General features: G+C 49.0%; 1 protein-coding gene across 1 annotated transcript; it reads left to right on the top strand.

The window, feature by feature from the left end:
• Positions 1-29,003: 29,003 nt before the first annotated feature.
• Positions 29,004-59,209, top strand: PXDC1 (PX domain containing 1). Its single transcript, XM_021936946.2, has 5 exons — positions 29,004-29,960; positions 42,947-43,038; positions 43,876-43,993; positions 54,111-54,222; positions 58,083-59,209. Exons 1-5 carry the CDS (start codon positions 29,705-29,707, stop codon positions 58,198-58,200), a joined length of 696 nt encoding a protein of 231 aa, XP_021792638.2. The 5' UTR covers positions 29,004-29,704; the 3' UTR covers positions 58,201-59,209.
• The last annotated feature ends 12,179 nt before the right edge of the window (positions 59,210-71,388 follow it).

Raw genomic sequence — 71,388 nt, 5'->3', positions numbered from 1 at the left:
AAAGATGCATTAGGAAACAGAATGCCACTTGTGCAGACTCTGGCTGTGGCACCGGGAACTGAGGACAGCAATGCACCATGGGAGTGGTATGCAAACCTGCTCCCAGGAAGCCTGAGGGTGAACTCCTGGGCAGCCTACAGGGGTCAGGAATCCCCGCTCCGTCTCTCCAACCCAAAATCTGCACCCCACTCCCGAAAAACTACCATGCACGGGTGCAAAGGAAACACATGGTTTGCCTTGTGATCACGGCAGCCCCCTTTGTTGCCCCAGCTCCTCCCACACTGGCAGACAGTCCGACCTCTCAGGCCTTCTTCAGCCCAGACACACCTTTGGGCCCTGAAATCAGATGACTAAGCCTCTGACTAAGCTTGCTCAACCATCAGGTGCCATCCACAGATTCGACTTGTGTTTATTTTGGGGAGTCAGCTTCGTTCTTTCACAGATTTTGGGTGCAGATTTTGGGGTCAATGTTCACAGTGTGAATATTTAAAATTTCTGGCCACAGCATCATAATTAGTCCAAAGCGAGGGCTCAGATGTTCATATCTTGGGAGACTTATCTGGCCTATTATTCCCCAAGTCTGGGGAAGGGGTGGCTTGGAGACTTTGGACAGGAAGTTAGGGTCTGTCCTCTGAGATTGTTTGGCATGGGAGACCTCATCAGAACAAAAAGAGAGGCGATCCTACATTGTATTGTCCAGGGAGGGATGGCAGGCATGCCCTGGGCAGCTCCGGGCAAACCAGATATGTGGTCACTCAACCACACCCTGCCACCACGCCACATCGCCATGTCCTTTGGCAGAATGTTGAGATTCGTCGTGCCTTGTTTGGTCGAGACAAAGTGCACTCGGCATCCACGCAAGCTTCACAGCACATACATTTCTCTAACAGGCCACCAGAGCCTTATTTTATCACGTCCGTTGTGCCATACAGAAATTACTCCATTTTTCTTCTACATCCTCCTTCTATATAGTTTTGTTTATACAAAACTAATGGTAGTGCCAGGCCATTGTCCTTTGGAGGGATGAGGAAACTCTTCTCACACACAGCTCAGAAAATGAGGTACACAGCAAAGACCCACGTTGGAGGCCTCTCGGTATACATTTGTGCTGACGCAGGCTGCACTTAGGAGCCATTTAGATATGTAAAAATGCTCTTTTCTAGTGTTTACAAGATACCATGAAGCAGATTGCCTCATGTGGTGAAAAGGGCAGAGTAAATGTCCCCAAATGAACGGTTTTTAAATAATTGTGTAGGGAGATTTGCTGTAGGGAGATTGAACAGCCCAGCTCTTGGGACAAGCTGGAGATAGGAACCGTTTGCAGGCAGGCGAATGTTTACTAGGTTTAAAGGGCAGGAGGTGCAGCTAAACAGCTAGAGAAACACTTGTGTGATGTGCCACTGTAGAAATGCTTCCCTAAAGGAATGATATCTGGGATCACTGATTAAACTGGGAAATTAAAAAGTAAGTTTCATCCATTTATTTGCTCTATGGCCTTGATGACAATGCCTCACTTTCCTCACCTGTAGAGTTTGAGTAATAGTAGTAGACCCACCCCTGAGGGATACAATCAGATCATGCACACAGGACGGTCTTGGCATGGTGCAGGGCACAGGGCACATTGGAAGGGCTTGGTAAATACCAGCTGTTAATAGTGTACCATTTAATGACTTCCTCATGATCAGTCCCTCCAAATGTGTGAGAGTGACACCTGCTTCATCCCTTCCCTGGAGGTGCTGTCTGTTGTCGATCACTGAGCCCCTGCGTGTCCAGGAGTTTGGAGAATCCACAGAAATCCTATCCAAGGGGCCTCTTCATTGCTGTGGCTCCGGTTGTGCTGCTCTGGGGCCTGAGGCCTCTCGTAAGTCACAGACCTGCATCCAGCTCCCTGTGTCGGCCTTCGCCCCAGTGTCCCCAGAGACCTCAACATCTGCATATGCCACACTGGCATCATCATTTTTTCTCCCCAGTCTCTGCTCACCCCTGTGGTCTCTGTCAGAGAACGGCACCCTGGCTTCCCACCATCCTGGCAGGAAAACTGCATATAAATTGCTTCTACTCACTCTCCTTTTCTCTCTCCCTTGCTTTTCTCTCACCAGCAGGTCTCCGGGTTGCCAGGGGTTCCACTTCCTCCCACCTGCCTCTTTCAGACTCCCCGCCCAGAGCCCTTTAACACTGACTGCCAGTGCAGGTGCTGGTGTAAGAAGCTGGGACTCTGCACATCCTGTGGTCCATGGCTCCTGCAGCGTGGGGCTGATGCCACCTTCATAGGACTTCCACCCAAGCTTGCAGCCTTGAGACGCTGCCTCCTTCCCCGGCCTGCTCCCCACTCTCTCACAGGTAGGTCTCCCCAAGATTAATTCCTTGATAAAGCTCTTGCTTGTGAATATATGTCTCAGCGTCTACTTCTGGTGCACCCGACCTCAGGCACCTCATGCTCCGAGCAGACAAGTCTACACACCATCAGGTCAGGGCACTCTGTTCTGTCTCCACTCCATGAGATCCGCCCCTCTGAAATGTTCTTTCTTGCTTTTCTTGCTGCTGGGCCCACCGATACTCAAGGCCCCTTCCAATGGTGCACCGAAGGAACCCTTTCCCGGTTGGCTCACCCTCCCTCTGGCTTCAGCTGAGTGCAACTGGGCTGTGTGCTGTCCACGACCTGAGGCCCTGGGCGTAGGGTCCGCACCCAGCGCTGGCCCTGCCGTGTCTGGTAGGGAAGGCACGTGTATCCCTCCACCCTACCTGTGTACAAAGGTAACAGCATGCTCAATTTACTTTGCATCTTCTCTTTGTCAAACTCCTGGATCATTCCAGTTGCTCAGCAAACCTCTTTTTTCAGCCCTGGTAAGAGTCAGGGCTGAAATTTCCCATGTCCCACCCAGTAAGGCTGTGGAGACAGTGAAAACATTGTGGTGCATTCACGCCGGTTGATACTGGCCACGCGGCCCCTCCCCAGCCCCCCTAGATCTCTCCATGAGCCCACATTTAAAGGGTGACCTTGTCACAGCAGAGAGCTTGGGTACCTGCCCCAGCGTCTCAGCAAATGGCCAGTCCAATCCTTCTGTGCATGTGCCTGGCATGTTGTTAAATATTTTGTGGTATAAGTTCTATTTGTGTTGATAGTTTCAGGTAAGAACAAACAGAAGCAGACAGCACCATTACCGTGGAGATCCCCAGGGCCAGCGCACAGCGACCTGTGCTTCTTGGCCCTTTCCTGGTCAAATCAGCCCTGGTACCCTGGCAGATGAGATTCAGATGCTCAGCACCCCCACAGCAACAGTGAGGCAGCTCTGGCAACAAGCAAAAATGGTGGGTGGCAGCCTCCTGGGCACGGGAGCGTGCCGGGTCCGTGACAGTAGGGAAAGAAAGCTTTCTACCTAACGCCTCCTCTCCTCCAGGACAGTCCAAACAAGTGTGGTCTGGACCCAGAGCATTGGAAGGAGTCTGCCACCAGCCAAAGGGCAGGCTGTTGCCCCTGCTGAGCAGCCCTGGAGAGGCTGGCACATCACATGCAGCATTTTTCCAGGTCATGCCAAAGTTGAGATCTTTTTCCAAGCAGGGCACAAAGGATTCCTACTTAGTGCTTTAAGAAGGAAATCATCGCTGTTTACCTTCAAATGCAGACACCCTGAGTAATTTCAGCCTGGTTTGGACATGCAGGATTTGAAGCAGAGCACAGCAAAGCAGTTTATAGAATTAATCAGGATATGAATGAGTGCAATTTGTTAGATACCGCAATATTGCCTTTCATGCTAATTTTTAAATGGCAGAGGCCATCAGGGGCTGGTGGGGACCAGTGTTCAGTGTCCTGTTGCTAGGAAGAGAGGGATAACGTCATAGTCTGCAGTCCTGGGCATTTTGGGGCCTTATATTGATTGTGCAAATCTCAGCAGGTTTGGCAGGACAGGACTGCTGGTGTCCCCAGCTGTGGAAAGTTTAAGAAATCAAGTAGGCTGGGCGCAGGGGTTCACACCTGTAATCTCAGCACTTTGGAAAGCTGAGGCGGGTGGATCACCTGAGGTCAGGAGTTCGAGACCAGCCTGAACAATATGGTGAAAACCCGTATCTACTAAAAATACAAAAATTAGCCAGGCATGGTGGTGCACACCTGTAATCCCAGTTACTTGGGAGGCTGAGGCAGGAGAATCGCTCAAACCCAGGAGGTGGAGGATGCAGTGAGCCAAGATTGTGCCACTGCACTCCAGCCTGGGCAACAAGAGCGAAACTCCGTCAAAAAAATAAATAAAAATAAATAAATACGTAATCTTTGGCTGAATAAAGAATAAAACTCTATACACACACCCACTGTCACATACACACATACAACACACACACACCCTTTATAAGGGGCACATGCTCTGAAATTGTGTAAAAATAGTATGAACGAATTGATGTGACTGTGGCTTCAAAGGTAGATGAGTTCAGTTATGAGTTGGAATTTTCTTCCTGTCGGCTGAAGTGGGTTCACTTGAACAGATACCGCATTTGCAGTCAAGAAAGACCTACATTTCCGGCTGGGCGCGGTGGCTCAAGCCTGTAATCCCAGCACTTTGGGAGGCCGAGACGGGCGGATCACGAGGTCAGGAGATCGAGACCATCCTGGCTAACACGGTGAAACCCCGTCTCTACTCAAAAGAATACAAAAAACTAGCCGGGCGAGGTGGCGGGCACCTATATAGTCCCAGCTACTTGGGAGGCTGAGGCAGGAGAATGGCATGAACCCGGGAGGCGGAGCTTGCAGTGAGCCCAGATCGTGCCACTGCACTTCAGCCTGGGCGACAGAGCGAGACTCCGTCTCAAAAAAAAAAAAAAAAAAAAAAAAAAGAAAGACCTACATTTCCATCACAGGTAGGCAGCCTTGGGTGAGATGAACAAACGCTTGGCACATGCCGAGTCTATCAGCATTTAGTCATACATGTAGTTACACAGCCTTGCTGATTTCATCTCAGTTTGTTTTCCTGGAAAGGACCTTGAGCTGCTGCATGAAAATTACATGTTAGTGGTGGGAAAAAGAAAACAACACAAAAGTGGCTTTTCTTGAGTAGCTGTCAGCAGTGGGAGGGGTGCGGTGGAGTTGGAAACCATTTCTCCTGTGGCTGGCAATTGCCACTTATAGATCTATTTATTTGGAGGGAAAAGAGCTGACACAAAAGGCTCTCTCTGAAATTCTGTGCGTAGAACAAAGCGGCACACGGCGAGATGTAGAATTCCATTAGAGGACGGCCCTGGCACTCGCTGTCCTTCACAACGACCACCCCGTAGGCCCATGAATAGAAGCGCCAGCCACCCACAGCCTCGGTGCCCGGCAGCGTGTCTCCAGGAAGGAAAGGCCCGGGCACAATGCATTTCTCTCAGGTTTGGCTCAGCTTCCCCGGGGTTTGCACCGCCACAGGGAAACCTATCTCCTCCAGGGACCCACAGTTGCAGAGGCCACTCCATGCTGTCGCCCCTTCCTGTCCCTCTGAAACATTTCTTCCTCCCACTCATTTCTCCTAGATGATATTTTAACTAGTATTTTCTTGACATTTTAAATAAACAATTAAATACAATCTTGAGTTTCAAGTTCTCTTGAGCAAAAATATTCAGTGCCTCAAACTCAGCAGAGGCAAAAAAACAAACTCACCGACGTCTCCCACATCCCCTCCTGCACTCCCTACTTGGGTCAGAGGTGTCCGCAGAGTGGCGAGTCAATCTCACAGCCCCTGCCTGTGGGCTTCTCCCCCATCCATTCCATTTCCAGCCCTGTCCTTGATTCCATCAGATCCACCACTGGGGTGGGTGTCTTCTTCCTGATTCCTGAATACCATCCATTTCTTTAATATTTATACCTAACCACCTAACCACCTAACCACCACACCAACATACCCTAACCACACATGCCAACCACAAACTCACACAATGCATGGCTCGACACACTGTATGCCAACAATACGTACCCAACACACAAAACGTGTGCCTAGCCACAGCCAACCACACACAACCACCTGGCCAAGTCGGCAATCCTGGCTTGCCACACATAACACCCGGCCACAACCACACGCCACGCGATCACGCTGAACACGTACTGATGCCTTGCCTGAGCCGATCCGACGCATGACGCGTGAACGCGGTTCCAGCGCGATCTGACATATATCGTACGCCTGACCGCGTGGCGGTCGACCTTGCCTGTTACGTATCGATACTGGACCGCAAATAAGACCTGTTACTGATGACCGCCTTCGTGCCGTCGATGCCGCTAATGCCTGACCTGAATGACCATGCCCATGAGCTTGCTTGCCGCGATCGATGCCTTTATGACCGCCTGACCGCCGATGATGCCGCATATTGCAGTATCGGTACCGAATGACTTGCGTTCACCGATGCTGATGTGCGTGACGCGGTGTGGGTATGATGGGATCGACGCGGCGTGCGGTGTGAGCCGTGACGGTGGGCGTCGATGCCGCGATGAGCGCCATACCGCGTGTGCGCCCTGACGGTAACTGATGCCGCGCACCGCGCGCCAGACCGGACGCGTCGCCGCGCCGAGACGCGTGACGCTGGTCAGATCCGGCCATATGACGTGCGCTCTGATGCGCGCGCAGGCGCGCGCATCGATCCGGCGCCGTGGGCGCGGTGATGCGTCGACAGATGGTTACAGGTCAGCGCGCCTGACGCCTGACGCATTCGCACAGCCGCGGGATCGAATACGCGTCACGTAACCTGGGCCAACCTGCCCGTAAACAAACCGCATACCACAACCGCCTGGCTTGCCTGAACCGCACGCCAACATACCTGTGCCTTGTACCGCCACGCATTGCCAACGTATGCCACGTATGCGGCGTACGTCAGTAATGCGGCAAGCCTCGCCCGCACGTAATCTTGCACTGGCATGCATGCCGGTGCCGCCTCACGCACCAACCGGGACCACAATCACGCATAAAGGCTGCATGCCAACCACAGTTCACCCAACACCTGATGCAACATGCCAGAACGCATAACCGTTTCCCCAGTATGCCTGAGACGTAATGCGGTCGAACAAACTGACACGTATCCCAACACGCATGGCACATGCAATTCAACCTGGTCACAAGTACGTCAATGCCGCAGACCAGTCGACCCACCTGGCTTAATACACTGGCTTACCGCACGACATGTCTAGGACACATACAACAATACACCCAACATATTCAACACATGCATACACACGAAACCGCCGGTATTGCTTATGATCGTTCAGATAACGCAAAGCCATCCCGGCCTGGTCTGAAGCCTGCCACAGCCAGCCCTCCGAGAGATGACACGTTGGGGACTATTTGAATAGGCTATCCGCTGCCGGTCAAAGAAACCGGTTTCAGTTAACGGAATATTTTTATTGAGGTGGGTGTTTATCTGGTGTTCACCAGCAGGCAACAACAAAGAACATATGCACGCATACCTGAAACATACGCATATCTGCAATACGCCTGCACATATCGCGCACACATATGCATATACACATATACACACATACATACAAACACACACACACATGCAGATATACATGCATGCACATATACACACACGCACACACACATACACATATGCACACACATATGAAGTATAATACATCTGTGTAGGGAGAGAAGGGGAAATTGTTCCAAGGTGGGCTCTCTGCCCTTGTGACTTTGGAGCGGAGGAAGGGGTGAGGTTCCCATAGGATCTAGACACTGATGCAGAGACTACTAGCTCATAGTCGCCATCTTGGTTACAACCCATCACAGCAGCTGTAATCCCTGATTTATCTATCTGTGACTGAATGAAGAGTCTTCCAGGGCAGGGGTCACGTCTTCATCTGCGTGTACTGGCTGGTTAGCGCAGGGTGTGAGCTGGGCTTGAAACCCCTATAATCTATACGGAACCAGGATCTGACAGTTCTCCTGTACTGGGGAATGGAATGGGGAGTGATGTGGGGTTGTGGTCCTTAGTAATTTGGGTGTGAGCCTCCATAAACTTGCATTTGCAAATAGCTCCTAAAAGTAACTTGCGGTAAGCTTCCAAAACCCTTCAGGCAGAATGCTTTTTGGGCATGGGGGTGCTCCTTAAGCCAATCCACAGCAATGTGGACTTCTTGGAGACACTGAAGCAGGGGCAGGCCTAGGGGAGTTGGCTGGAATCTTGTGATGGAATTTACAGTCTTAGAAAGGCCTGATTGTCCCTAAAATATCTTCCCCTACTAAACCTGTCATCACATCTGCAATCCTCCCTCTGGTTGTGCCTGTGGTTCTCAGCCCTAGCTGCACCTTAGAGGCACCTGCAAAGCTCAAGCCGGACACTCGAAGCTTCCACCAAAGATTCGAGTTCCATGGTCTGGGGTAGGACCTGGGCATCAGTTCTTTAAAAGCTCTCCAGATGATTCCAAGGGGTGGTCAGGACTGAGACCCCCTCACTGACACGCCAGGAGCCACAGAGCAGCGGGTCCTCTTCTTTATGTTTCTCCACTTGCATTCATGAGATTGTTTCAAGAGAGTTCCTATTACTGAGCTGCCAACGGTACCTGCTTCCATTTTCATTTTAAAATAATAAATGTATGCAATAATTATTTCAAGATTGTCCCCTTAGAGCTTGCTGCCTCTAAGTACTCACGAGTGAGGCCATGTGGCCCTCGGCAGAGGAAGGCTCAGATTTTGCCACTCAGTTTGCTGAGTACAGACAGGGGGAGTACTTCTGACAGTCACAGAATTTTATATTCTTTTTGTCTTTTTTTTAAGACCCAGGGTCTTGTCTGGTCTTGAACTCCTGGCCTCAAGTGATCATCCTCCAGACATTATTCTTAGTCTTAGTTTTATATGGATTAATTCATACCCAAAATGGATATTGGCTAAATAAATAACGCACTTGAAATGCTGACATTTATGAAGAAAATAATGATTATGTTATTTTCCGATTATATTAAGTATTCCTTAAATATTTTACCAATTGCATTCATTGAATTGAAACTCTTAAAGGACAGTCTCTGGTGTCTCAAAATCTTGTCTAAAAGAGAAAATACAGTGATTCTTTTATCCAGTTGCTTTTCTGTTTATTAAAAATAAAACTCGACAAAAGAGGCATCTCCCCTCTTACCACTTTCAGACAAAATATGAACATTTTAGAGAACCGAGTTCATGATCTATTCTTGATGCCCTAAGGATGATTCACTTCAAGCTGCATTTTACCATTTGTTGTTTGCTCATCAAACACAGTACAACAGGTCATTTTAAGAATGGTTTGTCAATGAATTGTGCTTTCTCATGTGAAAGTGGGGCACGGTGGCTCAGGCCTGTAATCCCAGCACTTTGGGAGGCTAAGGTGGAAACATCTCTTGAGCCTAGGAGTTGGAGGCCAGCCTGGGCAACATAGTTAGACAACAAAAATTTAAAAACAAAAATCAGCCATATGTGGTTGTAGCTACTGAAGAGGCTGAGGCAGGAGGATCCCGTGAGCCCAGGAGTTTGAGACTGCAGTGAGCTATGCTCGCAGCACTACACTCCAGCCTGGGTGACAGAGCCAGACCCTGTCTCTAAAAAACAAAAAAAGAAAAAAACCAAAAGAGGTCAGGCACGGTGGCTCACACCTGTAATCCCAGCACTTTGGGAGGCTGAGGCGGGTGGATCACCTGAGGTTAGGAGTTCAAGACCAGCCTGGCCAACATGGTGAAACCCCGTCTCTGCTAAAAATACAAAATTAGCCGGGCGTGGTGGCACACGCCTGTAATCCCAGCTACTCCGGAGGCTGAGGCAGGAGAATTTCTTGAACCCAGGTGGCAGAGGTTGCAGTGAGCTGAGATCATGCCACTGCACTCCAGCCTGGTCGACTGAGTGAGACTCTGTCTCACAAAAGAAAGAAAGAAAAAATAATGTGAAATTTGTCAGAATCAAGATGGAGTCACTTGTGTCAAACCCTGACAAAATGGAGCTGGGTAAAACCATGAAGGAAGGGTTTTCATACACAATTGTCTGGTAACGAAAATTATCACAAAAATCTCTGCCCAAACCAGGCCACTGCAACCTTATACAAAAAATAATTCTGCAAGGAAATCTGCTCAGCAACTGCCTTGGACTGATACCACCCTTGTTATTGATCCATGTAGTCAAGGATAATTGTTTCAACACACCTTGTATAATCCTCTTCATTTTACCTTTAAAAACACTTGTCTTCCCGTCCCTCCCTGAATATGCCCATCGCTTATCATGGCACACATATTCAGCACTGTGATGCCCGTTCCTAAATACATTCATTGTCTTCGGAGAATCCTCCTCTGTTTGTTATTCAGACTCACACTCATGTAAAAGTTCAAGTAGGTTAAATAGCACAAACCACCCATTAAATGAGAAAAGTGAGAATGCATCAAACAAATTACAATCATCATTAATATTACATTCGAAACACTTTGTAAGACATCCTTTAATACACTGATCTAAAATAAGCTACTAACATTAAGATGAGGTGTGCTCAATGGCATGTAAAAATAATGCTTTTTTATTTTGAAGGAGACTTTTCATATTATACATTGCGTGAAAGAGGTTCATAGACCGAACACTTATGGGAAACAGCCTCTTTCCTTTAACTCGATTATTGGAATCACACAGTAACTTGTTAAACAGAGACTTTGGGTTTCCACCCAAACCCACAAAACAGAGTATCCAAGAGAAATGCCAGGCCCCTCTATTTTTGTTTGTTTGTTTGTTTATTGTTTTTTTTGAGACAGAGTCTCGCTTCTTCACCTAGGCTGGAGTGTAATGGCTTGATCTCGGCTCACTGCAACCTCCACCTCCCAGGTTCAAGCAATTCTCCTGCCCCAGCCTCCCCAGTAGCTGGGATTGCAGGCATGTGCCGCCATGCCCAGCTAATTTTTGTATTTTTAGTAGAGATGGGGTTTCGCCCTGTTGGCTAGGCTGGTCTTGAACTCCTGACCTCAAGTAATCCACCTGCCTTGGCCTCCCAAATTGCTGGGATTACAAGCATGAGCCACTGCGCCTGGCCAGGCCCCTCTATTTTTAATAAGCACCCCAGACGATTCTGATGATGAACCTGGTGTGGGAAACACCCATCTTGTTAGAAAGCAGGTTCCAGGGGCAGAAAGAAGCCAGAATAGCATGTTTGCTGGCAGGGGAAGGAACTGACTAGGTAGAAGGAGGCCAGATCTGAATGTAGTCCTGCCATGGAAGATCCTAGAAAGCTGGGGTAAAGGCAGGAAGAACCAAAAGGGATGAATGGAGGATCAGGCGAGGCTTAAAGATGCAATGCAGTAGACCCAATTACTTCTCTCAGATGTGTCTCATATTACGTAACCTTGGAAAGTTACTGACCTCAGTTTCCTTGTCTGTATAATGGGGATTAAAAAAAAAAAATCAATGTCCTCAGAGTGCTGTAAGGATTAAATAAAATCATCTAGGCAAAGCATTTAAACCCAAAGCAGCTAAACATAAACCGAGAACCCAAAGAGAGGCTGAGAATGGTTCTGAAGAGTGATTTTGGCTGTCTTTGACCTGTCTTAGTGAAATTATTGTATTTTGTGAAACTACCTACCTGTATGTTTTCCTGCTTTTTTAGGGAAGGACAATTCTTTATAAATCCCACCAGTCCGGGATCCCATGTCATTTCACTCGGCTGGTCCTTCAATCATTAAACACTCTCTCCAAGCCTGGAAATTATTATTTTTTTTTTTGAGGTGGTCAAGTTGGAGCATTTAGTGAATAAGGCTAGACAATGCTGTGTTTTTAACATAGTTTCTGCAGGATTTTCTGTGTGAAGATGATGTTCTAGAGAAAGGGAGTTTTATGTGGCCAACCTCTATTAAGTGAGCAAAGAAGCGAGGTTGGGGGTTGGGAGCTGCACATGCTGAGATCTTTGATTTAATTCTCACTGAAAGCAATCTTTTATTTAACATCTTTCCACGATGAAAATGTAATTGTTAGCTAGGCTTACAAATTGGAGGTACAATTCTAAAGACCATAGAATAACTCACTGGAAGCATACAAGCTGGTAATGAGATTAGAGGCTCAACTCTCAGACATCACAGGGAATAAAATACATATTCAAATGCCCTCCTGTATCTTTCAGGAAGCCAGGGATGGACTCCCAGTGCAAATAAATGTTATGCAAATACAGTGTGCATCTATTAGAGAAGTGATGAAAAACAGAAAGAAAGTAATCTTGAGACCTCCCTTTTCCTTAAAGAAAAGATGTGGCTGTTTCCGAATTGCTCCCCTCCAAGGACACGTCTGCTCCCTTCTCCGCCTGGCTGGCTTTGCAGAGGTTGAAGGGGAAGACCTGGGAAGACACATGCCAATGAACCCCGCCTGGCTGCTGGGCAACCAGGGTGCTCAAGATGCAAACTGAGCTGCAGCAATAAAGTCAAAAGGAGGAAAAAGAATGAAATGGTGGTTTTCATTTTTATCCCTTGTGGTTAGGCATGGTTCCTCTCAATCTATTGTTAGACTTGATTGTGTTTGCGTATCTCTACTTGCCTTTCAGACACAATGCTCTTCACTGCTTAAAATGATTCGCATATTCCAGCAGCAATTCCTACAGCAGAAGTATGCCGCATGGTGATGATTATTTGTATCAGAAGAATTTGATCGGGAGTTTGGGACATTCCTGTTCATAAAGTTACATATCCGTGGGTTCTGTCCTTGATGATTTTTTCTCTCTAGTCTATAGTCTGACTAAAATCTAGCACGAGAAATGTGTAAGTGAATTTTAGAAGAAGAACATGAGTCATCTGCTATGATAAATCCAATGTGCCATTTAAAATTTACTAAGAAGGTCTAAAACCAGTGCCTTTCAAATCGTGAACTCACCTGGGTTTGCTGGTGCAAGTTTGTATTTCCAGTTACTCAGGAGGCTGAGGAGGGAGGATTGTTTGAGGCCACAGTGCAGTATCAACGTGTCTGGAAATAGCCATTGTACTCCAGTCTGGGCAACACAGGGAGATCTCATCTCTACGAAGTGTTTTTTAATATTATGAACTCAATCCGTAAGTGAGCTCATTACCATGAAGCAAGTTTCCTCTTAAATGGGTGAGGCTGGGTGCAGTAGCTCACGGTTGTAATCCCAGCACTTTGGGAGGCCAAGGCGGACGGATCACTGGAGGTCGGGAGTTTGAGACCAGCCTGGCCAACATGGTGAAATCCCGTCTCTACTAAAAATACAAAAAGTAGCCAGGCATGGTGGCGCCTGCCTGTAATCCCAGCTCCTTTGGATGCTAAGGCATGAGAATTGCTTGAACCTGGAAGGTGGAGGTTGCAGTGAACTGAGATGGTGCCATAGCACTCCAGCCTGAGCAATAGAGCAAGACTGTCTCAAAAAAAAAAAAAAAAAAGGGTGAGAAAATGGGGAAAATAACAAATGGTCTGATGTCTGGGTGTGACCCCAAACCTTATTCTCCAGGTAGCATTCTCTAGAAGGGATAGAAACCATGGGTACACACTGAGTGTTAGGAGACACTATGCAGAGCTCATATTGATCCAGGCAGGGATGTAGCGGTGGTTGCTTACAATATGCTATTAGGTTGGTGCAAAAGTAATTGTGGTTTTTGCTACTAAAATAATGGCAAAAACAACAATTTCTTTTGCACCAACCTATACAAATTTCTTCTACTTTGAAAACAAAACTGTGGCGGAATTAAAAATTGGTGTGTGAACTTATCAGCGATGACGAGATGATCGGTTTCTAGAATATCATCTTTCCTTTCCCGCAGTCCCCAAGAGCCTGATGATTCATGATCTCTTAGGCTAACAAATCTAAATTTCAAAAAGATAATAGAAACCCTGACCACTTAGTTACTTCCCAAGGCACAGAGTACTTATTTATCTTTTTTTTTTTAAATAGATGGAATCTCCCTCTGTTGCCCAACCTGGAGTGCAGTGGTGCGATCTCGGCTCACTGCAACCTCCACCTCCCAGGTTCAAGCAATTCTCCTGCCTCAGCCTCCCAAATAACTGGGATTACAGGTGCCTGTCACCACGCTCCACTAATTTTTGTATTTTTAGTAGAGACCGGGTTTAACCATGTTGGCCAGGCTGGTCTGGAGCTCCTGACCTCAGGCGATCCACCCACCTTGGCTTCCCAAAGTGCTGGGATTATAGGCGTGAGCCACAGCGCCTGGCCTTTGTTTATCTTTATGTAAGAAACAGTCAGAGTACAGAAGTATTCTCTGCTCATATTGATGCTGTTCTTACTCTGTTTGCTACCTGGTAATAAAAATATGTTGAAGGAATGAGTGGTGAACGGATGGAAAAATGTGGATAAAGAGGAACGTTTGCAGGGAGATAATATATTTTTGTTTACAGTTACAGAATATGTTTTTATTACGGTTGGATCAATATATTTAAAAAAATTAAAAAATACATGTAAAAAAACTGCTTAATTGGGTAAATAGTCATAGGTTTTGCATCTGGATTTATAATTAGCAAACCGGAAAAAAAAGACAACTTCCGGATCACCAATAAAATTACCGATGTATTTAGAAGTTTCATTTCCTTAGGAAGTGTGCTTATTCATAACATGTTTTCATAGAAACTTTTTTTTTTTTTCTGAGACAGAGTCTCGCTCTGTTGCCCAGGCTGGAGTGCAGTGGTGCGATCTTGGCTCACTGCAACCTCTGCCTCCCTGGTTCAAGCAATTGTCCTGCCTCAGCCTCCTGAGTAGCTAGGATTACAGGCGTGCACCACCACGTCTGGCTAACTTTTGTATTTTAGTGGGGTGGGTGGGGGGTGTCTCACCATGTTAGCTAGGCTGGTCTCGAGCTCCTGACCTCATGATCCACCCACCTCATTCTCCCAAAGTGCTGGGATTACAGGCATGAGCCACCGCAGCCAAGCAGAAACTTTTTTAAAGTGTTGTTTTCCTGCCATTTTGTGGTTCCACTGAACGGCTGGGAGAATACCCACCAAGTACTGGTTAAGAAGAGAGAATACCAAAGTCCCCCACACCTTTGCTTCCCTCCTTCCCACGCTCCCCAACTAAGAGAACTGTGTGTTCGTCCTTCCTCAGACAGAAGAGTTCCTGGAAATGCCTTTTGTTTGAAAACACTGACTGTGCCTCACAGCTCAGAGCTGAGAACAGTGGACAAGTCTGGCTATTAAGGAATAAACCTTGTGAAGCAGGCGGCGGTGGAAGACACGGTCCGCTTCTTGTACGGTGGAGAGTCTGATTTGGGATAATTTGGGATATGGGCAAATATGTTCACCCACCTTCCTAAAATGCGTTTAACTTGATATTTATATGAAACAGTTATTAAACATTTGAGAATGGTCTGAATAATGTGTGCCGGCCTGTCTGTTTTCCTGTTAGTCTCTGGTTTGAAGGAGGGGTATTCCCAGATTCGGTGTCATTTTCCCCTGGGCAGTCATCCTTCCTCATTTCTTACACCTCATGCAGGAAAATGAACCACCACAGCCACAGGCAGGTGAAATCCATCGGCTATGCCCAGTTTCTCCCCAATATCCTTAGCTATTAATGTCATTCGTTTTTTGGAAGCCACTTCAAAGCCTTTTTGGAATAAAATAGTTATTATACATCATTCAGCAGTATGCGTGCAGTTGCATTCTGGGAGGAATTACATTTCTTCTAATGTTGGACTCAACATCACTGGAATTAATTCTTTAGAAAACACTCTTTTCAATTCCATTTTCTCTCACTTTGAAAAATACAGACGCCGGGCGCGGTGGCTCAAGCCCGTAATCCTAGCACTTTGGGAGGCCGAGACGGGCGGATCACGAGGTCAGGAGATCGAGACCATCCTGGCGAACACGGTGAAACCCCGTCTCTACTAAAAAATACAAAAAACTAGCCGGGCGATGTGGCGGGCGCCTGTAGTCCCAGCTACTCGGGAGGCTGAGGCAGGAGAATGGCGTGAACCCGGGAGGCGGTGCTTGCAGTGAGCCAAGATCGCGCCACTGCACTCCAGCCTGGGCGAAAGGAGGAGACCCCGGCTAAAAAAAAAAAAAAAAAAAAAAAAAGAAAAATACAGACTATGTGTCAAACCTGTTTCCCTGAAAGGGGCCAAAAGTAGCAAAATTAATCACCAAGAGCTGTCTTCACTGAATACAAAGTTACATAAAGGCCTTTGAAGACCAGACAGTACTTAAACTCCATGCGGGCGGGCGTGGTTATGGATGTGAACTCTGTGGAGAGCATGTGAGCGCTGGCTCCAAGCCCAAAGCATGCCCACACAGCCGCCTGGGTAGACGAGCTATCTGAGGGATTGTCTTTAAGCAAAACCATCTGTCGCTGTGGTCCGAAGGGCGTGGCATGGGCTCTGCCACAGCAGTGACTTTGGGGTTGAGCCTGTCTCTGAAATGCAGCGCACTGGCAAACTGAGAGAACAGTCTTACTTACTGTCAGACTGGGATTTGCTGACGCTGAACTTGGAGTGGAGTTTTAGAAGGAGTATAATCAGCATCAAAAGAGATGCCAGTCTGCTGAACTTTAAAATAGGTTATTAACAAAAAGCAAAATCTGCAGAGTAGTCTGCAATTGCATAGCTTCTAAAGTATAGCTGTGGTTTAGCCCAAAGTTGGTCATCAGAACTAGCACTGGTTTCTAGAATATACACAGGAGGACGGGGGTAGGAGGAGCAACAAAGATCTTCAAGCATAAACTTACACACACACACACACACACACACACACACACACACACTCCTTGCTCAGAGGTCTATATAAACATTATAAGTAACTTTAATTATTTTAAAAATAAGAAAGAGCAAACGTTCCAGTTATTCTTAGTTCTTCATCAATCATTGACCCAAATTGGATGTTTTCGGAAAGCAGTTTATATCTCCTTATAAATGTATTTACTTATTTGTTGAATCTTGGCCTTGTGACTTCTGTTCTGGGCAAACTGAGGTCAGGTCGTTTTGAGGGTTTGAGTTAGAGAACCCCTGGGAAAGGAACTTCAATTATTCTTCTGTCTGGATGAGTGTCAGAACAATTCATCATAACAACGGGTACGAATGCACGTAATTCTGTAAAAGTCCCTCCTTGAACCAAGACATTGGCATCTGTTCCATTGCCTTGAGCTTTTTTCTGGTTTCAGTTCACCAAACCCTTTTTGCTTGGGCAGAATTTAAGCCCCGTGGCTGAGGTATATACAGTCACAAGACAATGAGTAGCAGCAATTCGATAATTAGCTGAAATACTTGGGAGGTGCAGACAACTAAGGTAAGTAATTTGGGCTGCACTTGGAAGCAAATATTCTGGCCAACTAGAGAGAAGGAGAGAAGGGTAAAATAGAGGCTTTCATTGAAATGCCCTTACCTGCACTAAGCAAACCTGGGTGAAAATATAAATACACACAAAAGCCAAAAGGGAATCAGGACGTGATTATTTGTTTTAGAAAGGAGGGTGACGTGGGACTCTAATGTTCTTTTGGCTTGTAGTAAGATATCTTCAAACATCATCTCGATGTAAATTTTCCCCCACTTCCTTAGCCTAACCTTCAAGAAGAATTAAAATTGTGTCAGTGATACAAAGAGAGATAAGCCAGGGTTTCCCATTCCCCAATAATGCTCTTGAGATTCTAACAGAAAGGCCACCAGAGGGAGGAAACAAGAAGTTTGCCCTGGAAAGAGAGGAAATGAAGAGCCTGAAGTCCCCGGGAGGGTGTGGAAGGGAACATGGTGGCAGGGGTGGCCTTGGACATGGGTGGGGAGGGACTTGGGAATGGAGAAGGCCGACTGGCAGCCAGCATACAGCAACCACCACCTCATGGAAGCCAAACCATGTCTGTGGATCGTGTATTGCAGGCAGTGAGAAGCTGCTTGTCCTGTCCTTGTTGGACCAGGACCTCCAAGAGCACCCAGCTGCCCACTGACTATAGATGGTATGCCCATCTCTGCTGAAACACCTGGATGAGCCGCCTCACAATGGCTTCAAGTTACTTGCCTCGAATGGCTCAAACCATACAATTCCCTCCAAAACAGCATTGGTCCTTGTTATTCAGAAATGCTGTTGGGGACAAATCCAAGCCCCTTTATGTGGGTGAGGCTAAGTGGTGAAGTATATCACCTGCTACAAATTCATGTCCATTCAAATAAATGTATAGAAATTTAATCAAACCATATCTTTCCAGGAGCCTGTCTGCTCCATCAGGTAAGGGACAATGGAATTCAGCCTTAGTTTTCTGAACCAAGAGCTCTTGCTCACCTAGTCCTGAGTGGCTCAATATGTGATCAGATTGAGGCTGCAAAAACTGAACAAGATGCTGGACACACAGATATGAGTGGATACCAAATGAGGTAGACATCAACCCAAAACTCCCTTCACAACTCCTTGAATGATACTGAAGGACCTCAATCCCTTTTTCACTCACTCCATAGAATAAAATCACAACTGGGTACCAGTCTAGAAAGTCTCTGTGTTATGTGACACTACTCATGCAAATACAGTCAGGACAACATCCCTGCCCTGCAGGGCATTAATGATTTTACAACCAACATTCACTATAGTTAAAAGATCACTTAAGTCCTTTTCAGCTTGAATGTTAAGTGATTCTACTAAAGTTTAGTTGAATATCTATCTTGGGGCATTTGGGTGTCAAATGCAATATTGTGGACTTACTTTGCTGAGCGGCTGTTGCGTGTTTTGGTGAGGGGCGTACAACAAGCCAGGGCATCTCAGGAATAAGGAGGCTTTAGAAACAGTTGCTGCCACACTCATCATCACCCTGTGGATACTTCCATGAGGTTATATTACAAGTTCACGGCTCTATGAACTTGTATTACATAAAAGACACAGTGTTGATTAATTTTGGTTCTTTTTCTTGACCTTTGACTCAGTGAATAATAACTAGTTTGGGGCTAATTTTAATGTGCTTGATAAAAAAAAATCATAGCCACTAATGCTTAAATAGTATCTGAGCCTTAATATCATTGTGAGAATGTCAGTAGAAATAAATGGTTTCTCGGCTGGGTGCGGTGGCCCACGCCTGAAATCCCAGCACTTTGAGAGGCCGAGACGGGCGGATCACGAGGTCAGGAGATGGAGACCATCCTGGCTAACACAGTGAAACCCCATCTCTACTAAAAATACAAAAAATTAGCCAGGCGTGGTGGCGGGGACCTGTAGTCCCAGCTACTCGGGAGGCTGAGGCAGGAGACCGGCGTGAACCCAGGAGGCGGAGCTTGCAGTGAGCCAAGATTGCACCACTGCACTCCAGCCTGGGTGACAGAGCGAGACTCTGTTTCAAAAAATAAATAAATAAATAAATAAATAAATAAAATAAAACAAAGAAATAAATGGTTTCTCAAGGCAGACAACAGGTTCTTGAAACAATGTTTAGATTATCTGCTTATTAAAAGGAGTAGAAATATAAATATTATTCTCCTTCTCCAACTTTTTCTCGGGAAATTTTTCAAATATTCAGAAAAGTTGACAGAATAGTATAATAAAGTCCTAAATCCTTTTTCTTAGATACAATAATTATTCATGTTTTGCTATATATGCTTCCTAGATTTACCTACTTATTTACTTATTTATTGCGAAGCCAGTTGAAAGACAGTTTTTAACATCACAACACTTCATGACTGAGAACTTCAGCATACAAAGCCTAAAAACAAGAACATTTCCATTACAAAATACCATTATTGCACTTAAGAAAATAAACAAAACTTCTGAAATATCATTTGTATCCTGTTTATATTTAAGTTTTCCCAGTGGTCTAAGAATTATTCTCTCCGCTTATTATATAGCTTCATTTTTATGTGCTAGGAGTGACTTCACTGACACTTTGCTTCACTCTGTTGTCAGAAAGCAGGACTTGAGAGGTTATTCTAATACTGAAAGTATCGTGCTGATAAATGCACTTCTAAAATCAGTTACTTGGAGGCATTTTAATTTGAGAACAAAGTTTACCTGGCAGGATCACTAGAAATCCATGTTGGTGAACTGTCTATATGTATAGGCATATAGCCGACAATTAGCAAATGTTACCTGAAAGTTTTCCCAGCCCAGATCACGGTGGAGCAACTTTACGGCTGATGATGTTGGAGTCTTCATGTTCTGCTGTTCATGCATTGGAACAGCTCCCAGTCTACCGGAAATTTCAGTTGCAGATTCTCCTCATCCCATCACCAAATAGACATAAGATGTTCCTCAGATGTTGTGAGGATTATCAGACTCAGACAAGAATTTTTACTTGAAAGGATGTCCATCCTACAATCCGAGTGCTCAGTTGCTACTTTTAAAAGCACCTGGAGGCCAGATGCGGTGGCTCACACCTGTAATCCCAGCACTTTGGGAGGCTGAGGCGGGCAGATCACCTGAGGCCAGGAGTTTGAGACCAGCCTGAACAATACAAAAATTAGCTGGGCATGGTGGTGGGCACCTATAGTCCCAGCTACTTGGGAGACTGAGACAGGAGAATTCCTTGAACTCGGGAGGCGGAGGTTGCAGTGAGCCGAGATCACACCACTGCACTCCAGCCTGGGCAACAGAGCCAGACTCCGTTTCAAAAAAAGAAAAAAAAAAAACACCACGTGGATACGCCCTCAACCAACAAGATACCTGCACTTCCCCTGGCCAGAGAACACGAACTTCACCATTTGCTGCTCTCAGGACACAGCAGTCTACAGAACAGAAGCAGGCCCTCCTCTCACAGGATTTACATGCTAGTGAGGAGGCAGGTCGTAGTACACGTATCACGGCACGCACTCTGAAGAAACACAAAACGCATGTTACATGCTAGTGAGGAGACAGGTCACAGTACACGTATCACGGCGCGCACTCTGAAGAAACACAAAACGCATGGAGAAAGAGATGATGGGCAGGGGTGGGAGTGAGCTCTTTCAGGTGGGTGGCCAAGAAGCGCCTCTCTGAGAAGGTGGTGGATTCCAGCAGAGATCAGGGAGGGAGTCATTTGGGAGGAGGCAGGGCAAAGTTTTAGGCTGGCTCTGTCACCCATGCTGGAGTGCAGTGGCATGATCTTGGCTCACTGCAACCTCTGCCCCCTCCAGGTTCAAGAGATTTTCCTGTCTCAGCCTCCTGAGTAGCTGGGACTATAGGTGCCTGCCACCATACCCAGCTACTGCTTGTATTTTTAGTAGAGACAGGGTTTCACCATATTGGTCAGGCTGGTCTTGAACTCCTGACCTTAGGACCCACCTGGCATATCTAGGAGGAGTGGACTAGAGAATGTAGGGGTGTGAGGGATGAGACGGAAGACTGGGGGGACAGCGTGAGGCGGAGGCCATGTAGAAGCCTTGCAGGTCAAGTGAAGTTTGTGGAGTTTAACTCTCAGTCAGGAAGCGTTGGAGGGAAGCCATTCGCCACCCACATTTAGTAACAACGCACTTCAATGTCGTGCTTATCCGTGGACCAATTTTCCTCAGCTCCTTTTTGTCTTCCACATTTTCCCAGGCTTTAAATTCTAATTCATGCATTTTTTATTGTATATATATTTTGGCAAGTCATCTTAAATATTTTGTGGAATTAAATAAGACACATCTGTATCTACATATTAATAGCTATGTCTCTATCCATGTGGTAAAAATTTTAAAGTTATATTACTTGTTGGGGGTTTATATTACTGGTGAATATAAAGACTGATGTCTGCTCAAAACATGTCAGAACAAAGTTCAGGCACAGAAATTTTATTTCTATTCAGAATATAAGATGATGCTGAATCAAAGTGTAATAATGATCTCTTATTTAATCTAACCATACAAAGGAATCCCATGTTTGTCGTAACGTAAGAGATAGCTCCAGTATAAAAATTATGGGCAAGCATTATGTCACTATGTCTCAAGTCAATGTTGATCTCAAAATATTTCAGATTTGAACTCCAAACTTTCCTTATTTTTCCTACATAGTTTCCACAAACAAGCTCACTAACTCTGCCCATGATAGCCTACAGAAAGTAGGCTGAGTGAATGTCTCAATGTGCTAACAAATGTAAAAAAAAATGTTTAACTTCAGCTCCTAAAATAATGTTAAATCACTTTATGTATTTATGCATTCATACCATTAGGGAAAATACAGTGGGTTGTGGAGGAGGTACAAACGCTGTGACTGTCCATAGGCTGTTTGCTGAACAACCTCACAGCTTATATGTTTATTTTAAGAATGTTTACTGGAATGCCAGTATGTGAAACGCACACAACTCCAGTGACCCGCCCTCCACCCCCCAATCCATAGGATTATTTGGTGCTGTGACTAACGCTGATCAGCTTGGGTTTTCACATTGATTCTTAGGAGTCTGGGTGTTCAAAAATGGCAACTTAAATTTAGCAAATAGCTCAGTGGCAGCTTAGGCCTTGAGTCACAAATTCCATCCTTAGAAAGCCGGCAGCATGAAACCTAATTCACATTGGCAAGAATTTGCAGAAATGAGATAGTGAAGAATGAGGCTGGGATTGCTTTGGAGTAGCTAGGTTGAGAAGGAATACACAGATAAAAACATTCATAGAGAATTCACATTGCTGACAGTCTCGGTGGTCATCTGCAGTCCCCCTTTCTTTGTAGTTGAGGAAACAGAGACAGAGTGAGTACAAGTGATGGGCCGTGGCCACACAGATAGTTCACCTGCAGTGACAAAAGAGAAGTGACCATGGAGATAATTCAGAGAAGAATTTGCTTAGATAAATTTCCAAATTACTGCACTAGTGCTTGTTCATTGCATTGAATTTGGAAAACACAAAAAGTGCACAAAGAAAAAGAAAAGTCAGTAATCCCATTCTTGAGAGAAAATCACCATGAACGTTTTAGTTTGCTCCCTTTTAAGATGGTTTTGGCCTAGGATATGAGCCTCCGGTAAAATCTGGATTTGATGATGGGTTGTGAAATTTTCCCCAATGTCCCATTACTGTCCCTTCACAAGATCAAGGGACAGCATTGTTCCCGTGGGAAGACCAGTATTGGCTCTCATCTTTCACTCAGTTATCCATTTGATAAGTATTTAGTGAGCATTTATCATGTGTCAGGCACTGTGCTAGGCACTGGGAATACAAACAGGAATGAGACAGTTCTCTAGTCCCTACCCTTGTGGAGATTACACCCCAGCCAGGAAAACATAACAAACACTCATTATAATTATGAACCAATGCAGGGCACCAGGAGACGGTATAATAGTATCTCCTGACACATCCCAGACCAAGCGAGGCCTGAGCTAGGATCAGCCTTGCTGCTCAGAGTGGCCGGCGGACGGTCATGAGCTCTGACAGCCCTTCAGAAATGCAGAATCTCAGGCCCTACCCAGGCCTCCTGAATCATAATTTACTTTGTAACAAGTTCCCAGGAAATTCACAGGCACTGGAGGGTTTGAAAAGCACCGGTCTAAAGGAAGAATGGGAATGAGCAGTCCAGGGCAGGAGTGGCAGGCATTCCCCACTAAGGGCCTGTGAGCAGGTCTCCAGGGAAGGCACAGGACCGCTGGAAACCGTGAACACCAGTGTGCTGGAACCCGGGCCAGACCAGTGAGTGGATGTGCAGGGGCCTGGCCAAGCAGGGCCTTGGTGTGGGACTAGCCCTCCACCCGGGGCCTCTCCAGACCCTCTTGGAGCCTTGTTTCTTGAATCTGCTAAGAAACAAAGATCTCCTCCCTGTCCCCTTGGGCTATTGTGGGGATCAAATCAGTGACTGTATCTGAAAACATTCAGAACTCTGAGGTCCCATCCCTTTTGTTTTGAAGAGAAACAGAGAAGAGCTGCAGGGTTTTTTTTTTTTTTTTTTTTTTTTTTTGGTTTTTTTTTGAGACTTGAGTCTTGCTCTGTCGCCAGACTGGAGTGCAGTGGTGCGACCTCCGCTCACCGCAACCTCTGCCTCCCAGGTTCAAGCGATTCACCTGCCTCAGCCTCTCAAGTAGCTGGGACTACAGGCGTGCATCACCACACCCAGCTAATTTTTGTATTTTTAGTAGAGACGGGGTCTCACCATGTTGGCCAGAATGGTCTTGATCTCTTGACCTCGTGATCTGCCTGCCTCGGCCTCCCAAAGTGCTGGGATTACAGGCTTGAGCCACCGCACCTGGCCAAGAGCTGCAGTTTTGCAGGATGCTCTATGAACTATCTAACCGTGTCCAGAACAACTGGTGAGGCAGAACTCAACATGCAAATCATGGTGCTCCTGTGAACAGCTTGTCAATCACATGAGGCTCCATACTCTTTGCAAGCACAGATAGTGATTAAAAAAAAAAAAAACCCTCTTTAGCTCTCCCTTTAGGGGCCGGGGGAGGTAAAGTAGGTGGGGTGGGAGTGGGGGTTACAAATAGTGGAACCTGTGGGGTTAGGGAGCCCTGGGGCGAGCACCTCCTCTCCCACCCCACGCTCACTGCTCACCTCCTGGCTCTAGAAGTTAATCTTATTTTTCAGACTATAGCAGCACCAAGTTCCCTATTGTGCTGTCAAGATGCCAGATGAGTAGGTCACAGAGGGAGACCTGGAGGGATGCCTCCGGGCTTTTGCATTGTCTTGCTGTTCACTTTGAGGGCCAGGGAGAATACAGCGAACCTAAAAAAAAAAATCTAAATCCAAACAAAACCACCTCCGAAGAAAAATAAACAGGACACCCCAACACCGCCTGGGAAGAAAAGGCCTTGGGTTTCATGAAGTCTTTTGTTCTCATTATTTACTCTTATTAATCAGATTGAAGTATCTGGTTTCCAAAGCTCTTACCTACAACAGGGCTCCTTCTTGGCTACACCTTTGTAATTCTAAACCAGGCTTGGAAGATGGGCAGGTGACCCAGAGAGCTCCTCTTTGTTCTCCATTTGCACATTCTATTTTGTAGCCTCCTGCAATGAACTAGCGGATCAGCTGGATTTACAACCCGAAACCACTCGTCTCCTCTGTATCTGTTACCGACATTTATATAACACAAGTCCTCAAAGGTGTTTACTGCACACTTTCTGCCATGTACCATTTTATTTGTCCTCACAACAGTCGTGGGCTTTTTAATTTTTGTTTTATATTCCCATTTCATAGAAAGGCAAATGGAGGCAAAGAAATGTCAAGTGAGCAGTTTGAGACTATACGATTGGAGTTAATCAGTGGCTGGGCAGGACCAATAGTTAGAAATAGTCAGAAGTTCTAACACTCACTTCAGAGCTTCTTTCATCATCATCATTATTAGAAAATTATCTTTTGGCCGGGCGCGGTGGCTCACGCCTGTAATCCCAGCACTTTGGGAGGCCGAGACGGGCGGATCACGAGGTCAGGAGATCAAGACCATCCTGGCTAACACGGTGAAACCCCGTCTCTACTAAAAAATACAAAAAACTAGCCGGGTGAGGTGGCGGCGCCTGTAGTCTCAGCTACTCTGGAGGCTAAGGCAGGAGAATGGCGTAAAACCCGGGAGGCGGAGGTTGCAGTGAGCTGACATCCGGCCATTGCACTCTAGCCTGGGTGACAGAGCGAGATTCCGTCTCAAAAAAAAAAAAAAAAAAAAAAAGAAAATTACTTTTGTCTATTTAATATCTTTAATAATTATATCATTTCTAAAGCTTTCCACAAAGGGCCATTGCAGTTCTTCAATTTATTGCAAACATATCTTTAAAAAAATGTCAGTCCTAATATTGAAGCTGTAATACAAATTTTAAAATTATTGTCATTATACCGTAAACTACAATGAAGAACATCTTATGTATTTATGTATTTATGTATTTATTTATTTATTTTTTGAGACAGGGTCTCACTCTGCCACCCAGGCTGGAGTGCAGTGGTACAACCTTGGCTCATTGCAACCTCTCACTCCTGGGTTCAAGCGAGTCTTGTGCCCGAGCCTCCTGAGTAGCTGGGATTACAGGCACCCTCCACCACACTCAGCTCATTGTTTTGTATTTTCAGTAGAAACAGGGTTTCACCATGTTGGCCAGGCTGGTCTCAAACTCCTGACCTCAGGTGATTCTCCCTCCTTGGCCTACCAAAGTGTTGGGATTATAGGCGTGAGCCACCGCGCCAAGCCAGAACATCTTATTTAAACAAAAAGGGATTAATATTTCACCAGGCAATAAATGTAGCAGTTTCTTTTCTCTCCATATCTACAACCAATGGTGTTATTTTACAGGCTAATTCTAAAGAGAAGCAATTTTTAAAAAATGATAAAAGCCACGTTTTGCTCAGAACTACTACTGTTCACATACCATATAAGTTGTTTTACAGCAAATACCCATTTGCCAGGCTCCAGATGGCAAAATGCTAAGTTGTGAGTTCAGTATCGTCCAGCTAGTTGTTCGTCTGAGATTCGGCAGCACGTACCGTTGAGAGAGGACACCGTGTTGCCGCCACTTCTCACAGCTGAGTCTACTATGGTAGACCATCCATGTCCTTAAAATGCAAGTCTTAGCAAAAAGCCTCCCACAAATCCACTGGATGTCACAAAGTTCTGTTTGATAAATTCAGTTGCTTCTTCAATTGTATTGTTGATTTCAGGTGCTGCTTTACTTGCTCATTTCTTAGTCTGTCTTTTTTTTTTTTTTTTTTTTTTGAGATGGAGTCTTGCTTTGTCACTAGGCTGGAGTGCAGTGGCGCGATCTGGGCTCATAGCAACTTCTGCCTCCCGGGTTCAAGTGACTCTCCTGCCTCAGCCTCCCAAGTAGCTGGGATTACAGGTGCCCACCACCATGCCCGGCTAATTTTTGTATTTTTAGTAGAGACAGAGTTTCACCATGCTGGCCAGGATGGTCTCGATCTCCTGACCTCATGATCCACACGCCTCAGCCTCCCAAAGTGCTGGGATTACAGGCATGAGCCACCACGCCCAGCCTTTAGTATGTCTTTTTGCTTTGTGTACATCTCTTTCAATTCTCTTCCAGTCAATCTGGAAGTCACCGCAGTTGCTGCAAGCTTCCCAACTTTCGGGAGCAAAAATCCTGCATACCAGCCTGTCACACCACACATTCCGATCTGGGGAGCTACTGAGTATTTTTCTATAACACCATAGGTCTCCAACTGGGCCCAAACACTTGATTCCACCGCTGATGTCTTCTTGCATACTCAGTTAAATCCAACACTTCATAAGAGTCGTCATCACTTTCATATTTTTGGGGGCTGGGGTTAGAGGTCACCATGATACCACAGGTGGCCTCTTTTGGGGTGGTCCCTGCCTGCTCTCCTCTTCCTGGCACTTTCAGAAAATAAGTAATAAAAAAATACTGAGAAGAAAATAATAATCTTATTAAGCAAATGGGCTTGTCACTGGTGGAGGATGTCCAGGTTCTTGGCATCTTGAACAAAGAAGTGGACAAAACGCACAAAGCAAGGAAGGAATGAAGGGATTTATTGAAAATGAAAGTACATTCCACAGCATGGGAGCGGCTGGAACATAGGGGCTCAGAGGCCCCGTTACAGAAGTTTTGGAAGTTTAAATACCCCCTAGATGATTCCATTGGTTACTTCGATTACGCTCTGTAAATGGAGAGGATGAAGTAAAGTTACAAAGTCATTTACAGCATACGCCCTATGGAGTGGATATTTCCTGTTACAGCTGAAGTGTGAATTGGCCTTATATTCCCTGCCTCATGACCCTATTTTCCTACCTCAGGCTCACTGCTCAATCAATGTACACAGAAGCCAATACCATGGTACTGGCTTTTGAGAAAAGAAAGGCTTTATTGCAAGACCAGCCAGCAAGGAGACAGGAGGCAGGTTCAAATCTTCCTCCCTGATTTGGGGTCTGGGACAAGTTTTAAGGAAGCAGAGGGCAAAGGAAAGGACTTAGAAATGTTGGCTTGGCAGGATCTGTTTGAAGGCCTTCATATTTGGCCATTTATGGCAAGGTATGTTGAGTTGGATTTTAGCCCTTATCTTCTGGGCCAAGAGACCCTTCCGTTCTGAGAGTTCAAATGTTCCGGTTCCAGTCATGTTCCAGTCTTCTTCGTTCCAAGGAGAGGAACAGTTGGTTCTGGATGTTTGTTAGAGATCAAACCTTTTTCTAGGGTGCATGCCTGGGCTTTGTGACTTAAGAGTTTTTGGCTCTGTTACACCTGCAAGGTAACTCAACATTTTGTTATAAACAGAGTAAGCCTCGTTTGGGCTGGTCCTGTGGCTGCAACGGCACTTATTCCCACCACCTAGAATCAAGCGCTGCTGACACACTGTTTACTTCCAGTTCCCACAGCCCCTATTCCCCTATACAAAGTTACACAGGAAACATATGCGTTCATTTAATTAACAAATGTATATAAGAACATCATAGACAAAGCAAAAGTCTCTCTTGACACTCTCCATCTTGACCTGTTCACCGTCCCAGACCAGGTGAAGAACTTTGAAGCTATGCTATCTGCAAGTCACCGGCACAGTCGGAATAAAAGCTGGTCGTGGTGGTGAGGGTCATCCGGGTCGGGACTGAGTCGAGGCAGGTGGGACCGAATGGTAGGGACCTGGGTGGACATCTAGGTCGGGACTGAGTCCAGGCAGGTGGGACCGAATGGTAGGGACCTGGGTGGACATCTGGGTCGGGACTGAGTCCAGGCAGGTGGGACCGAATAGTAGGGACCTGGGTGGACATCTGGGTCGGGACTGAGTCCAGGCAGGTCACCTGCCTTGGGCCTCCAACGTTTCTGCACAGGGCTGGGCTTTAAGAGGCTTTCCAGAGCGCTGCCGGGGCGGGGGTGGGGTGAGGTGAGGGGCTCGCCCTGGCTCTCCCACCCCTGCCTACACGCTGTAAGGTCACTTGATTCATTTCTGGAACTAACTTGTAATTCTCAAACAAGTGCTATTAATTCTCTTCCAACAGGAACCGCCTCAGTAACGCGCTGCTGAGTCAGTTTTCAGGGCGGGTGGTTTCCCCAAGTCCACTCCCGAGGCCCCTCAAGCGCACCCACGGCGTCCGGCTTCCCAGGGCGCTCTTTCCCAGGAGACCTTCTCATCCCTGTTTTCTCCCCTCTTCCGACTTCTCCGAGGGCTGCCCCGCGGTCTGTCCGGCCGCGTCCCGGGCCTTGGGGCGGCTGAGGCATGACCGGAATGCGCGGGAGGACGCGGGGCGGGGACGCGAGGGCAAGGACGCGGGGCACGGAGGGGACGCGGGGCACGGAGGGGACCCGGGGAGGGCCGGCCTGGCCTGGGCCCCGACACTCGCAGCCCCGCCTCCGGACCCCCGGTAGTTGCCATCCCCTCGCGGGCCGGGTGGGGCGCGCAGCTCCCAGCCCTGGGAGGTCCCGAGGATCGCGAAACGGAAAGAGAAAAAAGTCTGCGCCGAGCGCCTGGCAGGCAGGGCCCGCCCCGCCTCCCTTCCCGGCTGGTCCAGTCACCGACCTGCGGCTCCGGGGCCGCGAGGGAGGAGGCGCGGGGGGCGCGAGGCGGGGGCGGGCGCTCGGGGCTCGGCCCCGCTCTCGGCTCGGGGGGTTCCCGCGGCCGCAGCAGCGCGGTCTCTGCGGAGGCGGCGGGGGCGCGGCCAGCCAGACCTCTTCCTTTCCAGGGCGGCCCGCGGCGCCTGTTCCGCGGGAGGCGGGCGGGAGGCGGACGCGGCCTGGCCTCGACGTCGACTACCGCGCCGCCCGCGATGGGAAGCGCCTTATAAAGCCGCGCCCGGCCGGCCCGAGCCACTCGCCGCCGCGCCGCCCCGAACGCGGGCCGCACGCAGCCTCCTGGAGTGCCGGGCCGACCCCGGACGACCCCGGCCCCGGACGCACCGCGGACGACTCCTGCCCCGGACGCGCCCCGGACTACCCCGGCCACGGACGTACCCGGGACGACCCCGGCCGGGGCGCGCCTCCTGCGGCCGGGCGGGCGGCGGGGCCGGGGCGCCCTTGGAGGGGGCATGCGTGCGACATGGCCTCGGCGGTGTTTGAGGGCACGTCGCTCGTGAACATGTTCGTGCGTGGCTGCTGGGTGAACGGCATCCGCAGGCTCATCGTCAGCCGGCGCGGCGACGAGGAGGAGTTCTTCGAGATCCGCACGGAGTGGTCGGACCGCAGCGTGCTCTACCTGCATCGCAGCCTCGCGGACCTGGGTCGCCTGTGGCAGCGCCTGCGCGACGCCTTCCCCGAGGACCGGTCGGAGCTGGCGCGGGGGCCGCTGCGGCAAGGTGCGGGGCCGGGGACGCGGGAGGGGCGCGGGGCCGAGGCTACCTTGAAGTGCACGAAGGAGGCGGGGAGAGACTTCAACCGAGATTGCGACTTCTCCCTCCTGCCCACCCTGGACAGGGCACACTTGGACCCCGCGCCCGCAGACGAGGGGTGCCCGGGCGGCGGGGTTAGGGGGACGGGGAGCCGGCCTGCCCGGCCTGGGGGCGCCCCCGGCGGAGGAGCCAAATGGGGCGGGAAAGGGGCCGAGGCCGGCAGGGCGGGCGCCGGACTCTCCCCGAGGACGAGTCACTTCCGAGGAGGGCGGGGGCGCCAGGGGCTGAGCGGCTCCCAGGGTCAGCCCGGCCCTAGCCCCTGCCCGGTACCTCCCGAGGGCCGGCGGGCGGGCGGGCGCACTGGGAAAGCGTCTGGGAGCAGTTAACTGCAGGGTCCTAGCCGGGGGTCGCGTCGGGTCTGGCAGCCGCCCCTGAGTTCTCCCCGCGGAGGGCGCGCCCCTGGTCTTCGAGCGCGAGGTGCCACGCAGCCCTTCCGTCCCTCCTCCGAGGGGCCGCCCCGCCCGCGGCTGCCGCGGACAGCCAGGGCCCCCCCGCACCCCCGCCAGGGCCGGTCCCCATTCGAGTTTGATCAGCTGCGCCGCCTCCTCCCCGGCCTTGTGACCGTCCTGGCTCGCGGGAATTCTTGTTTTCAGAAACCGCGGTGGCTTCCCTTTTCCTAGGGCTCTGCCCGAGCTTTCTTTTGGAGGCCAAGCTGAGGGGGTGGAAGCGGGGAGGACGCAAGAGAGAGGGGCTGGAGTTGAGACGGGAAGAATGCGGGGTGGAGGGAGCAGGCCGGGGAGGGGGGCCGCCTGGGAGGGCCAGGAGAGTAGAAGGGGCGGGAAGACTGGAGGACTTCCGAGCAGCATCCCTGTCCCCCCCGCCGGACACGTGTGACCACCTGTAGCTCCGAGCATGGGGACAGTAGCCCAGCAGCCTTCCTTCAATCCTTCTCTAAGCGGAGACCCCCTGAAAGCCTGGGGCCAAGTTACTGAAGCAGAGGGTGGCCCGTCCGAGTCTGCCCAGCCTGCTGTCTGGCTGCGGTCTTGAGATAACCTCTGCTTTTCCCTGGCGATGGCCCCAACCCCAGTGTGTGAATTACGTGGATAATTAGCTCGGTTCTCATGACACATCCTTTGGAAGGGCTCCCACAGCCAGCCAGTTGGGGCCCTGAGCGAGAAGGCCCGCCCTTCAGGCTTCCCTCTGCTCCCCAGAGCCTCACATTCATAGCTGTTCTCCAGACAGTTGGGTGTTATTTCAAGCATCGAAGCAGTTTTCTTTGGATTTGCTGTTTGTTATGATATTTTAAATTTAACAAATGAATGCCCAAATCAGGAAAGCATCGTGAAGGAACAGCGGTTTATTCAATGACCTTTCCTGGAACGAGGCTTAAACATACTGGAGTCCTTGAGCCTCACTGTGGTCAGGCGTCTGAGCTCCGTGACCCCAGGCAGGCTGGTTGCAGCGGGCTCCCCGTGGGACTCCCCACCTGTAGCTTTCTACCTGTGGTCTCTGACGTTTGTGAGGACTGAAAGGCATGGTAGAGGGTCTAACAAGAGCAGGTTCTCCATAAATGCCAGTTGTCATCCTTACCATGGCATCAGCCGCTTCTGGCAGGGGTTGGGCCAGACGTGGAAAGAGGGTGTGGTTTCGCATCCACGCGGGTGGAAATAGCTCACCTGGAGCAGGAGGGAGGGGCGTGTGAGGAACTCCACTGGCGCCGCACACACCGTGACTCCGCCTCTTTTGCTCTCACCTGAGTTGTGCTGGGTCCCTTATGCGGTCACAAGGTGTGTGGACACGCAACAGTGTGTCCAAAGAGTGAAGAAAGGTTAAAGACGCGAGAGATTGCCGTGGAGAAAAGACTCAGAAGGGATATGATAGCTACCTCCAAGTACCTCAAGGAGAACACAAATCAGAAATAGGGGTCAGAGTGATGGTGGCAGGGCTGGTGGGTGGTGAGTGTGAGGCCCAGCGGCTGGGTGTAAAGGGCATTGTAACAGCACACCATGGAACTGTTGGAGCTGCTGCCTCTGCTGGGGACATCTGGCTCCCCCTGTAGAGGGTGAAGAGGGGAGCCTGGGACCAGAGCCGGGACCGTAAGCCCTGCCTCCATTCTAGTCCTTGGTTTTCTGAGGGACAGTTAGCCGGTCCCTGCCCAGCACACCTAGGTTTTGTTGTGCAGCGCCAGGAAAGTCCTTTCCCTTTCTTTGATCCTTTTAAGTCCAGGGAAATTGTTCACCAAGTAAAATATATCCCAGTAATGTAAGAGCAGATTGCACCTTATTTCCATGCAGATTTATTATTTGCATAAAAAGATTGTCTGGATATACAAACTATCAACACAAAAGGCAGCCAGGTGTGTGTGCTCTGCTGTGCTGCAATGCCAGCTCTTCTCTGCATAATTCCCTATCAGATTCCCCAGTTTACATGTATTGAACTGTTTCTGGGATGAGTTAGATTTGCATTCTCTAGTTCCATTTAAGAGATTTGTGAGGAAGTCTGGATTTCTGAGCTTCTGTTGGCAGTGGGCTGGTGACTCTTGGAAGTGTCTGACTGCACACCCTTGGAGGGTTCAGGAGCCTTGGCCCCGCTTGCAGCTGTGAATCTGCTAGCAATTAAAGGGATGCTGAGCCCTTTTCTTCGTCCCTTGACTATTGCGATGGGGGTGAATGTACTTTTTCTCTCTCTGCACACACACTGTGGAGTGGTGCTTGGAGGCCATCCCTGGGCCTTGTATGTGTCACAGTGCCACATCTGCAGGGATGTGTCAACCCTGCCTGGGGTGGAGGCAAAGTGCTCACTAGCGCACTCTCCTGGCCTTCTGTTTGGGTGAGGTCGGACCAGGCTGACCTCAGGACTTGCCCAGCTTCTGTCCTCTAGCCCCTTTCCTCGCACTCCCGCTCTCCCACCTGACCTTCTTCTCATCTGGATTGGATATGCCCCCTCTCCCTTTCTTGTCCCCCGGCCCTAGGGGAGGGAGCTGGCTGTTTCCTGCGGATATTGTCGCCGGGTTACCAAGGTGTTCCGTTCTTGTGTTTTCCGGTGCGCCCGTCTTTCATTTAAATCCTCTCTGTGCGATACCTAACATGGTTCAGGGTTACCCTTTATTTACATCTCTCACACCTAGGAATGTTTATGCTTTAAAACATAAGCATGTTGAATTTCCTTATTGGCAGTTTGAGGCTCCTGGACTTTTTTGATCATTGTTTCTATAGTTTCAGGCTTTGTGATGTCTGAATCAACCAGGTCGCCACTGCAGCAGCAGATTGTGTTCCTGAGTAGTCAGGTGATCTTTGATGCTTAGTGGCTGTACTATCAACATTTTGGTTTTACATTTATTCCATCAAATATCTGCATAGTGCCTACCACATGTATAGGTGATGGTGGCACAACAGTGAACAAGAGACCGAGAACATCCCTGTCCTCATGATTCTTATATTCTGGTTGGGAGAAATCCAATAGTAAACAAGATAAACAAGTAACAAAATATATTAGAGAGTGATACATGTTCAAAAGAAAAAATAAGTAAGCAAAGAAAGGGGCTCCGACTTGCAGGAGCAGTGGAGGGGTTTTGCATTTAGACAGGGTGATCAAGGACAAGTGACCTTTGAATACAGAACTGAAGGAAAGTGGGGATCAAGCCATTGGGTGCCTGGGGAAGTCGATTCTAGGCAGTGGAAGAGCAGGTGCAAAGGCGCTAAGGCCGGCGTGTGCCTGGTGGGTGTGGGGTGTGAGGAGGTGTAGTGGCTGGTGTGGAGAGTGTTGGTTAGGAAGGGAGAGAGGCAGGTCGTGGTCACATTTGGGCTCTTATTCAGAGAGGGCTCTGAGCAGAGACGTGATTTGGCCTGACTCCAACTGGGGCTGCTGTCCTGAGAAAAAGTGGGGGAGGCGGGGAGGCAGGTGCTGGGGCGTGGTGCAGCAGAACAGGTGGGAAAAGTGAGCAAATGCTGATTTGTATTGAGGGGGAGTCACAGGGGTACTGCAAGGCCAGACGTGGGGTGCAGAGGAGTGTGCGGATGACCCCAGAGTTTTCAGCCTGAGGTGCTGGACTGGCAGGATTGCCATTTGCTGCCATGGGGGAGTCGGCAGGAGGAACTGGCATGGGGGAGGAGGTGGCTCAGGAGGGCAGCTTGGGAGGTGGCATTTTAGCATTTTCTTTTAGTAAGGCCATGATCATGAGCCCACGAGCCCATGGGGTGCTAATGTACCTCCCTGTGCTCACCTTCATCACCAAAGACGTTCATCTTACCTGCATGCTAGGAGACTGTCTTCGTAGACTTGAGATCCGAGTACCAGGGGACTGGCATCTGGGACATTACCAGAAAAGGGCTGGACACAGATGCGACCACCAGACTCCCACAACCTTGACAGCTCTAGGAAGATGCGTGCTTTGATCCCATGGCCTGAACCTGCTCTTGCTGTTCTCAGGTAGACAGTGAGGGGAGAAGCCCTGTGTTACCCTGAAAGATAAGGGAGGATCCCGGGTTACCCGATGGCCAACTGCAAAGCCACAGGGTTTACTTTCTTAGTGACAGTGGCTAAAAAATGATCATGGGCCACACCAGTCCCGGGCAGCAGAGCAGGGTCACAGAGGCACCATCTCTGCCCCACCCAGTGGACCCTTGCAAGTGGGGTGCTGGGTGGGCCTGCACTTTGCCTTCAACCACAGCTCCACCCCATGCAGAATTCACCTGCGCTGTTCTGCCCCACCCAGAGGGGCAGTTTCACTTCTCAGGGGACTTGGATCTTCTTTTCTGACTCACAGACCTATTTTTGACTCTCTTGACCTGACCAAGTCACCCTGCACTGGGGGTGCCCTGCCAGGACTCCCGTGGGGCCACCCACCTTCATGCAGCCTCCTCTTCCTCTTTCTTCCTTCTGCTTTGCTTTTCTTTCCCAAGCCCAAACCCCGCCGCCCCCTCTGCTTCCCCCGTCCTGCTGTACCTGGGATCCTCTTTTCCGTAAATGGCCACTGGGCTGCGTTTGGTTTGCTGCCCCCGACAGATCTCAGACTGAGCCCCTGGGCCCCAGGCGACACCTGAGATCACTTCCCAGCTGGAGACTGGACAGTTCCACAGACAGACCTGCTTCCAGGGCTACTGCCTTTCGCGGTGGCATTTGGCACTGAAAAGCGCAGCTTCCTCACAGAACAGGCCAGGGACTCAGCTCAGGAGCACCTTGATCTGAGCTCCCTGCTTGGTGGCGAGAGGAGCTGAGCGTACACCACGTGTGGTGACATTCTTCTGCAGACAGACACCTTTAGCCGTGCCCCCTCTTGCCCCGTCCCACAGGGAGTGGGGACATGAGACAGACCACGTAGCTCTTTTACCAACTTACACCTGCAAGGGTTTCTTCCCATTTTTAGGAAACTTTGCTGATGTGCAATGTAGACTCAGCAGAAAACACATGGTGGATAGGGGATGCAGGGGGAGGGAAGAGCTTGCAGTTCAGACTTTGACAGGTGGCAGCTCTCAGTCTCATCATAGAAGATCAAGGCCCTGCCAGATTGCTGGATCACCCACCTGAGACACAGCTGGGTCATGGTAGGAGGGGTCAGCCACCTGGGACACTGCTCAATTACAGTGAGAAGGGTGAGGCTTAGGGATCCCCCACCTGGGAACATGGCCAGGCCTTAATAGGAGAGGTCAGGCTCAGGCTGAAAGCACTGGCTTTGGACCCAGACAGGTGGGGTTAGGGGATTGGATGCTGGCTTTGCCACCTGCATGTCACTCCAGGCAAGTGGCTCGGTTCCTCAAGCCTGGGGTGCACTGTTGATGCTACAGCAGTAATAATATCTGCACGCAGGGTGGTTGTGAGTACCGAAAGCAGTAGTATCCGTAGAGTACCAAGCCGGACACATACGGGCTGCCGGCTTTGGGACCCTCTGCCGTTTGCCCCGGCACTTGCCGTGTCCCCTTGATGACAGTGGTCTGCGGGAGAGTGCTGGAGGCTGGCTCCTGAGAGTAGCGGCCCGCTCATGTGCCCACCCTCTTCTAGGTGTGGCCCCCCATCCCCTCTGGGAGAATACCCCTGCCCTGGCTAAAGAGAGAGCCCACAAAGCGGGGGTCACCACCGAACTTCAGTGGGATCCCTACGGACTGGGACTGTGGCCTTGCTGGTCCAGAAACTAGAATTGGTGCTGGGTGTGGGCCAAGCTTGGATTGCCTAAGAAAGATCCTAAGATCCAGGCTTGATCCTAAGAAAGAATTGCTGGCCACGGTGGCTCATGCCTGTAATCCCAGCACTTTGGGAGGCCGAGGTGGGTAGATCACTTGAGGTCAGGAATTTGAGACCAGCCTGGCCAACATGGTGATACCCCGTTTCTACTAAAGATAGAAAAATTAGCCAGGATGGTAGTGTGCATGCCTGTAGTCCCAGCTACTCAGGAGGCTAAGGCAGGAGAATCGCTTGAACCCTGGAAGCGGAGGTTGCAGTGAGCTGAGATCGCACCACTGCACTCCAGCCTGGGCAACAAGAGTGAGACTTTGTCTCAAAAAAGTAAAATAAAATAAAATTAATTAAATAAATAAATATAAATAAATAAATAAGAATTACCAAGTGCACAGAGTTCTTGTGGCCAGAACCTCTATGGGAAGCCGTTGCCTCCTTGCCCCTCATGGGCAAACCCTTTCACAGGATTTGTGAGACCCTGCTTGTCCTTTTCTGGTCTCAGCTCTCCCCACCCCTGCCCTTCACCTTCCCCATCTCACTCCCTCTTTCCACAACCCCTTTCACCCTTATATCTGCTCACCCTTCAGGTCGCCTCCTGCCCCTGCTGTGCATCCTCTTAGCACCTGGATTTGCCAGGTGGGGGACACTTTGTGGTCTGCGTTTGCCTCCTGTTGGCTCTCCTGGCTAGCATGACGTGCTGGGAGGCCGGGATCCCATCTTGTTAGCCATTGTATCCCCAGCCTGGTGGAAGAGGAGCCGTGGGTGCTTTGGGAAGAGCGAACAAAGTGCTTCCTTCCTGCCTGAGTGGGCTGCCCCCGCTGGGTACCTGTGATGCTGCAGGATGGACTGGCTAAGTGGATGGCTGTTGGAGAATGTTGAGTCTAAAATTTAGGAAGGGGATTTGGCTTTTGGTGGGGAGAATCATGAAAAGGCCTAGAGAAGGCAGGATTATGGGAAGAGCAGAGCAGAGCTCAGTAAGGTTAAGTCAAACACTTCCTTCCTGTTCACTCTAGGGGCCACCTCGAAGGTACCGGAGGCAGCTGCTGCTGCAGAGGGAGGGAGGAGAGAGGCTTCCCTCAGCCCCCAGCTTGGGTCCTCCGGGTGTTCTGTTTTTCCTCAGCCACTTCCATCTCTTCCTCCTGCGTTCTCAGCTCAGCTTTTCACTCCTGGAAAGATGTAGAGGAGAGGTGACTGGACCAGCCGCTGGGCGCCCCTGGTGCATCGCAGGGTGGAGGTGCGCAGGGAGGCCTCTGTCCTCGTGTCCACACAGCTGCAAGCTCGCTCTCCTTGTACAGTTACACTGCATGACACTGCGCAGGTGGAAGCGTGAGTCTCGGATAGTGAAGAGCAGCCTCAGGTTCCCAGACAGTTAGCACTTCCTTGGGATGCTTAGTTATGCATCGAATAACCCGCTAGTCAGTTCTTAGCTCGCTGCTTCTTCAGTATTGACTGCCTATTTAGAAAACAGGTACTTGGGAAGTTTTAAAGGTTTTCCTAAAACATTTTAGATATTTAGTTTCCAAAATGTGTATTATACTCAACCTTTAAAGAATATGTGTCTCCTGTGCAGCACACAAGATGAGGCTGCGTTCCCCCCTTCACCCCTGCATCTGTGTAGTGTGCTGATGGGCACATTTGTTAAATGGAAGGGAAACAAGATAAATGTAATTTATGGTTTGACTCAGTTTGAAAGTTCACTTTGCAGAGCATTTCCCCGGGGCTGTCTGTTGTGTGCGTGTGGGAACGTGTCCTCTGAGTACTCAGAGAGGCTTGTTCTTTGGGTAGTGGACGCTCTTTAATGCTCGGCCTCCCCGCGCACCCAAGCAGCATCCTGCCTTTAGTTTCAGAATTGCAGCAGCAGGAAGCTCTCCTGCCAGGGTCAGACGGCCCAGGTCCTCCCTGGAGGAAGCTGGGTCAGTTACCACAAGTGCTGAGCCCGAAGCCTCCACTTCCCAAAACAGTGGGACTCTGGACTCAGGTTTGTGCGATTCGGAAGCCGCGTTTGTTAATGTTGGCTCTCACTGTCAGATCTTTGTGCTGACTCCAGTGCGTTCCGTTCTGATTCCAAGAACAAATCAGGTGTTTGTGTTTGCATAAAGCAGCTAATCCCCAAATTGACAGATACAACGCTGTGTTTCCAACTTTCGAGGCCAAACTCCTTTAGGAAGAAAAGTGACGCTGGCAAACACCTGCTGATACTTGGCCCCCAAATGTGTGTCCAGTTGGCCCACTTATTGTGCTACCAATTTTTTGGTTTCAAATTCTTAATTGTTTGGCTACATCTGGATGAAATTCTGATGTCACAAATTGGGTAGGATGAAATTTTAAAAGTTAAAGTTGTGTTAGTGATTTTTTATCAGAAATTAGAATAGTTTCCGGGGCTGTGAGCTCTGAGGCTGACTTCCTTAAGCGTGCGTTGCAGTGAAGGCCATCCTGGTTTTTCCGCAGAGTGCGCGTGCCCCCTGCTGGCCAGTCCTGAAAGAGCCGAATCAAGAGGCTCTGCTTCCGTTTTAAGGCTCACTTGGGAGAATAGCCAACCCTCTCAACCTGCCTGCGGTATTCATCCGTGCGGTCTCAGACGGTAAAGCTAAGTCGAACAGGAAGCCCACAGAATTGTCATGCCATCAACAATATTTGGAATATAAAAACCAAAAGTTTTAGATAATCTTGTTATTGTATTAAGTGCAGTTTTGAAAACCAGTTTTCAAATCGTTGCTTATGGTAAACAGGTGACAACATTTGGAGAAGTTCCACTAGCCATTGGAAGCCAAAGCACTTGAGTAACAAAGGAAGAGTACAACAGGTAGGATAGAAAGAAGCGCAGATGCACACAATAGTTTGCTTCAGGGGAAGCAGTACTTCTTAAACGCATAGTTCTTCTCATCTGTCCCTGGAGAATAAGGCAGTGTCTTTCAACGTGGATTCTGCTCAGAGCTTTTTCTTTATACATTTGAGTGTTCGTAATTTGGCGTGCTGGCAGCAGGAGTTTGAGGTTTCCAGCTGTGAAACTGAGAGACCTTAGTGAGTATGAAACAATCAGGAATTGCAAGATGAAGATTTCTTTCATTTTTGCACTGGACAGTTGTACAGTTTTTTTAAAAAAAGTGTTTTCCTTCCACATTAAATACACCCATCCGTTTAGTGTATTTAAAACATTTTAAAAACAATCGAAGGGGAGTTGGGAAATGGGAGCTGTGGCATTTTAAGAAGGCCAGGCTGTCTGTGGTCTCTTGCTGGTGCCACGTCTTCACTGGGGGCGGGGAGGCCTTTGCTGTTCAAGGCGCCCCGCTCTGCATTCTTGCTGCTGTGCTCTGGAGCTCTGGTGGCAGCAGCTGGAGCAGCCGCAGCCCAGCCGTGCTGCTGTCAATCAGGTGGGTTTCAGTCAGTGCAGCAGAATTCATCACTTCTTGAATCAGCTGCGGCCCCTCCTGGGGAAAGGACCAGTGCTTGTTGTCATTCCGGTGACCTGTCTCCGTGGAGAAAGGACCACAGTGTCCTGAGAAAGGTGATCCACATTGCCAGCTTGGTTGCCACCAGGAGCTGGAATGGGGAATTAAATAATGGATGTGCCCCTAACTAAAAGCCTAGAGCTTAAAAAATAAGCAGCCATCATTTCTGTGCTTGCAGGGAGGGATTCAGCTCTTCAGTTTCCCCATCTAAATTTTATCAGGCTCCTTTTGTTTGGTTGTTAAGCATGTTTACATAGCCAAGGAAGACAGCTTGGCTTCCATTCAGAAACATAAAAGCAGGTGAAGGGAAGCAATGTGGTTCTGTAGAGTTCCACAAATAAAATCAAACCAGCGTGGCTCAGCAGTTTTAGTGCCACTTGGCCCTCGAGACTCTCCTTCAAGGCTGGTGACCGAAGAGCCTGCTGGTCGGTTCTGCCTGGGGTCAGGCTGAAGACTGAGACTGGGGGCTGCCCCAGGGCAGCTGGAGCACACACAGAAGACTGACTAACACCCGTCCACTTCTGCCTCGTCTGATGCATGTGTATTCTGCCAGCGCAGCCAACGAACATCGCATCCCTTGCGCGGGCCAGACACTGTGCTGGTTGCTGGTCACAGGGAGATAAGCCTGAGGTACCTCCTGCCCTATGGCTCCCACTAGTCTCTGCAGAGACCCCCAGGTGAAGGCACAGTCATTGCAGAGGAGCAAGAGGCTGTAGAAGGTCGGATGGACCTTCTGAGCCCGCAGGCAGGACCCAGTCCCATCGTCACAGAGCAGGTGGCTTTTGCCTAAGTGGGCTTTGCCCCATCGTGAGCCTGGAGGTGGAGGAGGCTGGCGGACAGCTCGCCCAGAGGCTGTTGGGCAGCGAGGCCCTGTTTCTCGGGGTTGGCTTGAGGGTGTGTTTCACAGGGCACAGAGCTGCTGAAGTAGGTGGGCTAGGATCAGGTCATGAAGGGTCTGCATGCCCAGCTGAAATCCTAACATACTTTCCAGAGGCCTGACCAGGGTACACTTGCCTTTCTGTAGTTCAGTCTGGAAGATGGGTCATAAAGAAGATAGCGTAGACAGATAAAATACCAGACTCAAAGTTAAGTTTGAATGTCAAATAAATAGCAAATATGTTTTTAGTGTAAGTCTGTCCCTGCTATTGCATTATCCATTGTTTATCTGAAATTCATGTTTAATTAGGCATCATGTGTCTTATTTGCTAAGTTTGGCCATACTAAAAGGAGATCAGTGTACTGCAAAATATATTTATCTCCCTAATGTTACCCTTGGAGGTTATCAACCCAACCAAGAGCTGCACATTAGTTAAATCAAAGATGTAGCCACAGATATGTCAGCAAAGCAAAGATACAAGCGTTATAAACCTCTGTAATACCTGTACATTGTTGGATCATGCTTTCTGTCCTATGAAATGGGTATACATATGCTGGATACATTGACTCTGCAAGAAGCCAATCTTGTAAACTGAATACAACTACTGTGTCATTCATTTGATCAACCGAAAACTAGTATTGTAGCTGTAATAAAAGTTGAAATATAACAGCAGTTTTACTTGTCTTAGAATAAAGAAGCACTTTGTGGGAATGAGTTATATAATTGTCTTCTCTTTAAAAACAACTTTTTAAGAATTTTGAACTGGCTGTCTTTTCCTTGGTACACTTCCCTTAGCAAGCAGGGGATCAAAGCATTTTGGTTGAAAGAGTGGTGCATATATACTTCTTGTAGTATATAAATATTTGAAATTTTATGCAAGGAATGCAGGGCTTGGGGTGGAGGCATCCAGAGAGTCTGGTACTTTTGTTTTTTTCTCTTTTTCTTCCTTCTCCACTCTGCTTGCCCGGGCACGTGGGGAGGTGGGGTGAGGCTGGGGAAGACGGCAGAGTCATCCAGTCCCTTCCTTTGGGCATAGGCACAGGCCACATGGACAGAGGCCCCAGGGTTCTCCAGTGGCTGAGTCACAGACCACGGGCCCTGCCCCTCTTGGACCCTTGTGCCCTGCACAGCTGGCCGCTTGGGCCAGTGTGGCTGAGGTCAGTGGAGGGAGCAGGATCAGACAGCCCCACTGCCGAGCAGGGATTCCAGGTGAGCCAGGCGAAGAGGCACCTGGCACGTGCTTGAGGAAGTGGGGAGAAGGTTCCTGGTCTCCACTGACCCCCACTGACCCCAGTTACGGGGATGCCCCTGCGGTAGCCCACTCTTTCAGAAGTGCCTTTGACCTATGTCTGGGGAGCCCTGGTGGGAGTTTCCATGGACTCTATGCTCTGGGACCTCTTAATTTCAGTCAGAAAGTTTAAGAAATTATTTTTATCTCTTTTATAGACCTATTCAATGAATTGCTTGAAAACTGAACAGGCTTTTCCCCGTAAAACAAAATCAGACCAGAACTTCTGAAAAACCTAGTCTCCATGACCAGTAATACTAGGTTGGTGCAAAAGTAATTCCAGTAATCACGGTTTTTGCCATAATAGTTCTGGGACTTAAGCCTTTGTGGTTTAATCGCCGCTCACAGGCACATTTGCATCAGCTTCAGTCACACAAGTGTGGGGGAGACGCCAGTGTCCTTGGGCACCTACCTCCCCATCCCTGCAAAGCTGAGGGATAGAACCTATGATGGGAAGGCTTCTGCTCTGCGCTTCTCATGGGGAGATAGAAAAGCACCTGCGTCTTCATGCCTCGAGCTATGGTATTTTAAAAATAAAATATTGTACTGCTTCACAGGCACTCGGGCATGTGGTGACTGTGAGAAGCACAGAGGCTCAGATTCCTGGAAAGTGGCATGAGTCATGTCCACTTTGGTTTTCTCCAGGCAGAGATCTGACTTTTTTCCTTGTGAACGTGGCATGTAAATAACTGGTCTAAACAGGGGCTCCATTTCCAGGGGTCTGCGATCTGAGCAGCTGGGGCCGGCAGAGCGAGTCCTTCCCTGTGTCATTGGGGGTGGGCCGGTCCTGGGCCAGCACCCCTGGCTGTAGCCACCATGCAGTGGGGCCTGATTCGCCCTGGGCTGAGCTCTGGCTGTGGCTGGGGTGATTATGGAGTTCACCAGGCTGCCCCACTTGGAGGGATCTTACACCTCCCATCCCCTTTTCAGATTGACAGTACCGACTCCAGCACAGACTTAACGGATCACTGGGTAGGTGAAACATTGGATGAGGCTTAGAGCAGGACTTCCAGGATGGGGCTATAGGTGCTTAAGGCTGAATGAACGTTCCCGACGTCTCATTACAGAGGACGACCCCGGCGGTTCGTGGGCACCTGTTGTATATTGAATTGGGAAGCTATTTCCTGGTGTGCTTTTCTGACTTTGAGCATTTCTGTCTCAATTCTAGGACTGGTTGCCATAAAGGAAGCCCACGACATAGAGACCAGGCTTAACGAGGTGGAGAAGTTGCTGAAGATGATCATAAGCATGCCCTGTAAAGTGAGTGCGGCCAGGACCCGGGCTGGGCAGGGAGGTGGAGGCGCTGTCCGTCCCTCCAGAGTTGACTTGCTTGCTCCATCTCACTTAGCCGTGGTGTTCCCACCCCGGAAGTACCAGGCGGTGGGGACGGGGGTGGAGGTGTGCAGGTGTAATCAGGAGAAGGAAGGCTTTTGTGGGCTCCAGTGGCCCCGGTATTTCCTCCCTGGGGAAAGAGTGAAAACGAGGGATGCGAGGAGGCATGAGTAGGCGGGCGTGGGGCCTCTCTGGCTGCAGGGGACTTTGCTTTCTGCCTCTGCTCAGAATCCCCCGTCTTGCTCAGGGGATTTTAGAACAGACATGTGGAAACCAAGCGGAATGTTGGTGTCAGCACAGTGAGGCACGTTGCACACGGATTTGACCATCAGCTCCCTTTCCACGTAAGCCTGTGGGCTTTGTCATGAGTGGTGGTTAAGAACCTGGACTTCAGTGCCAGGCAGACCTCCTTAGCTCCTGGCAGCTTCCGTTTCTTTCTGGCACATGGGGAGAATGGACACAGCCTACGGTGGACTGTAGACGGAGGGAGACATGAGTGAAACTGGCACATCGGAGCCATGATTCCCTCCACTACCTCGGTCGCTGAGGCCTTGCCTTCCGGCTGCCTGGGTCATGAGCGCATGAGGGCTGTGCAGTGATGGCAGCCCCGCCCCTGCGGCCAGCCATGGGAGCATCTGGACATTCCCGGGGCGTTTGCATCACACGGGCCACCTCTGCGGACAAGCAGGGCCCCTCTCTTGGTAGACAGACAGGGCCAGCATATGGAGGTGGTTCGTGTTTGGTAATCCCTGTATTTCTCCCCAGTATTCTAGATCAGAAGTTGTGCTCACTTTCTTCGAAAGATCTCCTCTGGATCAGGTGTTAAAAAATGATAATGTACATAAAATTCAACCCAGCTTTCAAAGTCCAGTCAAAATATCAGGTAAGAGCCGCAAGGGAGGTGTGGGGGGAGGGGCTGCTGTGGAGGCTGAGGCTTCAGAGAAACCCTCACGGTTGGCTGTCTCTGCGGCTGGGCCACGCTTTTCCAGAAAGACAATCGGAGAGAAATGGGAGCGCACAGGGAGAGGCTGTTGCCTGATCCCCCTAAGCAGTGTGTTTCCTCCTTTGGTTTCTACTCCTGCTGCGTCCTCAGGGGCTTGTTTGGCGTGTGAATTGGAGCTCACTTCAGAAACAGTATAACGATGAACAGACACACTGATGATAGAGTTTGAAGCAAACTACTGGAATCCACCGTTCAGCCTGCTGAAGCGAGACAGCCCGTGTCACGTGGCACTGAATTTGATTCTTGCTTTTAGGGGCAGCCGTAACCAAAGGGACGCACAGGCTTTAGGTGTCCTTAGTGTGGATGTGGGATTGTGGCTCCTGGCGCAGGAAGGAAGGAAGGGGAATCTGGGACCTCTTGGCCAGTCCGAGTTTGGTGACTTGCTAAGATCTGGGTTGCAGGTGTCATGAGAACACTAGATTTGGTTTTTGCAGCACTATTTCGGCAAAGGCTGCTGAGGAGGATTTTTGTAGGGATAAGAGCTCTGTCCTGGGAGTCTCTAGGACTGGATTTTCCCAAGCAAGTGGCAGTCACCTTGTGACATAAGAGGTGACAGTTGCGTGTGGTCTTGCCATGGTCTGCCTGGTGGACAGGGAGGGAAGGGGGGACTCATGAGAGGAGACATGGCTCAGCCAAAGGAGAGCACGTCCATGACGCTGTGGTCTGCAGGAAGGAGAGCAGGGGGCCTTTGTCCATCATTCCGTTTCTGAATGGTGGAGGAAGCAAGGGAGAAGGAGGGATGGAGGACTCAGAAGGATGTCAAGGGAGAAGAGTGGATGAGAGGGGGTCTGAGCCCAGAGCTGACTCAGAAGGAATTGGGGACACCGGAGGACAATGGGGATAGGTGATTGATGCTGTTGGCTGTGAATGTGACCTTGCTGATTACTGACCACAGCACAGGTGGGATTCTGAATTGTGTGTTTGGGAGAACTGGGTGGGGTGGGCAGGTTCTGGAACCTGGAGTGGAAGATGGGTTTGTAGATATTAATAGGATTGTGCGTGTGCAGGGTGGTGGCATGCCCGACCCTGTCTGTGGCTGCTGCTTTGTTTTGTTTTTTACTTTTTTGTTTGTTTTTACTGACACATAATTATTGTACATATTTATGGGGTAAAGTGTGATGTTTCGATACATGTGTATATTGTGTAAAAATCAAGTCAGAGTATTTAGCATTTCCATTATCTCAAACATTCATCTTTTCTTTGTGGTGAGAACATGCAAAATCCTCTCTTCTAGCTATTTTGAAATACACAAAGCAGTACTGTTAACCCCAGTCACCCTACTGTACAGTAGTAGCACAGCAGAGCTTATTCCTCCCACTGTCACTTTGTGCTCACTGACCAGTATCTCCCTGTCTGCCCCTGGCTCCTCCCTCCTCTGGTAACCACTGTTCTACTTGCTGCTTCTATGATCTCCCCTTCTCTAGATTCCACATATGGGTGAGATCTTGTGACATTTGTCTTTCTGTGCCTAGCTTATTTCACTTAATATAATGCCTACAGGCTGGTTCATGTTGCCACAAATGACAGCATTTCATTCTTTTTAATGGCAGAATAGTATTCCATTGTGCATATGTACCACATTTCCTTTACTCATTCATTGGTTGATAGACACTTCGGTGGTTTCCATTGTGTGTTCTTGGCACCTTTGTCAAAAATCATTTGGCTGCAAGTATATCGATTTATTTCTGTGTTCTCTATTCTGTTCCATTGATCTATGTGTTTTTTAATGCCAGTACCATGCTGTTTTGGTTATTGTAGCTCTGTCATATATTTTGAAGTTGTGTAGTGTAATGCCTCTGGCTTTGCTCAAGATTGCTTTGGCTGGCCAGGTGCAGTGGCTTACTTCTGTAATCCCAGCACTTTGGGAGGCCAAGGCGGGTGGATCATGAGGTCAGGAGATCGAGAGTATCCTGGCTAAACACGGTGAAACCCCATCTCTACTAAAAATACAAAAAATTAGTTGGGTGTGCTGGTGGGCGCCTATAGTCCCAGCTACTCAGGAGGCTGAGGCAGGAGAATGGCCTAAACTCGGAAGGCAGAGCTTGCAGTGAGCCAAGATTGCACCACTGCACTCCAGCCTGGGTGACAGAGTGAGACTCTGTCTTAAAAAAAAAAAAAAAAAAGATTGCTTTGGCTATTTGGCATCTTTTGTGGTTCCATATGCATTTTAGGATTGTTTTGCTCATTTTTTTTGTTGTTGTTTTGTTTGTTGGTTTTGTTTTGTTTTGAGACAGGTTCTCCCCCTGTTGCCCAGGCTGGAGTGCAGTGGTGCAGTTACAGCTCAAGTGATCCTCCTGCCTCAGCCTCCCAAGTAGCTGGGACTATAGGGGTACCCCACCATGCCAGGCTAATTTTTGTATTTTTTGTAGAGATGAGGTTTTGCCATGTTTTCCAAGCTGGTTTCAAACTCCTGAGCTCAAGTTATCCATCTGTCTTGGCCTCCCAAAGTGCTGGGATTATTAGGTGTTAGCCACCATGCCTGGCTAGGATTGATTTTTTTCTATTCCTGTGAAGAATGTCATTTGTATTTTGATGGGGATTGCGTTGAATTTGTAGATCGCTTTCGGTGGTATACTGTTTTTGATATCTCCCTAAAATAGCTTCCTATGTGCCCTTAGACAAGAGCAGTGAGTACAGGAGCCCGGTTTTAGCTGGCAGTGGGTCTCCAGAACCTTTATGGGAGACTGAGGATGGCTGAGTCCTTTATCCTGGCTGGGTGTCTGTGGAGCCTCATCTCAGAGGGCTCACAGAGGGCTCTGGAGTCCTAATTGTCTATTGCTCTGGGTTTTGCATTTTGTATTATGGAGCATGGGGAAACCTGGTTCTTTAGTCTGAGTGGGGAGAGTCCTAGCACCGGTGTCTCTGTTTTGGTTTGTTTTGCTCTGTTTGGGCAACCCAGAGATCGAGGAGTGACAGAGTCCTCCTAGTGCCTTGCCTTGTGGGAGGTGCTGGCCCCCAAGTGAGAGGGACAGATTAGAGCTCCCTGGAGCCACCTCTGATGCAGAAGCTCCTGGGGCACAGTGCCTGGCACGTGCTGCAGCCCGCCCTGGCCTCCTGTTTCTATTAGTGATGTGGATGAACACACGGCCCACGTGTACCCTAAGGGACGAGCATAGTGAGACGAAATATAACAGGGAGAAACGTAGAGTCTCATGTTGCAGTTGAAAGTATGTTTTGTTTGCCTTTTTGCAAGGGCTGAGGACAGGTTTCAGCCACTGCTGTTTGTGGCCTTCCGTGTGTGATGGGGGTGCAGCGTCCAGGTCTAGGAAGGCAGGGGTCCTGGCCTCCTTACGCAAGTCAAGACTATCCCCGGGATGCAGCAAGACGAATTACTGCATCCAGAGAAGAGCGTCTGGTGGACAGGGGTCAAAAGAATGGGAGGAAATGTGGAAGGGCAGCTAGGAGGCAGGGGATGCCACCCTCAGGTGTTGGCGGGCCGCCACAGGAAGGGGTCACGTGGGGGCTGGCACTGGGCCTGTGGGTAGAAGTAACTGTGGATGACTTTGGCTCAGCACAGAATATGTTCTAACATCTGGGGCTGCCTAACCGTGGAGTCTGCACCAGCCTGTGGCTGACAGTCTCAGTGCAAAGTCTGGGGGCCCGGAGGTGCTGCTGCAGGAGGTGGCAGGCAACTCAGCCTCTTGCACCTTGCAGACCCGAGTGTCTCAAGTGTTCTGGGTGTTTCCTCCTCTTCCTTTGCTCTGCCGGTCACCGAGTCTGATGTTCCCTCTCTGAACCCCCCAGACCCTCCGATCTCTGTTCCCGGTCTAGCCAGCCCCTCACTGCGTCTAAGGGAGCTTCTTAATCTAGAGGTGCTTAACCTGCCAGTGGTGAGGCAATACGTCCACCCACACCATGGCAGATACCTCCCTTCGGGAATGCTTTTTAATGAAATTACTATTGACAATAAATAGCCCCAACATCCCTTTGAGAAAATGGCTCACACATAGGCACATCATGTTCTCAGTCTTGGTCCCATATTTGGCATGTTTCTGGATCTGTGGGTCCCCAGGCTGAGGCGCGGGGTCCAGAGAGCCCTGGCATCGCCTGAGACTGTCCACATGGCTTTCTCTCATGCCTCCGCCTTTCTCCAGGACATGAACCCAAGGACTGAGCCAGTCATCCCAATGCTCTGACCTCTAAGGCTCATTAACTGTCTTTTTGTCTTTTTTTTTTTTTTTTGAGACGGAGTCTCGCTCTGTCGCCCAGGCTGGAGTGCAGTGACGTGATCTCGGCTCACTGCAAGCTCTGCCTCCCGGGTTCACACCATTCTCCTGCCTCAGCCTCCCGAGTAGCTGGGACTACAGGCGCCCGCCACCTCGCCCGGCTAATTTTTTTTTGTAGTTTTAGTAGAGACGTGGTTTCACCGTGTTAGCCAGGATGGTCTTGATCTCCCATCCTTGTGATCTGCCCGCCTCAGCCTCCCAAAGTGCTGGGATTACAAACGTGAGCCACTGCACTTGGCTCATTAACTGTCTTAAAAACTCACTCTCACAATCAAGCCCAAGTCCTTGGTCATTCTGGGCATTCAGAGCCTAGCCCATGTTAGCCTTTTGATTTTGTCACCTCCACTCCAGAGCCTCAGCCCCCTGCGGGTAGACTAGCCAGCTGTTGCATGAACTGTGGCCCTGCAGGGTCCTTCGTGCAAACCTGCCTGCCTGTCCACTGCTGTCCTGGTGAATTTCATTCATTCCCAGCCGAGAACATCCACCTTCCTCCTCCATTTCTTATGCCACTGACATACGTGTAAGGAGGCGGTGCCATGGGGGACAGGCCCTGTGACCGTCTTTGCTCTCGATTTAGGCTGGCGATGGGGACCTGCAGGCGCCAAGTGCCTTTTCTAGGACAGTTTAGTTGTTAGGAGTTCCACTAGATGGCGCCTGGTGCTAGCAGTTGCGGCGACCGTTTCCACATCCTGGGGCCACGGTGAGGACAGTCAGGATGGACTGCAGCCCTTGGCAATCCTTCCAACCAGTGCAGCCTTAATCATGCTTTGTCCCAATGCTTATCAAATGTAAGAAAGCAGGAATCTAGAGCGTTCTGCCCCGTGGCTGCAGCTGTGCAATGTAAAAGGAAATGCAAACCTCAGCTTCGATCTGGCAACTTGGGCTCGTCAATCTCAGCCACAAAAATCTGACCGTTCAGGTTTAAGAGGCCTGGAAATGCATTGCAATTTTATTTTTCATTAATCTGGCTTCTGGCCAATCTCAGCCTTAGTTTTACTATGTAGGGGTAGCCCAGTTAGCCAGTTAATAAAGGGGCACAGCTTTGGGTTTTGTTCCGTTGCTGGAGTGCATTGGAAATACAGTGGGAGAGAGGAGGTGAAAGGGAGGAAGGCTATAGTGTGAATGCTTTCACGGCTGAGACTGCGTGTCTGCTGAGAAAAGGAATAGAGTTATTGAAGTGAGGGGTCGCGACACATTTGTGGGGCTATGAAAACATAGCTGCATCTAAAAAACAGAAAAATTGCCATCAGGCAAATAGATACACTGGTCATTGGTGCAAAGAAGATCCATTGACTGACAGATGCAAAGATTCATGAGTGAAACTTTGAGGAGAAACAGGATTTGCATAGCCTCGAGGCATCCTCCCTCAATTATTAACTACAAAGGGAAAGGTGGTAACTTCACTGTGGAAACAGCTGGCAGAAGCCTCCTCACCAGGCACTCCACAGCAGCCTCACCAGCAGCAGGACCTATCGGCATCACCCCCACGCCCATATGCCACTCCAGGTCTCATGCAGCGTCACTGTGTGGGATTCCTGCCAAAAATGCATCACCTCGATCGAATCACTCTGAAACTGCCAACAAACCCAAATCGAGGGACATTTGCTAAAATAGTTCAGTTCTCTCTTAAAGTATTATGGTCATGAGGGACAAGGAAAGATGGAGGAACCGTCAGAGGTCATAGAAGACCAAGACAGAGCAACACATTGCAACAAGAGATCCTGGATTGGGGCCCGCACGGAAAAGAGGAGCATTGGTGGAAAAACTGTTGAAATTCGAGTGAAGGAGGTCTTTCCTTTAGTTAACAGTGTTGTGCCAATGTCAATTTCCATGGAAGGGCAGGGCTGTTTTCATTTGGAAAAATACGAGTGTAAAAAAATAGCTTGAAAGTGAACTATTTCATGGAATCACTCATGTATGTGATTAAAATGGCTACATCGGTCAAAGATTCTTGCCGTAGATACTAAGCTGACTCCTAAGACATTCACATTGTATGTGTGAAGAGCGGCTCAGATGCTACAATTTTTCTGGAATTACAACATTTTCTTCCGTTCTTTTTTATTTACATCATAATGGATGTGAGGACATTACTCACGATGATCATAATAGCTGTGAGGAAATGCGGACCTCAGCCTTGATACGGCTACTTGGACTCATCAATTTCAGCCACAAAATCTGATTATTTAGGTTTAGGGGGCCTGGAAATAGAACACTGTTTTTCATTAATCTGGCTTCTGTATAACGTCAACCTTATTTTTACTGTATGGGGTAGCCCCGTTAGCCAGTTCATAAAAGGGGACTGAATGATCATGATAGACTACTCAGGACTCTTCACCGAGCCCTCAGCATTTGCTAGATTCTTGACATACATCATCTCAGTCAGTCTGCATAATGGCCTTTGGAGTGGATACCTTTATTTCCATCGTACAGATGAGGAAACTGAGCAAGAAGTCACCTGCTCTGCAGGCGTAAGCAGCAGAGCCTTTCCCAGCTGCACCGTCTGCATGCTTTCCTACCTGCTCATGCCTCCTGAGGAGCCAGCATTCCACACTGCAGACACGCCATACTTGCTAGTGCTCTGTCCACACCGCAGACACACCATACTTGCTAGTGCTCTGTCCACACTGCAGACACACCATCCTTGCTACTGCTCTGGTCGAAGGCACATGGCAAGTTACCAGTGGACTTTGTTACACGTCAGGCTCCCTGGTCCTGTAGGAATGAATCTCAATGAAGCCTTTTGCTTGAAGGAACAAAGTCATGGTCTACACCATCCTCTCGTGAAAACTGACCCATCCCATTTAAATATCTGCTGTCCGTGGTTGAAATGGGGCACAGACTACAGGCTTAGCAAGATGATCTCCTTGAACCAGTGGTCCCTACAATTAGAGGCTTGCTAGAGCTAAACACTTTTTCTTCTTTTTTTAAACTGTGGACCTGTTCTAATTTGTACAGCTTTTCTTAGGACTGTTTTGTTAAAGTGACCAAATAAATAAAAATGTAAACTGTTATAGAATCTGTGCTCCGTTTTCAACTAGCGCAGGCATATAAAAACTGTGTACATTCCCTAGGTTTTAAGACAATTTGCTTTTCAATAAACCATCCCTTTCTGAACCCGAGTTGTAAATAAATGTTGCAAAGGTTGCTGCACACCTGCCAGCTGTGTAGCCTGGCTTACCCCAAGGTTTTCTGAGGTTCTGGGGCTGAGAGCAGAGGCGGGATGCAGGAGGGAACTGGAGCTTCTCAGGGACCATCTTTAGTGAAATATGAGAGTCTAAACGAAGTCCCTTTCTGGGCGGGGCCTGAGACAGCAAGGTCCATGCAGGAGGCACCAGACATACCTTAGTGTTCTCCAGGGCCCAGCCAGCCTTGCAAATAATTAAACCACGTGTATGTGCACGAGGCTCCTTGTCATAGGCAGTTAAGGAATGATTTCTTACAAATTTATTTTTTGGGAGACTGGTAAAGACTCCCATTTTATAGAGCTCCAAATTTCACATTTAGGAAAGATTAGGCATGTAAAATACCTCTTCAGAATTTTATTCAGAAGTGATTTGCAGCAGTGACATTTGTTTTAACTTGTAGGCCACCACCCAACCAAATTCCCTTTGCGAAAGCGGTGGGAGAAAGGGGAGGGGCTGTCAGCTGGCTGTATGGAGGTTGCTCTGAGGTTTTATGTGCTTCCCATGAAAGACAGATTTGGGTCAGAGTTAATAAAAACAATAAAGGGAGTGGTTCTGTGCTGCCACCCATTTTAGATAGAGAGGCGAGGGACTCTTAGTTTATCTTGTTAGGGTGTAGCAGTTTTCACAGTCCGCCTGTTCAGTGAGGTTTTGGTAAGCATCTTCGTTCGCCCCTTTGGCACCTGGAAGTGTGGCTGATCCCAGAGTTTGGGCACTGATTCCTCTTTGCTTCGTAGAGCTCCTTCTCAGCACCTGCAGCCCTACCAGTGGTACAGGGAGGAGGGCAGGGAAGAGCTGAGGACTGATGTCCGCATGAAACACCAGTGGCCCCTTCTCCAGAGAGGCAGGCAGAATTTTAGCAATGACTTGATGAATCTGACTGATGAATCGACATCTTGATCCTATGGGGGGTGAGGAGGAAATGTGTTTTTCTTTCCTCATTTTTGTGTAATTTCCCTAATTCTCTTCATTTGGAAAACAGTTCAAAGAACTGAGAACCAAATACCTAGAAAGATTAAACAGAAAGTGACTTATTTCAGTCACCAAAAAAAAGCAAATCCATACGCAGGAATAAACCAGTCTAAATTGTGGTAACGTGTAAGAAAAAATAAAGGAAAACAGTCCCCCAAGCAACTAAGGCGTCCGATGGGGCAGTGAGCGATGTTCCTGTTGGGTGTGGCGTGCCGGGGGAGAGGAGGGCTGTTGGGAGCTGTGCCCCGAATGGGAATAAGATAATCCCTTGGATTTGAGAAGGCACCAGGAATTTGGAGTATATTTTAGGCATGGCTTTTATGATGGGGTACATAGAGGTTCTGATTCAAAAGAACAGATGAAGGTGGTCCTGGTCTTAGAACTGAAGTTCGGAAATGAGCAGTCTCACGGGCAGCTGGAGGACTTTAGTGCCAAGAACTGGCCATGGCTACCAGGTCTCATCTGCCGAGCGGGGGGACGGAAACGCGGTCCCTCAGAAAATACAAATGAATGCCACAGCAGAGAGTCCACCACTCGTGCTTTTTATGCCTGGATGGACCAGATGGCATGATGTGATCCAGGAGTTCCTGGGATTTCAGAGTGAGAAGGATCCTCAGAGATTAATACAACTATGAAATTTTCCATTGGAGGAAACTGAGTCCCAAGGCCATGGAGCTCATTGTCCTGGCTCCTCATCCTCCATTCCAGCCCCTCCAGCCGAGGACGAGTGCAGACTCCCACCCTCTCTAGCTCACGCCATGCAGCCAGTGTGGACGTAGGAAGTCGTTTTTCTTTGTTGGCTTTTCTAAATTACCCAAATCTGTGCTTATTTGGAAAAAAAATCATTTACATAAATCATTACATTTATATGCAGCAAAACAGTGAAAGTCACCCTTTGATTTAAAATGCACACTGAGAAGTAACTCAGGAATGGGCAACCAATACTGTATATTCTCACTTAGAAGTGGGAGCTAAGCTATGAGGATGCCAAGGCATGGGAATGATATCATGCAGTTTGGGGACGTGGGGTGAGGGATAAAAGATGGAGCCACCAAATCTCAGAAATCACCACTAAAGAACTTATCCGTGTAACCAAGACCCACCTGTACCCCCAAAACTATTGAAATAAAAATAAAATAAAACGCAGACCTATTTCACGCAATCAGAACAACAACCCAGGCCGTCAATATTGTTACTCCTGTCTCAGCCACAGTGAGAGCTCAGTAAGGCGAGGTACCCTGGGCAGAGCCACGCGTCACTGTGCCATGGATCTGCTCTCACATGCAGACTCACAGATTCGAGCCCAGTACTCCTTCTTTGTACTCTAGCTTTAAGCCCACAGCGAAGGGCATGTGGAGAGAGAGCTCGGGCAGCCAGAGCATCTTTGTAAGGGGAGAGACCCACAGCAGGCCTGGCTTCTGAGGGGTTGACCTCTTCCCTGACTTTGTGGGGCAGAGCTCTGAATGGGTCTTGGGTGCACAGCATTCTCTTACAGTGTGGAAGCGAGGCACGGGCAACAGGTGGAGGAGAAAGCAGGGAGATGGGGGTAAACCCCAAACTCCAAAACCTCAAGCACCGAACCCTCCTGAGAACTCACGTTGTTGCTTTGATTTTCAGAAATCATGAGGTCCAATGGATTTTGTTTAGCAAATACCGAAACAATAGTTATTGACCACAGTATACCAAATGGAAGAGACCAGCACCTGGGCATGGACCCAACAGAGCATTTGTAAGTACGCTGATTGGAATATTGTTTCATAGATTATCCTGAGCCGTTTGTCTTGTGGGATGGGGACTCACTGTTCTTATGGAAGGAAGCGGGTACCCAGAGCCACCCAGCAGCTCCTGCCTGCATTTGGACACTGATTTGAAAAGTTTGCCTTTCCTAGAGTCTGCTGAGATCTTGATTCGTAAATCTGTGGAGGACGGAGTTGCTGGCTCTGAGGGGCATTTAGGAGACATGCAGGGCCAGGGGCCTGGTTTGTGTGGGGCCCTAAATAAAGGGTGTGATGCTGTCTCCAGGGCCAGGAGGGCCACATGCCTCACACTCAGTGGTCCTGATTCCCTGGGGTGGGGACATGTTTGCCGCATGGCCGCCTGGCCCTGTGCTGGAGGTGTAGGATGTGTCGGATTACTGAGGCTGGATGATTACTGAGGCTGGATGATTACTGAGGCTGGACAGCCAAGGCCACCACTGTCTTCTCGGCTCTTTCTGTCTCTGGTTTGACTGTAACACATGCTCCAGAGAGCCCGACACTGGGGGCACTGTGAGGCGCAGCACCTTCGCCTCGGCTCTTCGCCAGGCATCTTCATGGTGAATTACAGGGACACCAGGTCCCCAGACAGCTTGGCCTCTGTTTCCTGACATAGCCAAATCCAGGCTACTTCTTGGCTGCATGAGCTCAGAAAGTTATTTAAACTTTCCTGACTTCTCTTGCCTTCGCGGGACCATTCTGCTGTCTCACCATGGGCTGTGTTGAAGACCACAGATGATGAGTGTAAAACATCCCGCTTGAGAGCCCCACAGAGGCAGCTCTGGCTGCAGAGTCTCCCTGTGGGCCCAGGAATGAGATAGCCTGGGGATGGCCCGGGTGTTGCCCCACCCATTTGCTAGCCCTCCACAGCAGCAGATTGAAACTAGAACTAGGCGGGCCATATGTGCCAAGACCCACATCCGGGCCTGTGGGCTGCAGGGCTGTGACCCTAGCATGAACCTGGGCTTCAGCCAGTGGCCTGGGCCTCCTCTGCTGAATCCCTGCTCCGTGACTGAGCATGGAGGGGGTGGGGGGTCCCTGTCAGGCTTGTGGGACTGGCTCCTGCTAACAGAGACCAGTGTGCCTCTCAGGTAGACGGTGCGAGAATCCTTCCCAGTGGAGGGGTCAGGAACTGCTGGTGGCAGAGGCTGTCCCGGTGGGGCCAAGGCCACAGCTTTCCTGACCTGCTTTGCCCCTTTGTGTCCCTTGCCCTGACCCCCCTGTACATAGCTCATTCACTCATTCCCTGTGGGTCCCCCATGCCAACAGACTGGCACCGTGGAGGTACAAGGCTGGGGTGTAATCACGGATGAAAGAAAGAGGCCTTTTAGCTTGGCAGGGGTAGTTTCTGGCCAGGCACTGTCTTGGGGGAGAAGACAGATGGAGACCCTTTCTCATCACCAGTTGTGCAGGCTCTGAGTCTCCAGTGTTTCCAAGGGGACCCCTTTCTATCTGCAAGAGGCCCTTGGCACCCTGGAATGAGGCCAGATTTAGGAGGCAGGTTCAACTGTGAGCGGGCTGGAGCTGAGGAGAAACGCACAAGAGAAGAAAGCCGGGCCAGGGGTGTGGGTCTTGTGGCAGCCCCGGGCTGTGTGTGGACAGGAATGACAGGTCTTGAATAGGCGGCCACCTGCTCCGGGACGCCTGGTTCACAGGGAGAGAGGGCCGAGAAAATCTCCATGATCCCAGGAAAGCCTAACAAAGAAACGCATGGTGCTCAGGGGAGCATTTGGAGGGAGTTCTGAATCGGGCTTGCCGGGCCTCTCTCTGGCTGCTCAGTCTCGGGCAGTGCAGTGGAGTTGGTGATGGTCCAGCTCCAGTGTCTCGCAGGGACGATCTGTTACTATACGGCCTCCGCTGTCGGGTGGGGAGTTGACAACAACCAAGGGCGCAGAGAGATCCCGTTTGTGGAACTGGAGGCTTCACCTCCCTGCGCGGCTGTCCTCCCTGGCACTCGAGGCTGACCATCTGGCCCGAGTCTGTGAGCTCAGTGCTGCCGGGCCCATGGCAGGGCCCCCACAGCAGAGCCTTGGCAGGCTGCCCCCAGTCTGGCCCCAGGGGCAAGTGGGCACCAGTGCCGGGGACCAGAGACCCCCCTGCACTCAGGAAATGGTTGTATCTGATAGAGATGGGGCCAGTGGGGGCTTCTGGGACTCTGCAGGTGACAGTCTCACCTGGTGAAGGGATTGCCCGGCTTCTGGGAAGTCATCCAGGGCCGAGGCACTGGGCGGTTCTGTGGGGACCTCAGGGAGCTTCAGCCCCGTGACACTCTTTTCCCTGAGCATCCCGGTGCCCCTCCTTCCTCATGTCCTCAGGGTCATCCTGTGATCTGGGTGGGGAGGACGGGCAGGTGGTGGGACACTGTTTGAGGTGGCGCTGTGGCTCTGCCCCTCGCCTGGCTTGAGCCTTTCAGCACACCCAAGGCTCCCCATTGGGTTTCCATCCAGCCCTGGTCTGGGGAAGAGATTCCCTGGGATGAAGTTGGAGAGCTGCTCTGTCTCCGTGAGCCCCCGTAGCTTTCCCACCCACAGCTAGGGCTCTTCATGCCACGGCCTCTGTTCCAGCCTCGTGTTGCCAGGACCGTGAGCACAGGGAAGCTGAGGCGGGGGCTGACAACACACCCCAGGCCTGGCCGTGGAGTCAGAGGGGAGGCCTCCTCTGCAGCCTCAGCCTTTCTTATCCACACGCCTGAAAGCTGTCTCCACAGCCCCGTGCCTTGAGGTCAGCGGGATACGCACAGCGTACTAGGTTTGGGGGACCATGTGCTCACCCTGCCTTGTTGTGTGTCTGGCCAGGGGCCTGGACTGTGCGGTAATCTTGGCCATGGCAAAGCTTTGCAGATATGGCTGAGTTCCCACAGTTGTCACTGGCCAGGGCCACCTTCAGGCACTAGGGGCGGCACAGGAGGCAGCCCTGAGGTGACTCCCAGGAGGGCAGGGCGGCCCCTTGCCTCTGTCCACACTCCCACACAGCCTGCTGGGTTTGGGCTGATTCATAGGTTGAGGGAGATGCCACAAGCAGCACGGCTCCGTCCCCCTTCCTGGGGAGAATGTCCTTCTTGTGCTTTTCTCTTTGTTATGTGTTTTTTAAGACTTGGAGTCTCTTTTTGTAATGTAGGAGGTCATGCGTGGGCTGCGGAGGGAGTAGAAACAGTTCCAGTGTGTGGGGAGTCAGTATCGCGGGCTTTTTGTCCCCTTATGTTTGGGGTTTGTATTCTTTTCTTGGTTCTCCACACCCCATGTAAGTCCCCCACATTCGGATGCTTCTCATCTGCCAGAGCCCGAATGGAACACGTACCCGGCATGCAGGCTTCCCCACTAGAAGGTATCTCTCCCTGCGACCTCCACGCGCCTCACCGGCTTTTCTCCAGCCTCCTGTTCCCTCCGCAGCCTCCTGTGCCACCATGTGCCAACTTGGCTGTGGTCAGGCTGTGAGCCCGTGACCACTCCTTTCTGAGCTGTCCCCAGGGCCCAGCACGAGGCAGGCGCCTCTTCCCTGAGGACGGACCCCGCCTGCCTTGTTCACTGCTGATCCTGCAGCCTGCTGCGGTGCTGGGCACAGAGCAAGAGGTGTAAATCAGCACTCCGTGAATGAAGGAATGGATGAAGGCCTCGCTAAGGGTTGTCTAAGCAAATACAGACAGCAGTCTCCAAGGCAGTGGAAACCAGAAGCTCTGGCAGTCTCAGAGTAGGAGCCAGCTCACCAGTTAATTTGTAGCTGTGATTTTTTGCACCCTTACTTATGGGCATTGAAAGCCATGCTCACGGGCCTGGCGGGTATTTGGTGTTGATCCCAACAATGAGCCAGCCCTCACTTCTGTTTTCTCTAATTTCAGATTTGAGAATGGCAGTGAGTTTCCCTCAGAGCTGGAGGACGGGGATGACCCAGCAGCCTACGTCACCAACCTGTCGTATTACCACCTGGTGCCCTTCGAGACAGACATTTTGGACTGAACCTCTCTGTCAGGCCTCCCCCGCCTCAGCTGTTCACTGCCAGCTCTGATGCTGTCCACTGTGCTGGCCCCCATGGTCACAGCTGCTGCCCCAACCCTGGACCTCCCAGATGTCCCAGGCCCCACGGACGCCAGGAGGCCTGGGTGTCCTGCAGGTGGAGCAGCAGGGGCTCCTAGTGGGCCAGGCTGACCGCAGAATCTCCAGCAAGCTGAGGTCATGGCCGGACGCCACAGGGCCTGTGTTCTGAGGGTCCTCACTCCCCGCTTGGTGCCCACAGGGCTGCACACTGCTGGGGCGGGGACAGTTCCTGCAGGGCTCGCTCTCACTGTGACTGCTTCCTGGGAGGTGCATCCCTCCTGGTCAAGTGGCCTAGCGCCCCCCGGCCACCCTGACTCCCCACCATTCCCTCCTGTGGCAAATGCACAAAACGTCTTGAGGGAGATTTTGGCAAGTGCCCGTTCCAGATGCCACAGGCAGGGGATGTTTAGTAATCCAGGATTTCTCTGAGAACTGGGATGTGTGGCTTTTTTTTTTTTGCTTTTTATCTTTTATCTGGAAGCTGGCTTTGGGTCAACCCCAGGAGTGTTTGCAGAAGGCCCAGCACAGTGGGGGGTATTAGCCGCAGGGCGGGGAAGGCATTGCTGACCAGATGCCCGTGTGAGCTTGGACTGGGCGCTGCTGGTTCTTCCAGAGGAAGGGAATTTCCTCCCGGCCTGCCAGGTCTCTGGGCCTTCGGCGCAGGTCCCGGTGCTGCAGCCGCACCACCCCGGAGTGCTTGTTGACGGAGTTGCCATAATGAACTTGAAAGGACGGGACTCGAGGGAAGCTGGGGCTCCCCTGCCTGCAGGAGAGGATCCCCGTTCTTCAGGCTTCTCTGCTCAGTGTCTACTAACGACCGACATTTGCTAATGTAAATAATAGTAAATTATTGAGAATTCTAATTCTTTTACACAGTCTGTTTTTAATCTATTTTAATTAAATAAAATCTATGACTCTACTTTGGTCTGTCCAAGATATTTGTGTATAAAGGCATGGTTCTTTCTGTCCCCTGCCTTGGGACAGGGTGGAAACCAAATCCTGACTCCTCGGGCCTGGCCCCTCCCCCTCTTCCTGTCACATTCCGTGAGTGAGAAAGTGTGCTGTGTTCTTACCCCAGGGAAACGATCTGCCCGGATTGAAAAATGGACACACAGCTTGTTTTCTTTTGGCGGGAGAAGGGGGTTGACTTAGGGTTTGTTTCTTTTCCTCCATTTTTCTTTTTGGCAACCGCAGGAAATCTCTTTGATGGCCCAGCTGCAAAGCACATGGACTTCCTTTGGTTTTGCGTTCCCCTCTGCCTTCCAGCTGTGTTGTTTAAACCATCTCGATTTCAAATAGGCTAGTAGGTGGCTCACTCTGGGGTTGACCATTTGCCTTGTTTTTCTTGATGCGTCAAATTTGGTTCTGTGCAAGGATGGGGCTCCCTGTTTGGTAGCTGAGGTTAGAATTGATCAGCGTGTTCGGTCGATGCCATCTGACTTTCCAGGATTGATTCACGGGCTCGTCTCATCCGTTTCACAGACCTGCTTCTCCCCAGCCATCTGGTCACTGATGCAGCTTCTTTGGCCACCTCCTTGCTCAGGCTGTGTTCCTCTGTCAAGACTCAAATTTGGCTCCCCAACCCCATCCCCTGTTCAGCCTTCACTGAAGAAGTTTTACCGTTCCCAGTCCGTGCGCAATGAGGTCAGCTATCACTGCTCAGTTTAGCTGGTGGTTTTGCCTGCAAGTATGGGCCCAGTATGGCCAGATCTCCTAGTTTTTCAGTAAAAGCTAGAAATCTGACTCTTCTTTGTGAAATATCCCAATTTTGAGGTGTTGGCAAAAAATACATAAATACGTAAAAATAAACAAAAATAGATTAGGAACTTGACCAAGCGAAAGAATTGTGAATTTTCAGCCTCTAAACTGTCATTTCAGAAAATCGATACTAGAGCATTTGAGGTTCATGTGTGAATTTTCATTCTTGCCCACACATTCCTCTGGGGACCAGCTTCTCTCCTAATTCACTCTCAGGCTCTTTGTGCTGCTCTGGCAACTAAGGGACCCTTGGCTGCAGTGGCTTGGACACTGCCCTTAGTCACTGACAATTGTGTGAAGGCTGCTGTCATAACCTCCACTTACTACCTGAGGCTCCTGTGAAGTAGTGGGCGATTCAAACAAATTCCCGTTGCCACCTAAGTTTCCCATCTGAAAAGCGCTTTCGGCACACACTATTTATGGGCTGAGGAATCATCGCTTCTTTGTCTGTTTTGTAATAAATGCTCATTTTCATGTATGAGGCCTGCCTAAAGTGAAAACTGCACAATGTAAACATTGCCTAAGCCTGCTTGTGATGATTCCTCCAGAACTGACACTCTCCAGCACTTCCCGTTGTGGGGAGGCACAAGAGCATAAGCTACCTGGTAACGGAGCTGACTGTGGGCTTATTCGTGAGCATACAATTCTCATGGCTGTAACATTTATTAATGGAAGTATACTCGGGGGTGTTGGCAGCCAAACTGCCCTGAGAAATGTGTCCTAACCTTCACTAGTTTCTCCTGTTGGGGATAGAACACATTCTTGGCTTTCATTTTAGAAGCATTCTGTCAAATTACAAGCCTTTTTACTGCAACTAAAATTTCTGTCCCGTGTCCTCTGTGCCTTCTGCAGACCAGTTTTCTCCTCTAGGCCCAAGGACTTAAAACGCAGACTGTATTATTTTTCAGGATGGCAAGGCCAACAGATGAGGAGGCAGCTGCCATTGAAAAGATACTTTGCTATATAGGCAGATCCCAAGTCGAGGGGGCACATATGCCCTGGGGAACCATGTGAGAAGCACTAGGGTAGGTCAGGAGGCAGAAGGAGCAGGAGAAGGCATAGCAAGAGTCTTTACTGTGGTTTCTGTGGGGAGGAGATAGGCAAGCAGACTAAGCAGTCTTCAAGATTGACCAGTTTGATAATTTCAGCAGGCTCTGGGGAATAGGGGCTGTACCTAGTCGTCTTGTATCTGGTCCTGGGGTGATTAGGGCAGATGGATGGTGGCCCAGAGTGTGGAAGCCAGTAAGGGTGGTTGGATGTGGGCTCTGGATGGATTGGTGTGCCTGTGCCAAGCAAACTAGCAGATGAGTCCTTTATCATCTCTAGGAACTGGCTAATTCCTGGAGGGGCAGTCCAGGGTCAGCAAGACCCCATGATGTCAAAGCATCAAATACAGAAACTAGAAACCATGGTGATGACACACACCAATCCCTGTGGACCCCTGGTTGATGGAGAGATTTGATTTTATCTTTTGCGGGAACACAGAGAAAACCAAATGTGGCACGCCCATATGCTTCATGCCAAAGGCCTTCCAACATGAACAAGGCTATGTGTAGATGTAAATGTTGCTTTTAAAAATTTGAGTGGGTGATATATTTCTGCGGTCCAAAAATTAAAAAGCTTTGAAAGGTTTTGTAGAAGGTATCACTCTGCTTCCTGTCCTTATTCTACCCCTCAAAATTGATTAGTTTCTGGTATATCCTGCCAATATTTCTTCATGCAAATGCCAAACAAATGTAAGCATACACTTTTTAGACAATAGCTAGAAGAATTCCTCTGGAGTCTGTATAATTTAGCATTTATGGTCAATAATAACGTGCCTTGAAGCTATATCTGTATCTTCATCTGTTTATCTATCTTGTCTACCTGAAGCACTTTGGAAATAGATGATCTGCTCAAACTTGATAAGTTTTGCTTCTAAAGGGCTTGGCTGATGTGCAGTACATCATATCTTAAGTGTAATTTTATTATTATTCTGGACAAAGCATTACACTTTCTGTTATTCACTCCTGTCTGTTTTGGGGGTGGAGGTGAGGATAGGGGTGGTGGGGAGGTGGCCAAGGACGGTGAATTTGCCACAGGCCAAGGGGATGCTCTTGGTCTTACAGATAGTAACCTTGAGAGCAAACTTGTCTCCTGCAGGCACACTCATATTAAACAGGCTTGAGGCAGATGTCCAAACACCAAAATAGCTGCCCATGTATATATTTACAATAGAAATAACTGACCCCAAAATCAGAATACTTAGAAATCATGTCCTGTCAGAGTATTTACTCCCTACAAGTGGGAAAAGTCAAATAATGATCTAAATCTGGCTCTGCTAATATAGAAAATGTAATAGAGGGAATTAATTACATTAACGCCACTAGAAATATTATTGTACCAAGACTTTGGAGTTTTCCCAGAAGGCACTTTCACACCAAAAAAAAAAAAAAAAAAAAAAAAAAAAAAATCCATAAATAAGCAATTTTTAAAAGTGACTATACCATGCTTTTTCTTTCACCCTATGAACAAGTGAAAACTTGACATAGGTAATGAGTGTATTGGAAATCTCTGAGTTGAATGAAGAGACAACAGGAATGAATTCACCCATGGAAGTCTAAGCCATAGTATCTCTCATGTCAGAGTGGCCTTGCCAATAGTGTGACTGAAATGGTGTGGGTTAGGAGGGAGAACCCTCTTCCTGGTCTTAAAGAGTCCCAGCTCACCAGGGAAACATTTCTCCAGGAAGAGTGTGATGGTGGGAAGACAGGGCACTTATATTTCCATGCTCTGACTGTATCCTCTTGGATGGAACTATTATGGTTGACTGCTGGATTAGACATTCAAAGTTGGTTGGGATGGTCTTGATTTCCTCTCCACCAGATGGTGCTTGATGGGCAATGAACAAGTTTGCTTCGGCAATGCTACTGCAGCTGACTGCCCTTCCTCTAACACATTCTTCCTTAGACACTTCAGTACATTTAGACAGGTCTTACAGCCAAGATTCAAGATCTATTCTTTCTATTCAAAAATAATTTGAATGTATCATTTATTCTAATAAATTAAGTGTCAATTTTGGAACATAACATACAAATAGCATAACATACAAATGATTTTATTTTATTTTTTTAACGACAGGATCTCCCTCTGTCGCCTAGGCTGGAGTGCAATGGCATGATCATGGCTCACTGCAGCCTCAACCTCCTGGACCCAAGTGATCCTCCCAGCCTCTCAAGTAGCTGGGACTACAGGTGTGTGCCACAATACTTGGCTAATTTTTAAAAAATTTTAATAAAGACAGGGTCTTGCTATGTTGTCTGTGCCGGTCTAGAACCCTTGGGCTCAAGCAGTCCTCCTGCCTCAGCCTCCCAAAATGCTGGGTCCAAGAAGAAAGAACAGATCTGGAGGTGGAGATTTGGGAGGATCATAACAGAAGAGGAAATACGTAAAGCCATGAGAATGGATTTGATCACCACAAGAGCAGGTATAGAAAGAAAAAGAGTTCTGAGGACTGAGCCCCAGAGCTCCCCAACATTAAGAGGTGCCAGCAGAGCAGAGTGAGGTACATGTGAGCTTGTGTTATGCAGCAAATGCTAACTGATACAGGGCTAATTTCCTTCCTGTGCAAGGAGCTCCTACTCCTCTTTCTTATTCAAAGAACCCCTATGAATCAGTAAGTAAAATAATAATAAAAGGAGAGTGAGAAGGGCCAGGGAATATGAGAAAAGTGAGGAGAATGAGGAGTCTTGGAAGCCAAATGAAGAAAGTGTTTCAAGGAACAGCCAAGGATCAGTGCTTAAGAGATAGTTATTATACATACGATGAGGATGGGAAAAGAATGCCGGGTTTGAACCCAGCGGAAGTCACTGTCGACCTTCACAACAGCAATTTTTAGTGGAGTGGTGAGGGTGGCAAAGATATGATTGGAATAAAAAGGTGTATAGTAAAACTTCTCCTTCTCCCTCCTATCAGTCATCTGTTCATTTCCCAGAACCCCTGCCCCCACCCAGGGAACCACTTTTATTAATTTCTTATTTATACATCAAGAGTTTTTATGCAAATATAAGTATACATGGAAAATATATATTCTCACTCTATAGTTTTTTACATAAAAGTTAGCATTTTAAGTATACTTCTCTATACCTTGCTATTTTCCTAAGCTATCCTAAGGCTCTTTCCTATCTGTTCTTAAAGAGCTTCCTCATTCTTGGTTGTCTTCTGTACAATGGTTCTTTATGGACATGCCCTGACCAGTTCCCTGTTGATAGACATGTGGGCTGTCTCCAGTGTTTTATTGTTGATTATACAAACAATTCTTCAGTGAATGACCTTTTCACAATACATGTGTGGGTGTATTTATAGGGCAATTCTTCCAAAATGGATTTCTGGGTCCAAGGGTAGATTATAATTTGGTAGATGTTGCAAATTGCCACAGGAGTCATACCAGTTTGCATTCCCATCAGCAACATGTGTGAATACCGTTAAGTCTCTATTGATGGAAAGTGAGATTACTTCAAATATTTTGCCATTGCAAAATAAGAAGCAAAGGATACACCTGAATATGCAAAAATTTCTTATGCATGAGAATATATTTGCAGAATAGAGATCCTGATTGATTTGTAGTGGTTCTTTCTATCATCACGTGAAAGAAATTAGCCCTTGTATCAGTTAGCTTTTACTGTATGAGACAAGCTCCAAAGTGGATGGCTAAACAGCTGTTTATTCAGCTCCTGGTTCTTTGGGCCTGCAATATGGATTGGGATTAGCTGGGTGGTTCTGCTCTTTGGGGCCAGGCTGGGCTGATCTTGGCTGGGCTTGTTGAGGAACAGCTAGGGTGGGAGTGCTCAGCCGGGTGGTTTTCTTCTTTCTGCTCCATGTGATCAATCAGCCTCCATCTAGCTGGTCTAGGCTTTTTCACAAGGGTTCAAGAGCAGTCGGAGACCAAATGCCATTGCACAAGTGCTTTTCAAGCCTCTGCATCACATTTGTACTATCCCATTGGCTGAGGCAAGTCAAGTCCAGTGTCCATGTGGTAAGACACTACCCAAGGGCATGGATACAGGGAGGCATGAACAAATCCGGGTCATTACTACAACCAATCCATGGTGGGCCACAAAGGCCTAATCTTAATTCTCTGTCGTAAGTATTTTGGGTTACCACTCTGGTCCGTTTATTGATAAAGCAAGGGACTGTGCTAGAAGTGGCGATGATCCTTGAAGCAGCTGATCACAACAGTTTCAGTTCTGGAATATGAGCTTCCTTACAGTGAAGCTCTTGCCTTCTGTAGAGAGACCACTCATAATGGTGATGGAGCCATGAGGACTGGGTGCAGGACTATGCAGAATGTGGAATGGCCTCACTTTCATGGCTTTAAACACAGATTTTTATTTTCCAAAGCTGTCTTCTTTCCTTCACTGACCAGGTATCCCTCTGGCATTCCACACAACCCAGCAGGACAGGTTTGATCTCTGCTGATTTCAGCTGCCAACATGTTTCAGTGGAAACAGACCACATCCAAGCCACAGCCTTCAGAATCATGCTGGGACAGTTAGGTGACTGAGGAGAAATTTTGACTCATCGAAAATAGTCTTCTTGACCCTTGTTCTCATCTAATTTATATTTTTCATTTCATAAATGGAGTTGACTTGACTGAGTCAGACCGGGAGCCTGCTATTTTGGGGAGAAAAGTCTATAATAAAATCCATGAAATTAGTCCTCTGAGAGTGTGGGCAGAGAGGTGACAGTGACTGTGCAACCCTTGAGGCATGAGTGTTTCTGTGACGTGATGTTGTCATCCACATGCAGGCCTGAGAAACCAAGGAGAGCCCTTGAAAGGGGGCAGGAAGAGGAGGAGAAAGAGAAGTGACTTTTACTGAGCACCTACTGCATTCCAAGCACAGCACAAGGCACTGTGTATACAGAGACACGTAAGATGCTGTCTCAGTCCTGAATAGACATCAGCTAACATGTAAGAAATCCCACAAAAACACGGTATCAAGAAGGAAGAGGAGAAGGTGGAGCAGATAGGGAAGGAGGAAAAATAAAGAAACAAAAGGAATTACACCAAAACAAGGGTAGTGAGAAGGTACGTCAAAGACCAACTACCTGATGGGGCATTGGAGGATTTTCTTAACCACTGTTGAAAGAGGCCCTGACTATTTCAGTCTCTGGTTCGCCTGCAGATAGCATCAACTCACGGAGAGTTTGAGCTTCAAATCCACTCCTGGCTGCAGGGGCAGGATCCACAGCCTGTTTATCCCTGAGACTACTCCACACTTCCAACTCAGATTTGAGAGTTAGAGTTATGTGGCCTGGAAACTTCTTTCTCTAAGCTAAACTCCTTTGACATGTGATTGGCATCCAGACAAGAGCTGAGCAGCTTAAAGTCCCAGGAACTCCTTCAGGGGCCCTTGGATCTTATTAAATGAGATCAGAGCCCTGGTGTGTCCTGCTCAGTGCCAGCATTCCTACTCTGAAAAGACGCCTTGCACACAGAAGGCGAGAAACAACCACGCGTTAAGCGAGTGTGTCGTTGTGTCTGGAACAGGCTGACACCTTTCCCAAAGCACCCAGGGTACCCCAGGGAGTCTGAATTTTCTCTGGAAATGACCCCTTCATTCTTTCCCAGCTTGATTTTCAGTAGTCCCGGGCGGCTGTGAGAGGGTATTTGCTCCTCTCCTTCACTGGAATTTCTCCTCCCGCTCGCCAGAAAGAGAAGAAGAAAGAATGAGGAAGTGTACATGACAGGTTCTCTGGGTCTGGCTTATTTGTTCAAGGAACACATTTGGGGCCAGCACCCAAGGATAAGGGGGGGCCCTGCCATGCTCCCCTGGGGACCGTGGAGGACAGGGTGTTTAACTTCTGGGCTCATCAGAAGCAAGGCGGCAGTTGAGGTTTGGAAGATCCCAGCTCATCCAATGGGCAGCAGCCAGATGGCAGGAGCTCCCCCACTGAGCAGGTGGGCTGTGGTCTGGATCCCCGGAAGCCACACAGGCCTGGGGGGCACTGGCTCTGCTCTGCCCCTGCCCTGTGCCCATGGGGAGGCTGGGCTTCGGACTGGCTTTGCTGGAGCACTGGGGCACCTGATGGGTAGAGCCTGGCCTGGACCCACCTTGTTCTGTGTGGAGCCCTGATGCCCAGCCTTTCTTCTGCCAGGGATCCTGCTCCCATATTTCATGCTGGAGTGTGTGCCCTCTCCAAGCCCACGGCCCCCAGAACCGTTGCCCCGTCATCCATCAAGTACAATGTGGCATAACCAGGAGCGGGGCTCCTGATGGATTCATCACTTCATATGTTGGGTTTACAAACCTGTACCTCCCTTCTCTCTCTCTCTCTCTCTCTCTCTCTGTCTCTCTCTCTCTCTGTCTCTCCCCCTCTCTCTGTCTCTCTGTAACACACACACACACACACACACACACACACATCTCAGAACCCACACCACCCTTTCTGTGTGGCTGGCTCTATTACAGTGAGCTAGAAGCCAGTTTTGGAGATGAATTGACTGGAACATCTCTACAAAGTTATATTTTCACAATTTTTTTTAAGAGACAGCGTCTCTCTGTGGCCCAGGCTGGAGTGCAGTGGTGCCATCATCATTCACTGCAGCCTCAACCTCCTTGGCTCAAGTGATCTTCCCACCTCAGTCTTCTGAGTAGCTGGAACTACAGGCACATGCCACCATGCGCATCTAACAGGCTTGATTAGAGTTTATCATTGACTTTATTATCTTCTTGATAATTAATCTGAAAAACCGACATTAAGCAGGGCCTAGATTATGGTTTCCTTGGTAGGTTGGCGGGAGTACCTCCAATTCTTTAGCAAGCCTGGCTGTTTTCCTTCTCATACACAAAGTGGTCAAGCCTGCTCTCGGCAACCATGATTGACTGCGTTCACTCCCTTCCCTGATTCTGTCATCCAGATAGGTCCAAGTGCCATTCTGTTGTTACTTGCTTGCTATTAGTAATTGTTACTATACTTCAGTAGTGAAGTAATTATTGCTGTAATTATTCCCTTATAGTTATGTGCTTATTTATTCATTTTTATTTATTATTATTATTATTTTTTGAGACAAAGTTTTGCTCTTGTTGCCCAGGCTGGAGTGCAGTGGCGTGATCTCGGCTCACTGAAACTGCCACCTCCTGGGTTCAAGCGATTCTCCTGCCTCAGCCTCCTGAGTAACGGGGATTACAGTTGCCCGCCACCATGCCCAACTTTTTTGTGTTTTTAGTAGAGACAAGGTTTTACCATGCTGGCCAGGCTGGTCTTGAACTCCTAACCTCAGGTGATTTGCCCGCCTCGGCCTCCCAAAGTTCTGCGATTATAAGCGTGAGCCACCGCGCCTGGCTAATTTTTTGTATTTTTAGTAGAGATGGAGTTTCATCATTTTGGCCAGGCTGGTCTTGAACTCCTGACCTCAGGTGATCCACCTCACCCTCCCAAAGTGCTGGGATTACAGGCGTGAGCCACTGCACCTGGCCTATAGTTATGCATTAATAAGTGTCAGAGCTGCTGTGGTAAGTCACAAAGGCGGCACTAGAGCACAGTCATTGTACAGTCTTTGGGATCAAACTGACCCAAGTGCAAACCTGGCTAAACCACTAAACAGCCATGTAACTCTGAGCCAGTCACATGACCTCTCTGAGCCTCAGTTTACTCAACTGAAGACAGAGAGAATACTTGTCCGGATCATTATGGGAATTAAATGAGATAAAGGATATAAATCTGTTAGCACAGTGTCTAGGATACGTGGCCCACCAAAGATAGAGTCTGTTACTAGAGATCTATTTTTGGAGTGATCTATATTAGAGTTTGGTCTAGAAAAACTTGTATTTGTTTCCTTACAGATGAAGCAAGCTGTTCATATTAATGTATACCAATTTATATTTCTAAGTGAGTGTAAGAGGGGTTTGCGTGATTCACAGCTTGCGTGTGTGTGACTGGGTTCAGAGGGAAAGCCAGGGCCTATTCGTTTCTGAGGCTGGAGCAGACCGTGCCCTCCCGTGGGCACCCTGTGCTTGCTGGTGCGGTGAGCTGGACGGGTCATTGCTCAGACTCAGTAAGACTTTTCTCATCTCTTCAGGGCTAATTCAGATGAAAACGCTCAGCACGGATCTGAGGAATGTATCGTAGGACCGGGACGGAGAGAAACAGGGTGAAGAAAGCAGCTGAAGATCAGTTTGTTTTGAAAGTAACCGGCTTTTGTGCATCACTACACTTGTGGAAGAAAGGCCCTGGGGCATGCTGTAGAATTGCAGCCTCCCTGGTGGGTGTTGGCCCTGCTGTCTGTCCCTCTTGGAGGAGCTGAGATGCCGCCTGGCCCCCTCGTCCCCCAGACATAGGCACTCACACGCAGAATGACTTCACAGCCCAGCTCCTCGCTGCCTTTAACTCAGTGAATCTGCTGTCGCACTGTTTGTTGACCTTGAGGTACAAACGCCTGATTGTAGTACAAGGAGTCGTCTCTTTCCTGGGTATTAAAAACATTGTTAGGGGTCAAAATCTCAAACCAAGAGAGCAGGCTCTGATGGTAGGATTGCAGCACTCAGCCTGTGGGCAGAGGAAGGGTGGGGGATCAGTGTCACAATAAAGGAAAATGCCTGGTCCTACCCAGAAGTCAACCCTGAAAATGTTGAATATGGACCCTGAATTGTCTTAGCAAAGCTGTGATGAAATGACAAGCGGACTTGTTAGAATCCAGTTTCCTCTATGAACGGACTTGATGGAAAGCCAAGCATGTGAGGGAAGCCCCCGGCCTACCATACCGTCTCCTGCTTGAAGATTCTGGGAGTTTTCAAGGAGGTGCAGAGATTTTAGTTTCTGTAAAACCACTGGATAGCTGTGATCATGACCTCAAAGTCCATCCTCCTCCACTGTCTTCCTTCTGCTGGAAATTAAAAGGATTTGGGCTTTAAGTCTGAGAGACATGGGTTTAAATTCTCCTTCTGCCTGCATTCAATCACTGGTCTCACAAGCAGGTGTAGGGCAGATACTCTGCATGGGCTCTGGGGCTATAGACAAAGCAGATGAGGGTCCTGACCCTGAGGGGGTTTACATTCTAGCTGGAATGACATGCAATGCAGTGGTTAGTTACAACAGGGATTGCGACCAGGTAAGTGCATGTACCATGGAGAAACCCATGTGACTGCAGGTCCACGGGGGCTTTCATGAGTGAGTGACTTAACTGAGCGCTGAAATGTGGAAGGAGGATAAGTGAGGGGGTGGGATGTAGAGAAGAGCAGCCAGAGAGAGAAGAGCATGTGCAAAGGCCCTGAGGCAAGAAGGGATCTGGCCCAAGCATGGTGACACTTCAGTTTACTACCTGCTTCCCTATATTGGTCAAGAAGAGTGAGTGAGTCTGGGCATAGTGGCTCAGGCCTGCAATCCCAGCATTTTGGGATGCCAGGGCTGGGGGATGGCTTGAGGCCAGAGGTTTGAGACCAACCTGGGCAACATAGTGGGACCCCCATCTCTATAAAATGTTTTTTAAAAGTATCCAAGGGCGGTGATACACATTGTAGTCCTAGCTACTCAGGAGGCTGGAGGATTACTTGAGCCCAGGAGGTCAAGGATGCAGAGACCTATGACTGCACCACTGCACACTGCACTCCAGCCTCGGGGACAGTGTGAGACCCTGGCAAAGGAAAAACAAAAGAGTGCATTGTAAAGAACAAACAATGAGTGTGAAGTGCCACGCTGGCTGGCTCATAATAGGTCTTCTCTTTTGTCCAAGGACTTTGAGTGTCCACCTCCTCCTTATTAAAGCCCTCTCAAACTTTGCTTTTCTTGAAAAAGGTGGAATTTAGATGATTTTGCAGCAGTTGGGATCCAGGAAGCCAGGAGCCCCACGTAGCCCAGGACTGGCCTGTGAATGATAAAGAGGTGGAGCTGTGTTATTGATAAAGAGGTGGAGCTGTTATTGAGCAAACGAGTAGGTGGCAGATGGCTACTGCCTCAACAGCTCTTGGTGGGATTGGGTGCCAGGATGTGCGTTTTCCACTGCACCTACCTTTGTCAAAAAATTACTGGTTCCTTCCTCACACTGCATGAACAAGCCACACGACTACAGGATTTCTCAGAGATAGGTCTCCACGGAGCCTTAATTGTTCATATGGATAGATTGATTAATCAAGCTGATGAATCAGGGGGTGCAGCGCGTGGGTTCACCAGTAAAACAAGAGCCCATGTGGACAGAGTTTGGCAGAGACAGGACCTCCTGCTCTGCCCAATTTAATTTAATGCATGCCTGGGCGAGGGGTTTCTTCAGTCCTGACTTACCCTTGACTTCCGGGCTGCACTCTGGCTTTCAGGAGTGACTTCTCTAACACCTTCTGGACCAGGAGGAGAAGCATTGTTAGGGCTTGTCCCTGGGGT

Source organism: Papio anubis, chromosome 6 (genome assembly GCF_008728515.1).
Source record: "Papio anubis isolate 15944 chromosome 6, Panubis1.0, whole genome shotgun sequence".
In the NCBI taxonomy this organism is placed as follows: domain Eukaryota; kingdom Metazoa; phylum Chordata; class Mammalia; order Primates; family Cercopithecidae; genus Papio; species Papio anubis.
The sequence above is the reverse complement of the archived record's forward strand: the minus strand, read 5'-3'. Positions and strand labels throughout refer to the sequence as shown.

Excerpts from the sequence above, each read along its gene's own strand:
- PXDC1 (XM_021936946.2), top strand. The coding sequence starts at position 29,705 with ATGGCCTCGGCGGTGTTTGAGGGCACGTCGCTCGTGAACATGTTCGTG. Across the intron at positions 43,994-54,110 it reads AAGTCCAGTCAAAATATCAG|AAATCATGAGGTCCAATGGA; the intron begins GTAAGAGCCGCA and ends TTTGATTTTCAG. Across the intron at positions 54,223-58,082 it reads ATGGACCCAACAGAGCATTT|ATTTGAGAATGGCAGTGAGT; the intron begins GTAAGTACGCTG and ends CTCTAATTTCAG.